We start from the raw sequence: 72,089 nt of genomic DNA on the forward strand, positions 1-72,089 counted from the left end.
TTGAGAGGCTGAGGCAAGAGAATCGCTTGAATCTGGGACAAGGGGGTTGCAGTGAGCCGAGATCATGTCATTGCATTCCAGCTTGGGCAACAAGAGCGAAACTCCATCTCAACAACAAAAAAAGTAAGTGAATAAATCAATGTGTCACAATTCCAGGGAAATAGTCTCATTTTAAGATCCTTGACTGATTCTAAAATAAAAGGCTTTATTTCATTGAAGAGATTTAAGGCATTAGGCAGTAGGTAGGGGGGCATTTTGGAAATTTTCCTCTTGAAATAATATAATTCTCATTCTAAGGCTGATCTTCTTACTAATAGCAACCACAATGATAATGATTTTAATAACAATGATTACAATGACCATCGAAGTGGCATGTGATAGGTACAGTGTGCTATGCCCTATATGTAAATCATTTTATTCAATCCTCACTGCAATTCTTGTAGGATGGTATTATTATAATATTATCCATTTATAAAGAAAGCAATTGAGGGTCAGAGAGGTTAATTGCTTAGGATTATACAGATAGCAGGTGTTAAAAGAGTTGGGATTTGACCCTAGGGCTGTGTGTCTTCAGAGACTGGGTGTAGACTCAGCCTCCATGCCATACTGGAGAAAACTAAGCTTTGGGAGAAGCTTTGGGAGACAGGCCAGAGGTCATCCTTGCTTTCCTTTCTGTAAGTTTTCCTGCCATTCTTGCACAGATGGCCATAAACACATGATTAGCTGGCAGTGGATGGCTTGACTGTGTCTCCATCTCACTGAAGCGGCAATGGAGTGATTCTGTTTCTGGTGTCTCAGTGTGGGCACTGCTGAGTCATGTGATTGCCAAAGCCTTAGCTTAGTCGGATCCTGCTTTGATAACTCTGTACCTTTTTGCAGTGGAGTGACTGTCTCAGGTTCCTTTTCTACCTACATGTAAGATTTTATACTAAGTGAACTTTTTTTCTTTTTTTGAAATGGAGTGTTGCTGTTTTTGCTCAGGTAGAGGGCAATGGCAAGATCTCGGCTCACTGCAGCCTCTGACCATCAGGTTCAAGCTATTCTCCTGCTTCAGCTTCCTGAGCAGCTGGGATTACAGGCATCTGCCACTATGCCTGGCTAATTTTGTATTTTTAGGAGAGACAGGGTTTCACCATGTTGGCCGGGCTGATCTCAAATTCCTGACCTCAGGTCATCCAGTTGCCTCGGTCTCCCAAAGTGCTGGGATTAGAGGCGTGAGCCACTGTGCCTGGCCATAAGTGAACTTCTGAGGAAAATTAAGCCAAAAATTGTTTTTTGCTCATGCTCAACTAGACAACCTAAAAATGGAGTTAAAACATTTCATAGTCCCAGAGATTTCATAGGTTCTCTGTTCTTCCTGTTTCAGGCCAATCCTCCAGATATTCCAAGTACCCCCAAAATAATTATTTTTATGCTCTTGAAAGGAAGGAATCAATGTTTATAAAATACAGGAGAGAGCCTGAAGACTGTGCTGTGTCTCTGCTTCATGTGATGTTCTCTGTGGGTTCTGTTCAAAGGTACGAGAGAAGGTCCATGTGTAATGCATATTCAATTCTGCTATAGAAGAAAGCAAATGGCGGGGGCCAGATAAAGCATACAGAAATACCAAGTACACATAGAAATCAAGCTAGCAGCTTATGAGATATTGGTAAAACTCCCGGGATGTTAAGTTTAGATAATGAGTAAGGAAATAGCTTGTGAGGCAGGCAGAATTCATAAGATGTGTTAAATATAGATAGTAAGTTAGTATTCTGCAAAACATATTAAAGAAAGAGGGAATAAAGGAATATATGATGAGAAAAGAAGGAATGTTACTTATAAATGGAAAGAGATGAAGAGATTAAGTCCTAATCATGCATCTCTGGTCTGACAGCTACATCATTCCTAAATTGCTATCCAACGGTGACACCCATTCTGATCCCACATGCTTATGTCCAAGAAATGCACATAAAACCCAGAGGTGTTCAGCAGGCTGATTGGGAAGCTATAGCTGTGGCCAAGTATACCTGTTCCTGTGCCTCTTTGATAGAGTAAGTGTGTCACTGGCCCAGGGCACCTTCTCGCTGGGATCCCCTTGCTGCCACCTCATTACTTTATCTCTGGTCCTCATAACCACACATTAGCGGGGGAGGCTGATGTAGCAGAGAGACAGGAGACCCACACATTGCCCCTGCCTGGACTCAGATAGTGTGGTCCTTTCACCCGTTGCATCCTATCCTAACTGTGTTCACCTACCCATCTCTTTCACATTGCTTTTTGTGGTGTCTTTTATATTGATTTACGAAATCGTGCAATTTGAGCATATTTAGTTTTGAGGCTTTGAGCCTTTCCGCCAAGGTAGGTTCCCACATGACATTTGTATTAGTTTCCATTTGAATCTTCAAGAGTATCATCTATTTCCTTGGAGAACACAGCAGCAGTAGATGCTTTCACTTCATCAGAGGACCTGCGAAAGAGACGTGCCAGCCGAGTTTGGAATAGAGGCAAAACTAATTTCGGAGAGCTCCAATGTGTGTTGAAAAAGACAGCAATCAAATAATTGTGTTGTATCACATCCTGAATATGGTCTCAGGCCCTCTGCCAGGTAGTCAGTGAACATTTTTTTATGAATTTGATTTTTTTTCCTTTAGGAAAATTACCAAACCTCGGATTCAACCAGAATAGTACAAGAAGAACAGCATGGGCTCTCTGTCATTCATTCAGAGCACATTTGGGAGGAAGAAGAACAATGGTTTGTAAAATGGGTCCATACATAATGCATGATGTCAATAACTCTGGGCGGCTTAGTAGCTCACACTGAGTGACCTTCTCAACATATGATTTATACCTTTCAAGTTTTTTCTAGTATAACATCTTTTTTCCCTCTGGTCAAGCACTCTATTGCTCACTTACTGTGTTTTAACCACAAATTTCTTGCCACTATCCGTCACATGGCTGTAAATGAAATATAGATTATAAAAGGAAACACTTCCCACACATTAATGAAATGGTTTCCAGCTGTTATTAAAAGTGTCTACAGTTCCCTCTGGATGTAAGCATTTATCTGCTAATGCTTATCACTTGGGACTTTCCCTGCTCTATTTCAAAAGTGGGAATATGTAGATTAAAGCCAGTGTTTTAGGAGATTGGTACAGTCATGTGCTACATAATAACATTTTGGTCAAGGATGGACTGCATGGATTACAGTGGTCCCATTTGATTATAATACTATAATTTTACTGTACTTTTCTGTGTTTAGCTATGTTTAGATAGGCAAACACTTACCACTGTGTTACAGTGGCCTATAGTATACAGTAGAGTAACATTTTACAGAGGTTTATAGCCTGTAGTTTAGGTGTGTAGTAGGTTATACTATCTAGGTTTGTGTAAGTACATTCCATGATGTTCACACAACGACAACATCACCTAATGACACATTTCTTAGAATGTGTCCCCATCGTTAAACGATGCATAATTGCACTGAGAAACATAATATTGGATACAATAAATATCACACTTCTATAAGAAGGTTTTAAGCACTATAACAATGAAATTATGTCTCTCCCCCTTACCCCGCAGAAAACAAACAAACCTAAAACAACAACCTTTTCAATGTGTCAGGAAATACAGAGCTTGGTCTGTCTGTGATCAGGAGGAATGAAATTGTGTATTCAGAATGATAAAGTACAGATGTGATGAAGTCCCAAGTGATCTGTAAATTCCTGCAGAGAACCTCACATTGCTGGGTGGAAACTTTGTGGGCATTTGGTAAAAAGAAAATGACCCAGCAGGTACCCTAGAAACTCTAGACCTAATACAGATTCCCTTCTTTTTTAGTGGCTCTGAAAGCTTTTCATGCTGCTGCAGATACTTTGGCCTTGGAGACCTCTTCTTGGGGACTTAACAATGAGAAAGAGTTAGGAATTCATCGCTTCCAGGTAACTGTAAGGAAAAGGGAGATCCCTGTGTCTGAATTTATAGGGTTAGATAATCAAATTCCTTCCAGTTACACACCTTGCTCTTCCTGGCTTTGGTGTTAGGTTTATAGCAGTTACAGGGTTCATTTAAGGCAATCCAACTTTGGACTTCAACAAGATAAATAGTGATATCTAAAAGAGACATAGTGAAGAAATCACCCTTAACATGATAAAGCATTGAGATAAAAAGTAATAAAGTCCAGAGGGACTCTTCAGGCAGTAATTTTGCTTCTAAAAGTCCTTTGACTTTGATGTGTCCATCAATCATAGGCATATGTTTGAATTATTTCATCTGTCATTGGCTAAAATGGGTGGGACGAGGCTCTTTGGATAGCAGTAGGTGGTTCCTCCTCTATTTTCTCTTAATGGACAAAGAAGCAAGATTTATGTCCGGAAGACTTGCTGAAAAGAACAGAGTGACCTCCCAGAGCCGCCTAGTACCTTAGCAATAATCTCCCAACTGAAATCACTGTTGCCTTGGTGAGCTACAAATCAAGGTGGCATTTCCCAAATGGGATTCCTCCAAACTCAAGTTGCTTAAACTGCTAACATTTTCATTCTGTTTTGTTTTGTTCTATTTTAGCCATTGTGTATGATCAAAAAAAGATATGAAAAGTCCTATGTTAAACAAATTTCAAGAATTTTTTTTTTTGTTTTGATAGGACATTTCAATTTTTTTTTTTTTTTAGATGGAGTCTTGCTCTGTTGCTCAGGCTGGAGTGCAGTGAGGTGATCTTGGCTCACTGCAACTTTCGCCTCCTGGGTTCAAGTGATTCTCCTGCCTCAGCCTCTGGAGTTACTGCGATTACAGGCGTCCACCACCACAAACAGCTAATTTTTGTATTTTTAGTAGAGATGGGGTTTCACCATGTTAGTCAGACTGGTCTTGAACTCCTGACGTTAGGTGATCCACCCCCCTCGGCCTCCCAAAGCGCTAGGATTATAGGTCTGAGCCACTGCGCCCGGCTTGAAAATATTTAATGTTCTAATGTGCATTGCATGTCTTGGAATTAATGGTTTGCAGAAAGCAGTTTGTCAAACACTGAACATTGGAGAGAACCTGTGGAGGAGTGGCCCATGCTTGGGACATCAGTTGACTTCTTGTTTTTTTGAGACGGAGTCTTGTTCTGTCACCAGGCTGGAATGCAGTGGTGTGATCTCAGCTCACTGCACCCTCTGACTCCCAGGTTCAAGCAATTCTCTTGCCTCAGCCTCCCGAGTAGCTGGGATTACAGGTGCACACCACCATGCCCAGCTAATTTTTGTATTTTTAGTAGAGACTGGGTTTCACCATGTTGGCCAGGATATTCTCAATCTCCTGACCTCGTGATTTGCCAGCCTCGGCCTCCCAAAGTGCTGGGATTACAGGCATGAGCCATTGCACCCAGTGTCCCCCTTTTTTTGAGGTGGAATCTCGCTTTTGTCATCCAGGCTGGAGTGCAATGGCATGATCTCGGCTCACTGCAACCTCTGCCTACAGGGTCCAAGCAATTATCCTGTCCCAGCCACCCGAGTAGCTGGGATTACAGATGGTTGCCACCACGCCCAGCTAATTTTTTGTATTTTTAGTAGAGAAGGGGTTCTACCATGTTGGTCAGGCTAGTCTTGAACTCCTGACCTCAAATGATTGACCTGCCTCGATTTCCCAAAGCAGTTGACTTCTTGACTGCCAATGGTTAAGCAATGCCATTGGACAGCCCTATGTGTGACTGAAGAATAGGGATGAAAAAGGCAGGAAAAAAAGGGAGACAAAGCTGAAAAATACAGAGGAATATATAGAAGAAAATAAAAATTCCTGCTTCATACCACCCCAAAATAACCATTTTAAACCTGCAATGTGTTTCCCTCTAGTCTTCTGTGTGTGTGTGTGTGTGTGTGTGTGTGTGTGTGTATGTGTGTATGTGTATCATTATTCTCATCATGTGAACTATACTTTATTTTTTTGAGATGAAGTCTTGTTCTTGTCCCCCAGGCTGGAGTGCAATGGTGCCATCTCGGCTCACTGCAACCTCCACCTCCCAAGTTCAAGTGATTCTTATGCTTCAGTCTCTTGAGTAGCTGGGATTACAGGCGCCTGCCACCATGCTGGGCTAATTTTTGTATTTTTAGTAGAGACGGGGTTTCCCCGTGTTGGCCAGGCTGGTCTCAAACTCCCGACCTCGGGTGATCTGCCTGCCTCAGCCTCCCAAAGTGCTGGGATTACAGGCATGAGACACCACGCCTGGCCAACTATACATTTTTATATGATAATCATACTATGTATAATTTGACATTTTGTATTTTAAGTTTAATACTTTGTATGTATGTACTTTAAAGCATAAACTAAATATAGTACTTGCAAATCATTATTTTCCTATTAATTGATAATTAGGTTATTCCCAACTTTAGTATAAAAATAAAGGACACATAAATGGCACAATGAAGACACTGGGCTCATAGGCAGTAAACAAAAGGCAGCCATATTTTTGTCTTTCAAAATTTTGACTTTAACAATTTATCCAGGGAAGGAAAGTATTTCCCTTGACCCTGAATGAAAACTAGGGCAGTCCCATGAATTTCTGAATCACAAAGTCACTTTAAGCCTCATGATCTCCATTCAGAAATTAAAATGTCTAGTCCAAAATAAAAAGCCACATTTTAATCTTCATTTAAAGGTATGGCTCCTCACACCTCCAGGTAGGCCAGTGGCAGGTTATGTGTGGTCAGCTTCTTGTTTCCCTCTTCCCCTACTCAATAGCTACTGTTGCTGACCCAGAGCAGGGCAGGGAAAAGGATGAGAGGTAATGGGATGGGATGTAGAATTCCTATTCGGTTCTCTCATAAGCTGGGCTGGCAGCTGTCTCCCTCTCAGGGGTGCACTTCCTTGATGGCAGTGGTGATTCAGTCTCCTTGAGCTGGCTGCTGTCCTGGGGGACCCTTGCTTTCCAGCAGTCCATTCCATACAGACTTTCTCAGCTGGGCTCTATCATTGCCACACACGTGTCTTGGGTAGGGGCCCTTTTAAAAATTTATTTATTTTATTTTATTTTTTGAAGTGAAGTCTCCCTCTGTTGCCCAGGCTAGAGTGCAGTACTCACTGCAAGCTCCGCCTCCTGGGTTCACGTAATTCTCCTGCCTCAGCCTCCCAAGTAGCTAGGACTATAGGTGCATGCCACCATGCCCAGCTATTTTTTGTATTTTTAGTAGAGACAGGGTTTTGCCATGTTGGCCAGTCTGGTCTCAAACTCCTGACCTCACCTCAAGTGATTCTCCCACGTTGGCCTCCCAAAGTGCTGGGATTACAGGTGTGAGCCACCGCATCCAGCTAAATTATATATATATATACATATATTATATACATATAATTTATATATATATAATTTATTATATATATTAATTTATATATAATTTATTTTGTATATATAACTTATATATGTAATTTATTTTATATATATATGATAAAAACCCAAAAAACATATATATGTGTGTGTATATACATGTGTATATATATAAACATACACACATACATATATATATATACACACACACACACATATATATATATATATATGTTTTTTGGGTTTTTATTGAGATGGAGTGTCACTCTGTCACCAGGATATATAATTTATATATATATATATTTATAATTTATATATATATTTATAATTTATTATATATATAATAAAAACCCAAAAATCCTATGTGTGTGTGTGTGTGTGTGTGTGTGTGTGTGTGTGTATAGGTTTTTTGGGTTTTTATTGAGATGGAGTCTCACTCTGTCACCCAGGATCTTGGCTCACTGCAACCTCCGCCTTCCCAGATCAAGTGATTCTCTTGCCTCAGCCTCCCAAGTAGCTGGGATTACAGGCACGCCACCATGCCCAGCTAATTTCTGTATTTTTAGTAGAGACAAGGTTTCGCCATGTTGGTCAGGCTGGTCTTGAACTCCTGACCTTGTGATCCTCCCGCCTCGGCCTTCCAAAGTGCTGGGATTACAGGCATGAGCCACCACACCCGGCCCAAATTAGATTTAAAAAATAAAGATATAAAAAGTCTGAGAGGAGGAAAAGGGGTTTTTGAGGAACATTTCTTGAGAAGAAATTGTGCTATGTCTCACTTCTCAACCAAAAGGGTGAGGGATGCTTCCCCCTCTTCACTTCAAGACCCAGGAGGAGAAATGAAAGGTACAATTCAGAAAGTTTGATATGTGCCCCTTGCCATTGAAGGACACAGACATTGGTACCACTCACATCTGAGAAAGCAGTAGTGACTGGCAGCAGGAGAGATGGAAAGCGTGTGCATCCCAGGAATCAGAGGCAGACTCCCTAGGAGAACGCTCTGCCTGGGGTCTTACTCAGGACCTGGCCAGGTGTGCCATGGTGGTTTGCTGCACCTATCAATCCATCACCTAGGTATTAAGCCCCACATGCATTAGCTATTTATCCTGATGCTCCCCCTCCCCCCATATTCCCTCTGCACCTTGACAGGCCCCAGTGTGTGCCTTTTATATCTTCATTGTGAGTCATTTTCAGCTAAGTCCTGTCAAAATTTTGCATTTGACTTATACCTCCTCTGGAATGCAGAAATGTTTCTATCTTTGTGCCTCAGTTGAAGTTTCAGTTTTAATTCTTGTTACAAAAATATTTGTATGTAAATCTTTGAATTGCTCTCAGGAGGGTAGTTTACCATACCAGGATGGTTTGCCAGAAGGGAAAATACTGGCTCAAATGATTTGGAAAATGTGTTTTCATTCTAAACTCTTGGTTGTTTTTCTCACCTAGAGTCTTAAGGGGAAAGGCTGGGCCGATTGGGAATGAAACAGGTTGTTATGCAGAAGCTAGGCCATGTGTTAAGTGGTGCTAGGGTAGGTATTGGAATTTTTCCATGTACTATAATTTGCTTACTTGTTTAGTGCTGATCGTTTTAGATTCTCCACATTTTGCGAAGTTGTAATACTAAGTGGCCAGGCCCAGTGGCTCACGCTTGTAAGCCCAACACTTCGTGGGGCTGAGGCAGGTGGATCACCTGATGTCAGGAGTTTGAGATCAGCCTGACCAACATGGTGAAACCCCATCTCTACTAAAAATACAAAAATTAGCTGGGTGTGGTGGCGGGCACCAGTAATCCCAGTAACTCGGGAGGCTGAGGCAGGAGAATAGCTAGAACCTGTGGGCAGAGGTTGTAGTGAGCTGAGATTGCACCATTGCACTCCAGCCTGAGCAACAGAGCAAGATTCTGTCTCAAAAAAGAAAAAAGAAAAAGAAAAAATAATCACCGACTCCTATTGCAGGAATACTTACAAAGGGACCAGGCCTGTGTTTGTAACGGAAATAGGAGAATCTTAGATGTCATTGATTAATGGAGATTTTAACAATAGCTAATATTCGTATAACACTGAGCATGTACCAGGCCGTCACAGCTACGTTAGCACATATTAATTCATTTAAAACTCACATCAACTCTATGAAGAGGCATTATTGTTACTATTATGTTTTGAGACGGAGTCTCACTCTGTTGCCCAGGCTGGAGTGCTGTGGTCCTATCTCAGCTCACTGCAACCTCCGTCCCCCTTCCCCTGACCCCCAGTTCACACGATTCACTGGCCTCAGCTTCCCGAGTAGCTGAGATTACAGGTGCTTGCCACTGTTCCCAGCTAATTTTTTTGTATTTTTGGTAGAGATGGGGTTTCACCATCTTGGTCAGGCTGGTCTTGAATTCCTGACCTCGTGATCCACCCGCCTTGGCCTCCCAAAGTGCTGAGACTATAGGCGTGAGCCACCGAGCCTGGCTGAGGCATTATTATCATTCCCATTTTACAGATAAGGAGGCTGAGGTATGATAAAGTTAAGGGATTGACTCATCTAATAAGTGGCACAGCTGAAAGCTGAACCCAAGCAGTTATCCTTGAATTTCTGCTGTATAATGTGTGTCTAACAATTGCTGGTTCAACAAGATAAATTAAACCAGATACTATCTGTTGGAATTGTCCTCAGAGGTTTTGTTAACTTCTCACAAAGGAGACTGAAAACATTTTCAGAAATTAACCTGATTTCCAGGACTGAATGTGCAAAGGAGGATTTTAATTTAGTTCAGTGGGTACCAGCTCCCTTCAGTGGCATTTGCTTCCCTTCCCTTGATAGGGAAGTGGGACCCACAGCCCAGTTGTGCATGGTGCATAACTGATGCTTAGTAAAATGTCGTTGAATGACTGAGCAAATGGTAGAGTCCACACAGCTAAGGATTCAAATGCCTGCTTTCTGTATTTATGTTTTCTATGTCATTATTACCTTTAATTATCATAGCAACATTAAAAGGTAGATATTATTGCCCTTGTATTATAAACAAAGAAGCTGAAGTTTGGAGTAATTATCATGTGCAAAGATAATCTTGTGCAAAATAATTACCTTGTGCAAAGATTATCTTGTGTAAAATAATTATCTTGTGCAATGTAGTTTTGGACTTTATCATGTGCAAAGCCAGACATCTCCTCAACCACCTATACAGGTTCCAGACTGTTGTCGGTCATGCTTGTCTGTTCACCTAATGCAGATACCTATATCCTGGGACTATTACAAGAGTAGAGTTAAATATTGGCTTATGAGGCCAGGGATAGTGGCTCACACCTGTAATACCAGCACTTTGGAGGCCGAGGTGGGTGGATCACTTGAGGTCAGGAGTTTGAGACCAGCCTGGTGAAACCCTGTTTCTCCTAAAAAAAAAACAATAACAACAAAACCTAGCTGGGTGTGGTGTTACGTGCCTGTAATCCCAGCTACTCGGGAGGCTGAGGCAGGAGAACCTCTTGAACCTGGGAGGCAGAGTTTGCAGTGAGCCAAAATCGCACCACTGCACTCCAGCCTGGGTAAAAGAGCAAGACTCCACTAAAAAAAAAAAAAAAAAAAGGCCGGGTACGGTGGCTCACGCCTATAATCCCAGCACTTTGGGAGGCTGAGGTGGGTAGATCATGAAGTCAGGAGTTCGAGACCATCCTGGTCAAGATAGTGAAACCCTGTCTCTCCCTAAAATACAAAAATTATCCTGGCATGGTGGCAGGCGCCTGTAATCCCAGCTACTTGGGAGTCTGAGGCAGGAGAATCTCTTGAACCTGGGAGGTGGAGGTTGCAGTGAGCCAAGATCACACTGCTGCAATCTAGCCTGGGTGACAGAGCAAGACTGTCTCAAAAAAAAGGCTGGGTGCAGTGGCTCATCCCAGCACTTTGAGAGGCCGAGGCGGGCAGATTACCTGAGATCAGAAGTTTGAGACCAGCCTGACCAACATGGAGAAACCTCATTTTTACTAAAAATACAATATTAGCCGGGCATGGTGGCACATACCTGTAATCTCAGCTACTCGGGAGGCTAAGGCAGGAGAATCGTTTGAATCTGGGAGGTGGAGGTTTCGGTGAGCCGAGGTTGTGCCATTGCACTCCAGCCTGGGCAACAAGAGCGACATTCTGTCTCAAAAAAAAAAAAGTATTGGCTAATGAATTTCCCCTCAAAACAGTCCATTTACAAGACCTAGCTAGTTTATCCTCATTTAAATTCCTCAAACTCAGTCTTGCTATTAAAATATTTCCTTGTGCCTCCAAACTGATTGTTCACATCCTTTTCATTAAAATCAAATCAGAATAATTTCTACATAATTTAGAACACTATTGCCTTTGTTAGAAAACCCCTGTGATTGCATTTTTCTCACATGACATCTTTTAATTAATTATTCCATTCTGTTATACCCCCTTTCTGAGCACACGCACAGCACAGCAGCTCTCCTCTGTGAGGAACCTGGGAAGGAGTTTCTTCCTCATGCCTCCTGAGGATGAAGTTGCCCCGCCTCCAGCATTGCAGTGCTTTGAGCTCGCATCGGAAAACCTGAGTCCTCTTCTATTCTGCTCCTTACTAGAGTGGGGAAGTATTTTAACTGCTCTTGACCCCAATTTTCTCCTACATGAATGAAGAGCTGTAACTAGGTCAGGGAAAGTGTTAGGTCTGCTCAGCACAGACATCACTTCAGGGATTCCTCCCTGCTGACTCTCAATGCAAATTTCCAAGCAGCTTCCATGGATCCAGTGGAAGTGGCACCTAATGTGAAAGCTGGTTGCTGTCTTTTGCAAATATGAATGCTCAGCTCCCACACAGACCTGCTCTAACATTTGTGGGGTCTGGGGCAAGAGTACAAATGGAAGCCACATGCTGTATGTCTAACTATTTAAAAGTTATAAATCAAGGCACTCAAAGAGATATTTGTATGCCCATGTTCATAGCAGCATTCTTTGCCATAGTCAAAAGTTGGAAGCAACCCAAGTGTATATCCATGAATGAATGGATAAACCAAAGATTTATATACACAATGGAATATTATTCAGCTGTAAAGAGGAAGGAAGTTCTGAAACAAGCTACAACATCGATGTAGGACATTATGCTAAGTGAAATAAACCAGTCACAAAAGGACAAATACTGTATGATTCCTTATATGAGGTACCTAGAATACTCAAATTCTTAGGGACAAACAAAACAAAACAAAACAAAAAACAGTGGTTACTAGGGGGTAAGGGGTAGGGAGAAGGGAATGGGGAATTAGAATTTGTGTGTGTGTGTGTGTGTGTGTGTGTGTGTGTGTGTGTGTATTTTGAGACAGGGTCTCACTCTGTCGCCCAAGTTGGAGTGTAGCAATGCTATCATAGCTCACTGCATCCTTGAACTCCTCCTGCCTCCCAGGTAGCTGGGACTTACTGGTGTGAGCTATCACGCCTGCCAGGGATTTATTGTTTAATGGACACAGGGTTTCATTTTTGCAAAACGAAAAGAGTTCGTGGGCAGATGATGGGGATGGTAGCACAGCAATGTGAATGTATTTAATGCCACCGAACTGTACACTTAAAAATGGTTGGCGGGGCACGGTGACTTCCAGCACTTTGGGAGGCCGAGGCGGGTGGATCATGAGGTCAGGAGATCAAGACCATCCTGGCCATGGTGAAACTCTTTCTCTACTAAAATACAAAAAATTAGCTGGGCATGGTGGCATGTGCCTGTAGTCCTAGCTACTCAGGAGGCTGAGGCAGGAGAATCACCTGAACCCGCGAGACACAGGTTGCAGGGAGCCGAGATCTTGCCACTCTAGCTTGGCAACAGAGCAAGATTCTGACTCAAAAAAAAAAAAAAAAAAAGTTTACAGAACATTTTATGTTACATGTATTTTACCACAATTAAAAACAAAACAAAACAAAACAAAACAAATTAGTGTTATCCTCAAAGACCTGGCCACCTAAAATCCTTTATTTGCTAAGCAACCATTAAAGAAACGAAGCCAAAACAAAGATGTTTTTTAAGCAAAATAGTTATAAATCAGTCTAACAAAATGTTAAATGATATATATTTTACTCTCCTACTTTGAGAAACATAGCTTCATAATATCCTGGAATTCCACTCCTTAGAGTTCCATGTTGGAATTCCATGTCGGAATTCGTGTTGGAATGTGACAGCATGGGAGAAACAGACAGACTTTGGCCATGTCTAATCCCCTTTTCTTCTTGGACCTGGCTGCAGCCCCTGCTACAAGGGACCTCTCTGCAAGCATGTGGTTTCCCCCACTTGCATGTCAAAACTCACTCACACTTCTGTAAACAGCTGCCTCCAGCCACTCTTTAGGCCTAGATGTGAGTGTCCTGATGGTGCAGTCCACCCTCAGGATTTAGGCAAGAGGACTGTACAAGCCTGGAAAGTCTTGAGGCCATTCGGGCAGAGGATACTGGGGTCTTGGTTGGTACATAGGCCCTCACCCTGTGAGAAGGGGCATAGCTGAGAAAGGGCCAGAGTGGCTTCTCTGAAGCATAAGGTTTCTCTGGCCTTGATTATTCTTCCTCCTCTAGACACTGTCAACGATGAATCCATTCTTTTCACCACTGGTTATTTATGACTACCTACACACTGATTATTACCATACTTCTATTTCTACAGAATTCAAGGGAATAGACTACAAGTTTCACAAAGGAGAGAAGGGTTGACAGTGTAATCCCAGGAAGTCCAGGAAGCTAAGGACTGAGAAACATGCACTGAGATTGGAAAATTGGAGGTTATTAGTGACATATTTTTTTTTTTTTTGAGATGGAGTTTTGCTCTTGTTGCCCAGGCTGGAGTGCAATGTCATGATCTCGGCTCACCGCAACCTCCGCCTCCTGGGTTCAAGTAATTCTCCTGCCTCAGCCTCCTGAGTAGCAGGGATTATAGGCATGCACCACCATGCCTGGTTAATTTTTGGTATTTTAGTAGAGATGGGGTTTCAAACTCCTGAGCTCAGGCAATCCACCCGCCTTGGCCTCCCAAAGTGCTGGGATTACAGGTGTGAGCCACTGTGCCCACTGGCTTTTTTTTTTTTTGGGACACAGATTCACTCTGTTGCCCAGGCTGGAGTGCAGTGGCATGATCTTGGCTCACTGCAACCTCTGCCTCCCGGCTTCAAGTGATTCTCGTGGTAGCCTCCTGAGTAGCTAGGAATTCAGGCATGCACTACCAAGCCCGGCTAATTTTTGTACTTATATTAGATATGGTGTTTCACCATGTTGGCCAGACTGGTCTTGAACTCTTGTCCTCAGTTAAGTCTCCCAAAGTGCTGAAATTAGAGGCATGAGCTACCACGTCCAGCCATTAATGGCATTTGATAAAAGAGAGTCCTACTAAAGAGGGTTGAAGGGTGAAGAAAAGTGAAGTAATGGAGATAGAAAGCGAGAAGTGTAATAACGTTTTTCTTTTTCTATCTCTTTTTTTTGAGACAGAGTTTCACTCTGTCACCTGCATGTGAGTGCAGTGGAGTGATCTCAACTCAGTGCAACCTCTGCCTCCCAGTTCAAGTGATTCTCCTGCCTCAGCCTCCCAAGTAGCTGGGACTACAGGCACACGCCTCCATGCCTGGCTACTTTTTTGTATTTTAGTAGAGATGGGGTTTCACCATGTTTGCCAGGCTGGTCTCAAACTCCTGAGCTCAGGCAATCGACCTGCCTTGGCCTCCAAAGTGCTAAGATTACAGGTGTGAACCATCACGCCCAGCTAATTTTCTTTTTAAATGAAGAGATAAAACCATGTGCTGAGAACAAAGGAAGAAAAATGTGAATTTCAGCAAAGAATTAAAGTTTTGGAATAACTGCTTAGGAGAATGGGTGAAGTTGCTGATTAAGGCAGTTAAAATAATTGTCCACTGGCACAAGGACAAAGCTGAGTTTGTTGAATATGAACATTAAGTGGCAAAATTCTGCAGGGTTATGTGATTGATTTTTGTACTTTAGCACCCCCGGTTGCAGGCAGAGGAAATCGACTGTAGAAATGACCCAGGGTGGGAGTTTTGGTGCTCATGTGCAAAGTAGTTGGAAGTACAGATGGGCAAGGGAGTGAGGCATCCAGGTAACATGGTAGAGCAGGTGATCAGCCATGGGCTGTAGGCCTGGAGGCGGATGGGGCAGAAGCAATGATGGCAAGGGGTTAATCTCCTCTGCTAAGTCAGAGATGTTAAGCAAGAGCATGTGTAACTGGAGTGGGGGTATGAAAGAACTGGATGGAAAGGAGAATCCTGGATATTGGTGCTCGAGATTTCAGAGATGAAGCAGTTAAGCAGCTAGACTGAGATGCAGGTTAAGAAGGCCCTGGGTGAGGCTATTGGAGTGAGTGACTTAGGCAGAATAGAAGTTGCAGACTGGCGCTGAGGAACTCATGGGAATTTGATGTCAAGGTTGGTTTGGTTTTATTGTAGTTAAAGGATAACAGAAGGCTTGATGAAAGAGAGGAAAGATGAAAAGAGGAAACCTGATAACGCCATATAAAATCCTCTCCTTATTTAAGACACAGGCCCTATGGACATGATATTCACTCCACATTTTCTTTTTACGTTTTTTTTTCTTTTTTTGAGATGAAGTTTCATTCTTGTTGCCCAGACTGGGAGTGTGCAGTGGAGCAATGTTGGCTCACTGCAGCCTCTACCTCCTGGTTTCAAGCAATTCTCTTGCCTCAGCCTCCTGAGTAGCTGGTATTACAGGCTTGCGCCACCACGCCTGGCTGCTTTTATATTTTTTGTAGAGATGGCGTTTCACTATGTTGGTCAGGCTGATCTTGAACTCTTGACCTCAGGTGATCTGCCCACCTTGGCCTCCCAAAGTGCTGGGATTACAGGCCTGAGCCCCCACGCCTGGCTCTGCATTTTCATTTTTATCACTTGCAAGCTCCTGATCAGTTCTTCAAGGACTCCGAAAACTCTGATACTAAATTAGAGAAGTAACAACTTGGAATCAACATTGGGGCATGAAGGGAATGCAGATCTTGCTTTTAAGTGGAGGGGCATGAACAGCCTCCTTGAGAGAGTATCAGAGGAGAGCCAGATCCTCCAAGGACTAGGTCTCAGTTAAGGCCTGAAAAGGAAGGGAGTGCTGCAAGAGAAACCAGAGAGATCTTAGTGCCCTTGAAGAGGAGTTTCAGAGGATGGTGGAAGCATGGGAGAGGGCGGAGAGGTCAAGAGTGATCAGAGAAAGGAGTGGAAGTGTAGATTAGAACTGAGGAGGAAATTTGCTTAGGCTAGTTAGATTTTGCAAATGGTAACTAAAAGATCATACAAAGCCTGAAGAAAAGAGGAAGGCTGATAACGCCATCTAAAACCCTTTCCTTATTTAAGGCACAAGCCCTCTGGGCATGCTATCCAGCTACTTTTTCACTATTATCACTTAGGAAGGAAGTGGAGTATCATGGAGATAAGGGAATGAAAGTACTGGCGGAGAAGGATGAATTGAGAGGATTATACACTGGCTTCTGCCCAAGGCTGGCAGGGATGCATGCAGATTCCAAATGGGACAGTGTGCTTTGTCATACGATTCAGTGTACTTGGTTGGAGTGGGGAAAGCTGGGCTGGCAGGTCCCACTCAGGCTCAGCAGCTTGGGGATATTGAATCTCAGAAGACTCAGCTTTGACCAGGCACGGTGGCTCACACCTGTAATCCCAATACTTTGAGAGACCAAGGTGGGCAGATAACCTGAGGTTAGGAGTTTTAGACCAGTCTGGCCAACATTGTGAAACCCCATCTCTATTGAAAATACAAAAATTAGCCAGGTGCGGTGGCACACACCTGTAATCCCAGCTACTTGGGAAGCTGAGGCACGAGAATTGCTTGAACCTGGGAGATAGAGGTTGCAGTGAGCCGAGATTGAGCCACTGCACTCCAGGCTGGATGACAGAGCAAGACTCTGTCCCCCTCAACCCCCCTCAAAAAAGATCAGGCACGGTGGCTCACACCTGTAATCCCAACACTTTGGGAGGCCAAGGCGGGTGGATCATGAGGTCAAGACATCAAGACCATCCTGGCCAGTATGGTAAAACCCCATCTCTACTAAATATACAAAAATTAGCTGGGCGTGCCTGTAGTCTCAGCTACTGGGGAGGCTGAGGCAGAATGACTGAACCTGGGAGGTGGAGGTTACAGTGAACTGAGATCATGCCACTGCATTCCAGCCTGGCAACAGAGTGAGACTTCATCTCAGAAAAAAAAAAAAGGAGACTCAGCTTTAAGAGGTTAGTTCAGTTAACTAGGATTAGGGTTTAGGGTGGCAGTGGGGCTGGGGAAGCGGGTGAGAGGGAGGGAGCAAGGTTGATTAAGGCTGTGTTAGGCACTTCATGCACGCTCATTTAATTCTCACAATAATCCTACAAAGGAAGCATCATTATCCCAGTTTATAAATGAGGTGTCAACTTGCCTGTAACATAATGTGAATTTCTATATGAATGCAGATTTTTCTTCCCAAATGCTGAAAATAGACAATTCATAAATAGAAAATAAAAAAGAGTAATAGAAAAAGGCAAGTCAATAAGCATATAGCCTTCATAGCTGCCTTTAGTTTTCAGACAATATTTTCTTATACCTTTCCTGTCTCCTTTGTTTAATCTTGGCTCAGGGCCTATCTGTTTTATCATTTGACAGGATTCAAAGTGCTATTTCTAATCTTCACCAGTAAAAATATTCAAATCATATGATTTAAAGAGTATTCAAGTCATATTCACTTCAGATTGCCTCTCTAGGGAGACAGCTCTGACACAATGGAAGTACTGGATTGGGGATCAGAGTCACGGATTCTGGTTCTGGTCTTTGCTACTGATTAATTATGGGAACCTGGCAAGGCACTCAACTCCACAAGTTTCCTGTCTTTAAAACAGGAATAATGAGATCTGCTTTGTTGTAGGATTGAAGTGCTGGTGAAAGGGCTGTAAATTGCTATTCGGATGGCAAGGATTGGTGTTCTTGAGGCAGGGAATTCAGAACCACAAACCTTTATTGAAAACCTTTGGGGACAAGTATATACTAGAGTGACACAGAATTTTTTCTGGCTTTAGAAAGGAAGAAGAGAGGCCGGGTGCAGTGGCTCAGGTCTGTAATTCCAGCACTTTGGGAGGCCAAGGCGGGTGGCTCACTTGAGGTCAGGAGTTTGAGAACGGCCTGGCCAACATGGTGAAACCCCTGTCTCTACTAAAAATACAAAAATTAGCTGCGTGTGATGGCGGGTGCAATCCCTGCTACTCAGGAGGCTGAGGCAGGAGAATTGCTTGAACCTAGGGGGCAGAGGTTGTAGTGAGCCAATGTTGCACCACTGTACTCCAGGCTGGGTGACAGAGCTAGATTCCCTCTCAGAAGAAAAAGAAAGAAGAAGAGTGCCCATGTTGCATGTTACTCAACACCCACATTAAGGTCTGGAGCAACACCCTATAATCCCACGCCAGAATTTTTCTTTTTTTTGCAAGACATGATTATTCACATTAAGAGGGTTTGACAAAGATCATAAACAGCCTCATTGTCATATAGGTTGGTATAGCAGGCTGAATAATGGACACCTATAGATTTCAAGTCTTAATCCCTGAAAACTGTAAATGCTACCTAACTAGGAAAATTAGTCTTTGCATACGTGATTGAACTAAGGAGTTTGATGTGTGAGATTATCCCAGATTGTCTGAGTAGGCCCTAAATGTCCTCACACATATCCTTATAAAAGAAAGGTAGAGGGAGATTTGACACACATGAAAGAGAAAAAATGATGTTACTTTAGAGGCGAACAGATTGGAGCGATGTGGCCACAAATCAAGGAATGCTGGCAGCCACCAGAAGCGGGAAGTGGTAAGGACCAGATTTTCCCCTTTGAGCTTCAGGTGTGGGTGTGGCCCTGCCAGCACCTTGATTTTGACTCAGTGAAACTGATTTTGGACTTCTGGTCTCCAGAACTATAAGAGAACATATTTCTATCATTTTAAGCTACTAAATTTGTGGTGATTTGTTATGGCAGCCACAGGAAACAAATATAGTCAGGTTTTGCTGCCAACTGGGCAATGAAAAAAAAAAGGTGAGTTTTCAGATTTCATGAAGCTATATTTAGGACCGATATCCAAGTACTTTGTGAAGTGCTTGTTGTGCTACCTTGTTCATTTACAGCCCTTCAAAATGCCAGGCAGGGTCCTAGAACTGCTGCTAGTCTTGCTCACTGTGGCGGTGAGATGGGCATTGAGGCATGTTGAAGATATAAGGGTGGGTGGGCCTGTCCAATAGAGAAATTTGAGCTGCGAGAGCAGAATGTTTTGCCTAAGGGCAATATCTAGCCTTAGTGATTCAAGAAGTAGCTGGGCATCCCCACAGGTAGGTAACTCTCAAGAGCTTAGATAAATAAGCAGAGGTAAGGGAGTCTGGGTATCAGGTACCAGGTGAGGTTCAGGGCAAGGGCTAGGACAGCGGGGATCTTGGTAGTAGACAGGTTACTGCTACAGTTTGAATGTATGTGTCTCTCCAAAATTGTTGCTGGAACTTAAACCCCAAGGTAATAATATTAAGAGGTAGGTCATTTAGGAGGTAGTTAGGCCATAAGAGCTCCACCCTCATGAATGGGATGAATACCCATATAAAAGAAGACTCCAGAGCTGCCTGGTCCTTCAGTCTCTTCTGCCATTTGAGGATACAGTTTTCATCCCTTTTTGTCCCTTTCTACCATATGAGGACGTAGCAATAAGGTACCATCTTGGAAGCAGAGACTGGGCCCTCAGCAGACACCAAATCTGCCAATACCTTGATTTTGGACTTCCCAGCCACCAGAACTGTGAGAAATAAATTTCTGCTGTGTACAAATTACTCAGTCTAAGGTATTTTGTTATAGCAGCACAAATGGACTAAGACAGCTACTATAATAGAAATGGAAAAAACAGGAACTGATATAGAAGCACAGTTCGATGAATGTGTGTCTGGGTGTGTGTGTGTGTGTGTGTGTGTGTGTGTGTGTACAGGCCAGGACACTTGGATGACAGAGGTTCTTTATTAGAGAATATCTTGGGGTGCGAATGATGACTTAGGTGGAATGTGGGCCCTTCCAGGATTTTGAGTTACACTAGCAGCAAGAAAAACTCAAATGAACCCCACAGGGAAGTGACCTGGGGAGCAAAGCAGGAGCCTGGATCAGCTCTGAAGTGCTTGCCATGGGCCAGGATGAGAGGGAGACACAGCCAATTCTCAGCCTGAGGAGGAGATGTTGAGGCTCCAGAGCCTGTTGCTTCATGCTCAGCTTGACCAGGAAATGGGTCAGTAAGCTATGAGGGGGGAAGATGAGTGGGTCCAGCAATAAAGAGCCACAGGCCAATAGAGGGAAAATCTCTGGGGGCATTGGGAATTGGGGGAGAGAAGACCTGTTGACATTGTCAAAGTCTTTGTCTTTTAAGTTTGTTTTAAAGTCAACTTCCTGATGATAAAAAGGTCCTTGTATCAGGAGACAACTGTGAGTCTATGATGAAATTACTTAAAATCTCCAATTAAAAACTCATTAAGTTTATCTGAAGGCTATTTTAAAAGTTATGATCTAACCTAAATGGCCAACACAAGACCTGGTTAAATAAACTATGGGCATCTATGCAACTAAATGTTTTATAGCCATTACAATTATGTTTATAAAGAGTTTCTAAAGGCCTGGGAAAATGTTTATGCTATAATGCTGTGTTAAAAAGGCAGGATACAAGATTGTTTATAGAATATGAAGAGACAAAATAAAAACTATGAATGAAAAACAATCTAGTAGAAAATCCACCAAAATACTAACACAGTGATAGCCTCTAAAGGGTGAGACTAAGAGAATTTTTTTTTTCCAGGAAAATGTGCACTTTATTGAACACAACTGTGGAAAAGTGTGTGAGGGTAAAAGGCTGATACAGGATCGGCTGGGGGCAGGGCAAGGAATGGAAGCTGGAGTATGTGGGAGACAGGTCACGGGCAGAGCCCCTGGCCGGGATGATTCCTCTGATCTACTGATAGGCTTGCAGAATCAGTATTGGGATGATGATCAGCAGAATGGTCGTGATGATACCCAAAATCAGGGCCCAGATGTTCAGGCACTTGGAGGTGGAGGCGTAGACCTGGGCCCCGGTCAGGTCGCCAACCATCTTCCTGTCCCTAGACTTCACAGAGTAGGCGAACGCTATGAAACCCAGGCAGCAGGAGTTCATGAAGAGGGTGTTGAACAGGGACCAGATGACGTGGTCGGGCATGGAGGTCTTGCTTCAGATGTGGATCACGGTGGATGTCGGGGGCGCAGGGTTGTGGGGTGCCCCCAGCGCAGCCACCTCATGTTCCTCCTTCAGCATCTCATAGTTTGGGGGACGGCTGGTGCTGGTGGGAGTGAAGAAGGTTTGGACTGTGTGGTTCATGGTGTCCAGGGAAGACTGGCTGTGGTCGGGTTGCTGGGATGCTTCTCAGTCGAGATTTTTTTTTTTTGAGATGAAATCTTGCTCTATCACCCAAGCTGGAGTGCAATGGCATGATCTCAGCTCACTGCAACCTCTGCCTTCTAGGTTCAAGTGATTCTCCTGTCTCAGCCTCCTGAGTAGCTGGGGTTACATGCATGTGCCACCACGCTGGCTAATTTTTGTATTTTTGTAGAAATAGGGTTTCACCATGTTGGCAAGGCTGGTCTTGAACTCCTGACCTCAAGTGATCTGAGACTAAGAGTATTTTTAAATAATCTTTCTACTTTTCTATTTTTCAACTTGTCTGTGCATCACTTTTTCTTTTAGTCATTTTCCTGTTTTGTATATATGACTTTTGTCATGGGAAGGTCCCAAGAAACTCTCCTTCCTGAAAAAGCTCGAACCCTACTTTTGCATCCTAATTTCTCTAAAATTCTCTTGAATTTTAATCTGAACTCAAAGCATTTTGTCTTTCAAAGGCCAATGATATCTACAAAGAAAAATGGTATTGCATTAACATTTACAAATATATGAACTCTAGATACAAAGGGCAAAAACATAAACAGATCCTTTTCCAAAAAAATCAAGCCTCTGGAGAAACAATCATACACTCTGCGGAGTCTGTATGTTACACTGAGTACATTAGCTGGTTATTACCACTTCATGCCATGTCTGTACTCTACTATATACTAGCTAGCTAGCTATAGCTATAGTTTCCATTGCGAGTTAAGTAAAGATACATTCAAATCCTAACCCCAGTATCTGTAAATGTGACATTTTTGGAAATTGGGTCTTTGCAGATGTGACTGAGATAAGATGAGGTCAAACTGGATTACGGTGGGCCTTAAATCCAATATGACTGATGTCCTTATAAAAAGAGGAACAGGCTGGGCTCACACCTGGAATCCCAGCACTTTGGGAGCCTGAGTCAGGTGGATCACTTGAGGTCAGGAGTTGGAGACCAGCGTGGCCAACATGGTGAAACCCTGTCTCTACTAAAAATACAAAAATTAGCTGGACGTGGTGGCAGGCACCTATAATTCCAGCTACTTGGGAGGCTGAGGCACCAGAATCAATTGAACCCAGGAGGAGGAAGTTGCAGTGAGCTGAGATTGTGCTACTGCACTCCAGCCTGGGCAGCAGAGTGAGACTGTCTCAAATAATAATAATAAAAAAGAACAATTGGACACAGGGACCCAGAGACACAGGGGAGACACCACGTGAAGATGAAAGAAGAGGCTGAATGATACCACTGCAAGTCAAGGAGCACCCAGGATTGCAACTACCAGAAGCTGAGAGAAGCATGGAACACCCCTGCCCCTCCTCAGAGCCCTCCAGAAGGAACCAACCTTACCAACACCTTGATTTTGAGACTCCTAGCTTCAATAATTGTGAGAGAATACATTTTTCTTAAGTCACTCAGTTTGCAGTTCCTTGTTATGGTAGCCTTAGGAAATGAATACAATTTCTCTCACACTTTGGGAGAATAACTCAGTTCATTTAACAAACATTTATTCAGCACACAGGATCTGTCAGTTCTGCTAGGTGCTGTGAGGAGCACCGAAAATAAAACACTGTTGCGGCCAGGTGCGGTGGCTCACACCTGTGATCCCAGCACTTTGGGAGGCCGACGTGGGAGGATCACAAGGTCAAGAGATTGAGACCATTCTGGCCAACATAGTGAAACCCGTCTCTACTAAAAACACAAAAATTAGCTGGGAGCGGTGGCACCTGCCTGTAATCCCAGCTACTTGGGAGGCTGAAGCAGGAGAATAGCTTGAACTCGGGAGGCAGAGGTTGCAGTGGCAGAGATCATACCACTGCACTCCAGTCTTGCAGCAGAGAGAGATTCCAGCTCAAAAAAAAAACCCAACAACAACAATACTGTTGCTGCTGCCCTGAGACTCTTACAGCCTCGTGGTGAGATTATGTCATTTGATGTGGCCAGGGAAGGAGGCCTGCACGGGGTACTGAGGAAGCAAAGAGGATATTTATTCCAGCTCAGGGTAAAGGGAAGACATCATGAAAGAGATCATACCTAAGAAGAATCTTAAAAGATTTACTCCGGAAAGGAAATCGACAGGCTAGTATGAGACAGCGTCTCTGCCACACCCATCGCTAAAGCAGCCTCTTCCTGCTTAAATGACAAAATTAAAGCCATGTTGCACCATATTATGACTGTCTAGTGCTTTTCTGCAGCCTGAAGTTTCTTGCCCGTTGGATCTTATGGGAAAACAAACAAAAAAAAAATTAAGATAATTTCTTCTGAGGCTTGAGTTTCTGGGGAAGAATCTGTTTATTTTTTTGCCTTTTGTACCTAGGTTCATATAATTAGAAATGTTAATGCAATACGCTTTTTAAGTAGATATCATTGCCCTTTGAAAGACAAAATGCTTTTAATTCAGATTAATTGATTTTGGGATGGGCGTGGTGGCTCATGCCTGTAATCCCAGCACTTTGGGAGGCAGAGGTGGGTGGATCACAAGGTCAGGAGTTTGAGACCAGCCTGGCCAATATGGCGAAACCCTTTTCAACTAAAAATTAGCTGGGCATGGTGGCTCATGCCTATAAGCCCAGCTGCTTAGGAGGCTGAGGTAGGAGAATCGCTTGGAGCCAAGAGGCAGAGGTTGTGGTGAGCCAAGATCGTGCCATTGCACTCCAGGCTAGGCAACAAGAGCGAAACTTCTTCTCAAAAAAGAAAAAAAAATTTTATATATATATATATATAGATAGATAGATAGAGATGGATTTTCTACTAGGTTGTTTGTGCATAGTTTTACTTTTGTTTGCTTGTTTGTTTGTACTCTATAAACAATCTTGTAACCTGCCTTTTTCACAGAGCATTATTGCATAATGGGCAGACTGGGCACCTGAGACACAGTCCTGGGTTACCGGAAGCAGCAGACTGGTTCAACATGAAATCCATAAGGCATAGCTGGGCAGGAATTTGGAGCCAAGCAAGTGGATACTAAACGTCGGGAAGGAAGAAAGGGAATTTCAGAAATTGGACGATGTTGCCAGGCATGGGGAGATAGGAATTTGGGTGGAATGGAGGAAAAGAGCAGTTTGCTGAAGTCCACCCAGGGACTTTTCCTAGGCTGTTTAACCACTGCACATGTGTGTTGGTCTTTGACTCATGATATTTGCTTAGACCCCAGATACACATAGATTAGGGATTTGGGGACCAAATGAAGCATGTAAGGAAAAAGCAAAGGATTTTTCTCCTCGGAACCATAAAAGAAAAACAAATGTGTTGGCTGTGAGGGAAACACACTGACTACACTCTACAGTTGCTCTAAGTGTGCATTTTACTTTCTGACAAATGGTGCCTCTCAGAATTGGTAGCATATTTGGCAGAGATTAAATTCCAGGTTGGGCTCTGTGGCTCACACCTGTAGTCCCAGAACTTTGGGAGGACAAGGCAGATGGATCACTTGAGGCCATGAGTTTGAGACCAGCCTGGCCAACATGGCAAAGCCCTATCTCTACTAAAAGTACAAAAATTTGCCAGGCATGGTGGCACATGCCTGTAGTCCCAGCTACTCAGGAGGCTGAGGGAGGAGAATCGCTTGAACCTGGGAAGCAGAGGTTGCAGTGAGCCAAGATCACACCATTACACCCCAGCCTGGGCAACAAGAGTGAGCCTTCATCTCAGGAAGAAAAAAAAATTAGCTGGGGCCAGGCTCGGTGGCTCACACCTGTAAGCCCAGCACTTTGGAAGGCTGAGGTGGGTGGATCATGAGATCAATAGACCGAGACCATCCTGGCCAACATGGTGAAACCCCATCTCTACTAAAAATACAAAAATTAGCTGGGCGTGGTGGTGTGCACCTGTAGTCCCAGCTACTGAGGAGTCAGAGGCACAAGAATTGCTTGAACCCGGGAGGTGGAGGAGCTGGAGGTTGCAGTGAGCCGAGACCACGCCCCTGCACTTCAGCCTAGGCAACAGGCAAGACTGTCTCAAAACAACAACAACAACAACAAAAGATTCAATTCTAATATATGGCTACATGGTAAATGTTATATCCAACATAGAACTCTGAGATATGAAGAGCAAAATACATGCTGTTGTTTCTCTTTGAAAACAGAATTTAAAAACGTATTATTACTCATTGGAAAGAGTAATTAGTAATGTCAAAATGGGAAATTATCTCAGTAAATAAATGCCCCAAGGTGAAATAGTTCCTATAAGCTAGTCGTTTGTGAGAACATTTTTTTCCTAAAATCTTAAAGGAACTGGGACAGGCATGGTGGCTCACGTCTGTAATCCCAGCACTTTGGGAGGCCAAGGTGGGTGGATCACAAGGTCAGGAGATCAAGACCATCCTGGCTAACAGGGTGAAATCCTGTCTCTACTAAAAATACAAAAAATTAGTCGAGTGTGGTGGCATTTGCCTGTAGTCCCAGCTACTCAGGAGGCTGAGGCAGGAGAATAGCTTGAACCCGGGAGGCGGAGTTTGCAGTGAGCCGAGATTGCGCCATTGCACTCCAGTCTGGGTGACAGAGTGAGACTCCATTCCTGCCACCAAAAAAAAAAAAAAAAAAAAAAAATCTCAAAGGTACTGGCCACTGCTTAATCTGAAAGGGTGGTAGGCCAGAACCTTAGCATTTCTTTAGTAAGACACTTAGGCCCTTATTCCTACAATCCCTTACTCTAAATTACTTGTCCAAGAATATCCAAGCTAATGCAGATTTTAGGCTTGAATATCAGAAGGCAAAAGGAAAAATTAATGAGTTGAAGCGCTGTTACTTTGACCATGATGTTTGAGTTTAGTTTTTAAAGTAAACACATTAACAAGCCAAGGAGAAAGATAAGGAGGAGACAGCATGTGAGAAGGGTGAACCAAGTGGAGTGGGAGACCCGGGATGTGGATGTATCAAAATTCCAAGGAAGACTGTTTACCTCCCAGACTCCAGAACAGGAGATTGGAATTTGCAAAGGCAAAAACGATGAGAGCTGGGCCTTGTCAAGCAACATGATTTTCAGTTACTTCATGAATGCCTTGGGTCTGTTTTGATAACCAACATATCTTTTGTAACCCAGGCAAGAAGGAAAAATATGTGTCCTACTGAAGGAGCTGGACTAGATTGTGAGATGGGCTCTGAGTATTCCGGTTTCAAAGATCGTGAAGACTCAAGAAGTTTTCGTTTTGAGCAAGGGTTCAGGAAAAGTTTATACTGACTTCACAACTGGCTCCAACCAAAAGTTTCAGTGCCCATTTGTTGGAAGTATTAACTTACTTGACCCCTAGTTTGTACATAAAACTGGCTAAGGAGAAAGGAGGCAACATGAAAACGGATTTTAAAAATCCGGTTTTGAACTATGCCTGGCATGCTAAAATATTTAATTCTTCAACACTTGGCATTTAGAGAAGAGGGTGGATTTAAACAGACCAGCTGGCTAATTACACGTTGCCAACATTCCTACTGGCTGCTTACTGGATGAGTCCTGTTTATGTCAAAGTCTGACTCTGTCCTTTATCCCCTATCATGGCCAAGAAGTGGAATCCCATGCATTTTACTTAATATGAAATGATCTGGTGAAACCCAAAGCAACAAAGGCCACTTTACTTTCTTGGTGAGCTGGACAAGGCAGGTGGTACTTGAAGGCTGTGGAGAAGTCTCTGGACAGGCTTAAAGTTATGAACAACTAAGATTTCAGCTTACCACCCTCCCCACCTCCTTTTATTTCTTTATTTAGAGACAGCATCTTGCTCTGTCACCCAGGCTGGAATGCTGGGGTGTGTTCCTACTCGCTGCAGCCTCAAAATCCTGGCCTCAAATGATCCTTCTGCCCCAGCCTCCCAAAGTGCAGGGCCCATCTCCTTTCAGTGAAGATATATATTTTTTTCTTTTTGAGACAGAGTCTTGTATGGTCTCCTGGGCTGGAGTGCAGTGGCATGATCTTGGCTCGCTGCAACCTCCGCCTCCTGGGTTCAAGCAATTCTCCTGCCTCAGCTTCCTGAGTAGCTGGGATTACAGGTGCATGACACCACACCCAGCTAATTTTTTGTGTGTGTGTTTTTTTTTCAGTAGAGATGGAATGGGGTTTCACCATGTTGGCCAGGCTGGTCTGGAACTCCTGACCTTGTGATTTGCCTACCTTGGCCTCCCAAAATGCTGGGATTACAGGCGTGAGCCACCACTCCCAGCCTAGTGAAGGTAATTTCTTATCCTTAATTAAGATATTGTGAAGGCTGGGCACAGTGGCTCATGCCTGTAATTCTAGCACTTTGGGAGGCTGAAGTGGGCAGATTTCTTGAGCCCAGGAGTTTGAGATTAGCCTGAGCAACATGGTTAAACCCCATCTCTACGAAAAATATACAAATGAGCCAGATGAGCCATGTGTTGTGGTGTGCACCTGTAGTCCTGGCTACTTGGGAGGCCGAGGCGGGTGGATCACGAGGTCAAGAGATCGAGACCATCCTGGTCAACATGGTGAAACCCCATCTCTACTAAAATTACAAAAAATTAGCTGGGTATGGTGGTGTGTGCCTGTAATCCCAGCCACTCAGGAGGCTGAGGCAGGAGAATTGCCTGAACCCAGGAGGAAGAGGTTGTGGTGAGCCGAGATCACTCCATTGCACTCCAGCCTGGGTAACAAGAGTGAAACTCCGTCTCAAAAAAAAAAAAAAAAATTCAAGGTCTGACTTTTTGGGTTGCACTTAATTTGTTAAAAGTGGCCTGCTGGCTGGGCATAGTGGCTCATGCCTGTAATCCCAGTACTTCGGGAGGCTGAGGTGGGTGGATCACCTGAGGTCAAGAGTTCGAGACCAGTCTGGAGGCCAACATGGAGAAATCATGTACTAAAAATATAAAATTAGCTGGTCGTGGTGGCGCATGCCTGTAATCCTAGCTACTTGGGAGCCTGAGGCTGGAGAATCACTTGAACCTGGGAGGTAGAGGTTGCGGTGAGCTGAGATCACACTATTGCACCGCAGCCTGGGCAACAAGAGCGAAACTCTGTCTCAAGAAAAAAAAAAAGTGGCTTGCAAAACTCCTTTATACAAGAGGAAGCGACTGTCCAAACTTTCTGCATGTTCTAAAATTATGTAAAAACAATTTTCCTATCCACTTTCTGGTGCCATTAAATGAAATGTCCTTGGAAGAAGATGTTCATCTGGAAATTGCTAGGTGGGGGTTGCCCTTCACTTACTTTCTTTCTTTTTTTTTTTTAATTGCCCTTCACTTTCTCAATGAATAGCTAGCAGTAAATACTCAGAGCCCCTCCCCCACCCACCCCACCCCAACCTCAGGGGTTATCCGCACACCACTCTGAATTGCTCCTTAATCCCAGGCATACTGAGCTCTGCTATGTACTTCCCAAACCCCAGTGGCACCATAAAGGAAGCAAGCCATCATAACAGTGAGTTTTAAGTCAGTTTTGCGAATAAGGCCGGAAGTTTTTGTTGATAAGAGAGATTACTTTGTTGCTTTGTATAAATAAATTAAAACAAATTCCTCTGAAGGTGGGTGCTCCTTTGGGGAGAAGTTTGAATGGATATGATTTACAGTAGGGATTGTAATATTTAGACAAGGATGCAATTATGGCTTTTTAAATCCTCGAAGGCTCTAGAGCCTAATTTTTAGATCCTTCATTGAGAATTTCTTTCTAAACTCCTCAATAAGGATATTACTAAAAAATATCTTTAATACATAGTATATTCTTAAGCACATCTATGCAAACGTTTCCTCTGGCTAAACCACAGCCTTCAGGATCTTCTGCTACAGTTAGACATAAATACCCATGCCACAGCCTGCCACAGTAAAAATGACACCAGCAAACAGTTACCAACCACTTATGGTGTATCTAGTATGTATGTAAAAAGTGAAACAGAAATATGTATCAGCCAGGTGATACAAAGAAAACGGCTGTCAGACTAGCTGCAGTAAAGGGTTAGAAAAGTGGGTGGGAGCCAGACAATAGGAGTTTTGCTAGCTAGACTGAGTTCAGACATTTTCCTGGAGGTAGGGAGCCAATGAAAGATTTTGAGCAGGGAAGAGAAATGATGGAAGAGGGTTTTGGAAAGCTTAACTAGGCAGACATCTGCAGGATGATTCAGAAGGGGACAGACTAGAGGCTTGGAAATCAATAATAATAATACATCCAAGCATAAAATGATCTAAAGACTTACCGTGATGGGGCCAGATGCAGCAGCTCACGAATATAATTCCAGCACTTTGGGAGGCCGAGGCGGGTGGATCACGAGGTCAGGCATCGAGACCAGCCTGGCCAACATAGTGAAACCCTGTCTCTACTAAAAATACACAAACACACACACACACACACACACACACACACAGCCAGGTGTGGTGGTGGATGCCTAAAATCCCAGTACTCAGGAGGCTGAGTAACACTAAATTCCTTTAGTGTTAGAGGAATTCTGTTGTAGAAAAACAGAGAATTCTTTAATTGCAGACCTAAACTGTTTACGAATTCTTGTCGTCATCTCCTACAATGGAGGAGCTTAACACACGTATTTGACACTAATTTCAGCAAAACATTTATTGAGATCGTGTACATAACTGAATCCGCATGGTGAGGTTTTATTGCTAGGTTGCATTCTCTGAGTTATATCAAGAATAATTTGTTTACTGTTTTAGTAGGATGACCTCTGTACTAGTCAGAGGTCAGGCCTAGCTATATTCTGCTGCATCAGCAGATCAACCTATTGATTAATTGTTGAGTCTTTTTTTAAGTTTAAACTTTGGCCAGGCAGCGATTGAAATGGATTTATTTTTGCAAGTAAGCAGATTACGAGGCAAGCAGCCTTAAAAGGGCTATTGAGAAATCTTGAAACCATTTTGTTTGGAAAGTTAAACAAATGTCTTTATTTCATAAGATAAACATCTAAATCAGAGTGGGTGCACAAGCAGTTCTCTAGTTGTTAATATTTAAATACGCATTAGTAGACTTGTCAATTTTCTACAAAAATATGTTACTGAGGCCGGACACAGTGGCTCATGCCTGTAATCCCAGCACTTTGGGAGGCTGAGGCGGGCAGATCAGGAGGACAAGAGATCGAGACCAACCTGGCCAACATGATGAAACCTCATTTCTACTAAAAATACAAAAATTAGCTGGGTGTGGTGGTGCATGCCCATAGTCCCAGCTACTCGGGAGGCTGAGGCTTGAACCCAGGAGGTGGAGGAAGCAGTGAACTGAGATTGTACCACTGCACTCCAGTCTAGGTGACAGAGCAAGACTTTGTTTCAGAGAGGGAAAAAAAAATCTGTAACATCAAAGTTTTTTTCTTTGAGACGGAGTCTTACTGCAACACCAGGCTGGAGTGCAATGGAAATGGAGCAATCTTGGCTCACTGCAACCTCTGCCTCCCGGGTTCACGCGATTCTCCTGCCTCAGCCTCTAGAGTAGCTGGGATTACAAGCACATGCCAGCACACTCAGCTGATTTTTGTATTTTTAGTAGAGTCGGGGTTTCACCATGTTGTCCAGGCTGGTCCCGAACTCCTGACCTCGAGTGATTCACCCTCCTCGGCCTCCCAAAGTGCTGGGATTACAGGCATGAACCAGTGCGCCCCGCCAACGTCAAGGATATTAAGCTCATGAAACTAGTTTAAATAATTTTAAGTAATCCCTATTTGATTTAGTATGGGTCTCATTTTAGTTAAAAAGTAGCACTTTTTTTTTTTTTTTTTTAATGGTAGAGAAAGTTCATCAAATCCTTGAGGAGAAGTTTAACATTTAGGTCACTCTTCCTAACAATATTGAGTTTGTAGAACTGGTATTGATTGAGAACTAAGTATTCTGTTTCTTCTTAGGAGTTTTAAAAATTGATTTCAGAGAATAAATTTCTAAAAGCCAACCTTCACCAAATCTACATCTCTTATTACATTTTACTTTATATTATTTTACCGTATTTTCCTTAATATTTTGTCCACACAATTAAGGGTTGTTTTTTCATTTAAATAATAAAATTCTTTAAAATGGGGTTTGGGCTGATGAAGTCTTTTTTTTTTTTTTTTTTTTTTTGAGAAGGAGTCTCATTCTGTTGCCCAGGCTTGAGTGCAGTGCTATGGTCTCAGCTCACTGCAACCTCTGCCTCCCACGTTCAAGTGATTCTCCTACTTCAGCCTCCCAAGTAGCTGGGACTACAGGCACACGCCCAGCTAATTTTTGTATTTTTGGTAGTGATGGGGTTTCACCATGCCGGCCAGGCTGGTCTCTAACTCCTGACCTCGTGATTTGCCCATCTTGGTCTCCCAAAGTGCTGGGATTATAGGCTTGAGCCACTGCACCCGGCCTTGGCTGATGAAATCCTAAACATAATCTGTTTTTTACAAATTTTAGACCCATGTTGTATACAAACATCTTGTAATAAAAGACTCAATGATATTGTATGAAAGGTCCCCTCAGCACCCTTCCCATCCCCATGATACCTCCAGCTGTAGTACTGTGCTCAGCTCTCATCCTGAGGGGTTTACACACACACAGCTCTGTTGACAAGTGGACAAAGTACTTTCCAGTTCCCTCCTCCCCCACATATCTATTTTATTTTCGTAACATTCATTTTTTGATAAACCTTTAACAGACTTAATATAATAAATGATGCTTGTCTCTTCACAATTAACGGTTTAGAGGTAAATTAACAGTTGAAGCAGCTGGGTGTAGTGGCTGATGCCTGCAATCCCAGCACTTTGGGAGGCCGAGGTGGGTGGATCACCTGAGGTCACGAGTCCAAGACCAGACTGGTTAACAGGGTGAAACCTTGTCTCTATTTAAAAAATACAAAAATTAGTTGGGTGTGGTGGCAGGCATCTGTAATCCCAGCTACTCAGGAGGCTAAGGCAGGAGAATCATTTGAACCAGGGAGGTGGAGATTGCAGTGAGTCCATATCATGCCACTGCACTGCAGCCTGGGTTACAGCGCAAGACTCAGTCTCAAAAAAACAAAGACAAAAAAACAGTTGAAGTAACTGATTAAACAATTGTGTCTCATTAGGGAATCTTTTATCGGGCTGTATTAGTCTTGCCCACTGTCGGGAAATTCTCTGTGCACAGGAGAATCTAGAGATGCATTCTGTCTATACTCTTTCAGGACCATAAACAATTTATTTCTGTCTCATGTTATTATTTCTATGATCAAGAGGAACAGGGCTCTTGAAAGCCTTACAGAGAGGGTCACCTGAAACAGATTTTGATGACTTTCAACCATTCCTTTCTTGTCTGTCTTGCCCTCTCTTCCCCTCTTCTTTACTTTCATTCTTTTCTTTTTCTTTTTCCTGTGTTTGTTAGGAATCCATGATTGTTGTTGATTTTAGGGGTAAACCCAGAATCCATTTTAGTGAGGGTTCTCCAGAGAGACAGAATCAATTATGTATGTATATAAACATATAATTTTACATATAATATATACATAACTAATTAAAAAATGTCTTTAATTATATATAATGCCTCTCTATATTACTATGTATAACTTATATATTTATATTATATATGTTGTGTGTAAAGTTTTTCTTTTTGGTGCTGAAAAGAAAAATTAGTACTGGGACAAAGGATCTCTCAGCAAAGCAATTCTTTTTGCTTCCTACAGAAAGGGTACTCTTGTTAGCAATCTTGCCATGAAAGTACAATGAACAAAGGAAAGCAGACTCATTTATTTCTTACAAATTTGGAGTTGTCCTTACTTCTATGTCTGATCTCTGTTGGCTGGAGCCAGACCTCACAATCTAAACTAAAACCTGATTGGCTAATAACTTGAAACTTTTCTAAACAGGTTAAAGCAATGTAGAGCAAAAAAAAAAAAAAAAAAAAGGAAGTCCAAATAAGGAAGGGGCATAGGCTGTGAGCTGGGACATACCTGTGAGCACATCCAGCATAGAATGTACTATGTGCCTGTAGGCATGTATAACAGCTATAGGATAAGGCTTATAGCAAAAAACCAAGAAGGCTTTTGAAGAAAGTGTTTAAAACAAACTATTATTTCTAACACTTATGAATTTTTATTAAACAAGAAAGGAAACTTTGAAGAGGAACTTTTCTATTTCCTACTATATACATATTGCATTGATTGCATTGTAACTATAAATTTTATTATGTGGACATGTACCATAGCATGCATCTATACAAACCTTTCAAGCAGTGGTCCACAGCTGGGTTTTGAATAAAAAAGGCATACATTTTTTTCTCATTTTGTTACAATGAAGTTTACCAGTATAGAAAAGTCACATGACATTGGTGGGTCAGATTTCTTGAACCCTGCAATATGAGGAACTCTAAATACATTAAATATTGTTACACATTCAGACTTCTAATGTACAAGTACTTGGAAACAGTCACAGCCCTCACTAAGCTAGGTTGATGACATGAAGTCCAACAGCATCTGAAATACTGTGAAGGCATAACTTTACAAATAGCAATGTAAGCTTACAGAACTTGTCTTTACTAAGGTGACATGTTCATGTAATTCCAACATCTTCATGATTTAATAAACCAAATTTACTATATTCCACTTCTAAAAACCCAGATGAAACATCAAAAAGAAGCCATACAGTATAAATTGCAACTTCAGGAAAAGTTCCTGCTTTATTATTCCAAATAATTTTTCCCATGTAAAATAAATGTCCAATAGTTCCTGGTATGTGGGAAGATAATATTTGTTAAAGTCACAATGAAGCCTTGTTGACGGAAGGTTGGCTATATAAATAGCACAACTTGAGAAAAGGTTTTATCTCCAAACCTATTAGACTGGGTGAGGTAAGATCGGTAACGGCCACCTTGCAATGTTACAGGAGGTCTCATTCCTATCAGAGATCTAGAAGGTCCACCCTGGAAAGGGGGCATCATTGGCGGTCCCTGTTCATACAGGGGCATAGCACCAGGAAGGTATCCTGGCATGCCTTGATGATGACCACTATACTGACCACGAGGTGGCACGGAGGGTCTCATTCCTTGTTGCTGTGGGATGCCTGGCTATGGTGGCATCATACCTCCAATTGGTCCAACTGGTAGATTACCTATGGGGACCTGTCCTTGCTGAGGAAGATTACACTGATATCGCGGTAACTGTGCCCTTCTCTCTTCCAGGTATATAGCTTCATCTGGATTGATCAACTTACTGTGTGCATTGGTTATTCTAAGTGTAGCAGGCTTACTTGTTATTGAAGCTGCTGGTTTAGCTGCAGTACTATTTGTTGTACTAGTGGTTGAATCTGTAGACTATGTATACGTAGGGAATGTAGGGGTTCTGTAGTTGTTGCAGTGGTACTATTTAAGGGTTTGAAATCTGTCCCAACAGGTCCTTGGACAGCTGCCTGAGCCTGTCCAGCACTGGGAGAAAGAGGCTTAGTAACTGGAGGCTGTGGAGCAGGTACAGTTGCTGTTGGTGCAGGTGGTCTATTAATACCTGGCACGGAAACAGTCTGTGCTTGGGTGACTGGAGGAATTCCAGAATGTGGAATGGGGGTGGGGGGAATACCTGGTGGCATTCTAGGCATCAGAGATGGTATTCCTCGCCCAGGTGGCATATTCCACCCATCATTATGTTTTCACTGCAAAGTGACTGGGTGCATTTTCTCTGATGATGCAATCCAGGTGGCATGCCTGGCATAACTAGTGGCATTCCTGGCATCAGAGGAGGATTACCTGGCATTAGTGGAGGTATGCCTGGAGGCATTCCTGGTGCTCCTGGTACTGGTGACAGTCCTGGCTGCACCACTGGGGGAATATAATCTTGTTGATGTTGAACAGGTTGTGGTTGAAATAAAGTTGAGGCTGCAGAATTGTCATCATCATATTCATCGGAATCATCTTGTTGCTTCTTTCCATGACTTTCTTGTGTTTTCTGTTCAAAAAGTCATAATCTTTCACCCATGTCTTTTTCTTTTTTTGAGATGGAGTCTTGCTCTGTTGCCAGTCTGGAGTGCAATGAAGTGATCTCAGCTCACTGCAACCTCTGCCTCCCAGGTTCAAGTGATTCTCCTGCCTCAGTCTTCCAAGTAGCTGGGACTACAGGCCCGCGCCGCCACACCCAGCTCATTTTTGTATACGTAGTAGAGATGGGGTTTTACCATGTTGGCCAGGATGGTCTTGATCTATTGACCTCATGATCCATGCACCTAGGCCTCCCAAAGTGCTGGGATTACAGGCTTGAGCCACTGCACCCGGCCTTTATTCATGTCTTTTTCATGGATCTCTTTTCCATGTCCATGCTGTGTATATGGCATATATCATACATATGTCTGTTCTCCCAGGTATTGCATTTGGTGCAGCATCTATTGTATCTTTATGTACCTGCATGCAATGAATAGCTAAACCAGGTCCTGTATACAATTTCTTGTGACATATATGACATTTAAAATGCTTTGCTTTTTGGTGCTATATATGGGTCGTCTTATCATCAAAATCTCTATATAATACCAGCACCATGGCTTCAACTGTTTCTTCTTCTTCTTGTGACCCATACTGTGCTCTACCAACAAAGTAAAAAAGGAGGAGAAAAGAAGCAGGAGAAACACGGCGAAATATCACTCATGTTCCCAACCCAATGGTTACCACCGCGTCCCACAGGAAGCAGACACAAAATGCTATATTACATTATAAATACATACTTATAAGTATATTTAAGAGTGTTTATAAGTATCATAAGTGTATTATAAATATATTTTATTTATTTATTTCTTTATTTTTTGAAGATGGAGTCTTGCTCTGTTGCACAGGCTGGAGTGCAGTGGCCTCTTCTTGGTTCACTGCAAACTCTGCCTCCCAGCTTCAAGCAATTCTCCTGCCTCAGCCTCTCAAGTAGCTGGGACTACAGATGCATGCCACCACATCTGGCTAATTTTTGTATTTTTAGTAGAAACAGGTTTTCACCATGTTGGCCAGGCTGGTCTCGACTCCTGACCTCGTGATCCACCCGCCTCAGCCTCCCAAAGTGCTAGGATTACAGCTGTGAGCCACTGTGCCTGGCTTATACTTATATTTGTATTATATAATATATAACTGATTTTATATATAATATATAAAAATGTATATATATTTAGAAAATAATATTTATATAAATTTTTATAATGTATAAAATCAGTTATATATTGTATATATAATTTGCATATATCTAGACAGAGAAAGAAATAGGATAAGGGATTTTTAAAATTATTATTATTTTTTTCTTAACATCTCCTTCTTGAATTAAGGATAAGGGATTTATTAGGGGAATTTGGCTCCATTACGGAGGCTGACAAGTCAAATGATAGGCTCTTTGCAAGCTGGAGAACCAGGAAAGCCAACAGCATGACTCAGTCCAAGTCTGAAGGCCTTGGAATCTATAACTCTCAGTCGGGCCCAAGTCCTGAGGAGGTGGCTGGTGCAAGTCCTAGAGTCCAAAAGCCCAGAGAACCTGCAGTTCTGACACTGAAGAGCAGGAGACAGATGCCTCACCTCCAAAAGAGAGAGCATAGACTTTACAAATGGAGTCACATTTGCCTAGTGGATTATATCCAAATGCCAGTGAGCACTGATTTTGTGACATTGTGGCCCAGTGAGTTCAGAGACAGAGATTCACATTTGAATCCAGCACTTGCTTGCTTTGTGGCTACAGCAAATAACTTACTCTAGCTCACCTCAAATTGTTCAATAAAATAGGAGTGATAAGATTGGTTGTTGTGAGGATCTAATAAAATAGTGTATGTCACATTTCCTGGTAGTTTTTATTATCATAATGTCAGCAGTACTTGCCTTGGGGATGGTGTCGTGGAGACAGGGGAAATCTCAGTAGATTTTGGTCACTGGCTTCTGCAAAGACACTTCCTGAATTTAGAAAAGTTTTTGTGAGGAAGTAGAGAAAGGCGGGATCAAATGTAAAGTGCCTCAGACAATTCATTGGGTGAAACATTTTGAATTAGACAGAAAAGCTCAAAAGGGGTAAGTGCAAAAAGTTTACAGGATAAAATCAAAATGCTGAGATGCAAGGTGGGAAAGGTGGGCTTCAGCTTATATGACAGCCCTGCTAGAATGAGTTCACTAAGTGCTGTTTATTTATAAAGTCAGTAAGATAGTGGCATGCATGGAAGGCAAAGGGCAGGAAGTGGCTTCTCAGCTTTTCCCAGCACTGGGCTGACCTCAACTGTGGCTACTTTGTGTCTCCCTTTTAAGGGGGATGTTGGGAACTGGCAGAGCTCCAGAGAAGAGCAAAAATGTAATTAAGGCTTGGAAAATAAAGGCTGTGAGGAAAGACCAGAAAGCTGTAGGGTTATTTAGCTTAGACAAGAAAGGTCTAACTGATTTCAAGGGTCATTAACAGAAAGACGTCGGTTGTTTCTCATCTCCACAAACATGTCAAGAGGAAAGAAGCTCATGTTGCGCTGGAGAAGGGGTTGGGCTGTGAGAATTAACAAGGAGGCTCTGAAGCCTCGTGCTGACAATTGAAAAAGAAAATGGATTCAAGTGTAACTACTGTGTTCCCACCCATTCATTCACATTGACTTGCGAAGGTAGAGGTAGGTTTGAAAAGAAACCTGTTGTCTCCTCTTCATCTGAACTAATTTAGTTGTTTACTATTTAAATCCAGGTATTCACAAAAAGTTAGTTTGAAGGTCTAGATGCAAATTAGATGGGTTCAGAACTTTCTAGATAAGGACTAGCCCTGTTAGGTTGGTTTTGACCAGCACAATCTTTTGGCCAGGCTTATTCACTACATCGCAGGAGAAACTATATTTGGTTGTGACTTTTGGGAAGAGTCAGATAAACCCCAGTGCTGGCAACCATATTATTGCACAGCAAGGCTGCAATCATCTGAACCCGCAGGTCTCTCTTTCATTTTGGCCCTTTGGCTGGCAGTAGAAAAGGTGGAGCCCTGCAAGGATTATGAGGAGTTTCTCAGGATGTGGTGGTGTCCAAGTTAGAGGGAGAGGAGTACATTTGTTTCTGTAAATATGTGGTCTCTCAATGCTCCCTGCTATGCTTACAATTTAGGTGACTGAATTCAGTTTGGATACTTCTGCCACAAAGTGAGGGCATGCTTTGTGAGATTTTTTTTTTTTTTTTTTGAGACGGAGTCTGACTCTGCCCCCCATGCTGGTGTGCAGTGGTGTGATCTCACCTCACTGTAACCTCCACCTGCGGGTTCAAGCAGTTCTCCTGCCTCAGCCTCCTAAGTAGCTGGGACTACAGATATGCGCCACCACACCCAGCTATTTTTTTTTTTTTTTTTGTATTTTTTTTTTTAGTAGAGACAAGTTTTCACCATGTTGGCCAGGCTGTCTCGAGCTCCTAACCTCAAGTGTATCCGCCAGCCTTGGTCTTCCAAAGTGCTGGGTTTACAGGTGTGAGCCACTTCCCCACTTCGCCACCTTAGTGAGGATTTCAGAAAGACTCAAAGAGCTTTACCCATTATATTTCTGTTCTTTTTTTCCATCTACCATCCTTTCCATTAGCATTGCTGTTATTAATTTTCAATTATCTTAGTAATGCAGAACAATATATCTTGGGATATTTCCATGTTTGTGTGTATAGCTCTACTTTCTTTGTTTTAACCACTGCTCGTTTATTCCTTGGTATAGATATACTGTCATTTATTTTTGATATCATTTAAAAATACTTTAGTAATAACAGTGAAGGCAGAATAATGGTTACCTTTGGAGGGGTATTGGTTGGATGTGGTGTGAAGGAATCTCCTGGGAGGATGCTGTAAATAAATGTTCTATATTTGGCTCTGAGGGTGATTACATGGGTGTACACATAGATATAAAAATTGTCATTTGTATACTTTACATATTTTATGGTATGTAAATTATACCTCAATATGAAAGTTTTTCTTTTTTTTTTTTTGAGGCAGTCTTGCTACGTGGTCAGGCACCAGGCTGGAGTGCAGTGGCATTATCTTGGCTCACTGCAACCTCTGCCTCCCAGGTTCAAGCAATTTTCCTGCCTCAGCCTCCCGAGTAGCTGGGACTACAGGCGCGTGCCACCACACCCAGTTAATTTTCATATTTTTAGTAGAGATGGGGTTTCACCATGTTGGCCAGGATGGTCTCAATCTCTTGACCTCGTGATCAGCCCGCCTCAGCCTCCCAAAGTACTAGGATTACAGGTGTGAGCCACCGTGCCCAGCCAAAACAAAAGTTTTTAAACTGAACTAGAATCATCACATTTTAAAGATATTATAAAGTGTTAAACTTTATTTTTAAAGAAATAGGGATGCAGAAAAGGAGAGGTGGGGAGAAAGGGAGCTAATATTTATTAAGTACCTCCTACCTGTGTATTATGTAATTTCTTATATTACATCAATATCTCTGTGGAGTGGGTATTCTTTGTTTTTGAGACAGGATCTCACTCTGTCACCTAGGCTGGAGTACAGAGGTGTGATCATGGCTCACTGAAGCCTCAACCTCCTGTGCTCAAGTGATCCTCCCACCTTAGCCTCCCGAGTAGTTGGAACTATAGGAGTGCTTGACCACATCTTGTTAATTTTTTTATTTTTTATAGAGATAGGGTTTCATCATGTTGCCCAGGCTGGTCTTGAACACCTGAGCTCAAGTTATCTGCCCATCTCAGTCTCCCCAAGTGCTGGAATTACAGGTATGAGCCACTGTGCCCAACTATTTTCTTTTTCTTTTTTTTTTTTTTAATTTTTCTGGGTACATAGTAGGTGTTTGTATTCGTGGAGTACCTGAGATGTTTTGATATAGGCATGGAATATGAAATAAGCACATCAGGGTAAATTGGGTATCCATCCCCTCAAGCATGTATTCCTTGAGTTACAAGCAATGCAATTATACTCTTTATTTAAAAATGTACAATTAAGTTATTATTGACTATAGTCACCATGTTGTGCTATCAAATAGTAGGACACATTCATTCTTTCTAGCTATTTTTTGGTACCTGTTAACCATCTCCACCTCCCTTCAGCTCTCCACTACCCTTCCCAGCCTCTGGTGACCATCCTTCTACTCTCTGTGTCCATAAGTTCAACTGTTTTTATTTTTTGATCCCACAAATAAGTGAGAACATGCAATGCTTGTCTTTCTGTGCCTGGCTTGTTTCATTTAACATAATGACTTCTAGTTCCATCTATGTTGTTGCAAATGAATGGCTCTCATTTTTTTGATGGCTAAATAGTACTCCATTGTGTACGAGTACCACATTTTCTTTATCCGTTCATCTGTTAATGGACACTTACTTAGGCTCTTTCTAAATCTTGGCTACTGTAAACAGTGCTGCAACAAACATAGGTGTGTAGATACCTCTTTGATATACTGATTTCCTTTCTTTTGGGTATATATTCAGTAGTGGGATTGCTGGATCATATGGTGGCTCAGTTTTTAGATTATTAAGGAACCTCCAAACTGTCTTCCATAGTAGTTGTACACAGTGTATGAGGGCTCTGTTTTCTCCACGTCCTCACCAGCATTTGTTATTGATGGTCTTTTGTATATAAGCATTTGTTATTGACAGTCTTTTGTATATAAGCCATTTTAAATGGGGTGAAATGATATCTCATTGTAGTTTTGAATTGCATTTCTCTGATGATCAGTGTTGTTGCACCTTTTCCTATTCCTGTTTGCCATTTATATGTGTTCTTTTGAAAAATGTGTAGTCAAATATTTTGCCTATTTTTGGTTGGATTATTAGTTTTTTTTTCCTATTGAGCTGTTTGTGCTCCTTATATATGCTGGTTATTAATCCCTTGTCAGATGGGTAGTTTGCAAATATTTTCTCCCATTTTGTGGATTGTCTCTGCACTTCATTGATAGTTTCCTTTGCTATGCAGAAGCTTTTTTAACTTGATGTGATCCCATTTGTCCATTTTTTCTTTGGTTGCCTGTGCTTTTGTGGGGTTTTGCTCAACAAATTTTTGCCCAGACCAGTGTCCTAGAGATTTTTCCAATATTTTCTTGTAGTAGTTTCATCATTTAAAGGAATAGATATTCACATTCCATTTTTGTGGATGAGAAAATAGACTTAAAAAGGACAAGTTTGCATTGGCACATGCTTGGTAAATAACAAGGTCAAGAGTTGAACTAGGATCATTTTAACTCTAAAGTTCTATATGTAATTCTGAAAAGAGGCTGTTAAAGTTTAAGAAAGTAGAGCTCAGAGGCTGAGTGACTTGCCCAGGATCACGTCAAATCCACTCATCTCCTAGCCCACTATATTTTGTTAACATGTAGTTTTTGAAAAAGATGGGGTCCCACTATGTTGCTCAGGCTGATCTTGAACTCCTGGGCTCAGGTGATCCTCCCACGTGAGCCTCCTGAATAGCTAAGACTATGGGGGAGTGCCACCATGTCCAGCTCCTGACTGCACTTCTGTGCAACAACCAACTTCCTCTCCATTTAATTTTCAGAATGTTTCATAATGTTATTCTTTTTCAGATCCTAGATGAAAATATGTTAAGTGAGGATTTACTGTCGGAGAAACTTCTAGAAATTTCCTACTGTCAAAGATTCAAACATTTAATATTCTTAAAAGGGCGACCTTAAACTATTTGAGAGCCTGAGAACATTCTTATCATTTTGGCCCTAGAGCAACGTGAAAATTATATACGTTCATGGAAAATGATTTGGCTTTTACCCTCACATATGTGTATGAAAGTTAAGGACTTTCCATATTTTGGAAGTTGTGGATGATATATCAGTTATTTGAAAGGTGGTTAGAATTGTTCAAACTGACCAAGGAGTATCTGGGGGCAATTTAGGAAAATTCGTACTAAAGTATGAATTGCACAAATTTCTATGTCATTTTGGTTATAGAGACTGCTTTTCCTTTTTCTGGCTGCGTCTCAGTTTAATTCATTAAAAAAAAAAAGGGGGGGGCTAGGGGTGGTGGCTCATGCCTGTAATCACTTTGGGAGGCCAAGGAAGGCAGATCATTAGGCCAGGAGTTCAAGACCAGCCTGATCAACATAGTGAAACCCCATCTCTACTAAAAATAAAAAAAGTTAACTGGATGTGGTGGTGGCACCTATAACTCAGCTACTTGGGAGTCTGAAGCAGGAGAATAACTTGAACTCAAGAGGCAGAGGGTGCAGTGAGCTGAGATTGCATACTCCAGCCTGGGCAGCAGTGCATGATTACATCTCAAAACAAAAAATTAAGTTCCTCTTTCTACACTTTTCATTTTTGAAAATATTTTTAAAAACATTTTTTTTGACTGGGTGTGGTGGCTCATGCCTATAATCCTAGCACTTTGAGAGGCCTAGGCGGTGAAACCCCGTCTCTACTAAAAAAAAAAAAAAAAATTAGCTGGGTATAACAGTGCGTGCCTGTAGTCCCAGCTATTAGGGAGACTGAGGCAGGAGAATCACTTGAACCTGGGAGGTGGAGGTTGCAGTGAGTCGAGATTATACCACTGCACTCCAGCCTGGATGACAGAGCAAGATGCTGTCTCAAAAAAACCAAAAAGCCAAAAAAAAAACAAAACATTTTTTTCTTCATTCTCCTCTTCCATAAATTTTTTTCTACTTCTCACTACTGAGTTACATATATTTCCATTAAATCTCAGCACTTGGCATGAGATTGTTTACATCAAATCCACTTAATTTTTTTTAGAAATTTATACTTATTCTTTTTTAGTAATGACAGAAATGCAACAAAAACGCATACTGCTAATATAATCAGTTTATTTTCATAATTGGAATAAATTCTATTCTGAAATATCATCTGTTGGGAACTATGCCCTCAATAGTACATTTCCTAGAACTGTAAATAATAGAATCTTAGAATGTTAGCCGTGGAAGAGGCCTAATCTTGCATAGGAGGAAACAAAAGCCCAGGGATCTTTGTGCAAATTGGTTTCTTTAATCAGTCAGCAATCTGACTCATATAACTGAAAGTAAATGAAGTTTCTTTATATTATTGTTTACTTGAGTCCATAATGCCTGCTTCCTTAGTGGAAGTGGTTTTGGAGGTATGTATTATAATGCATGCAAAGTTGGGAATGCTTTTAGATTCTCTTGTCATTTAGTGTGTAAACATAGAATCACTGGTAAAAGGAGAACAAAAAATTAGCATATTTCTTCCAGCTACTTGGGCTCTCTGGCATGAAGCCAGGTTACAAATTACCAGAGTCATCTTAGAAAGAACCCCAAAGTTGGCTGGGTATGGTGACTCATGCTTGTCATCTTAGCACTTTGGGAGGCTGAGGCAGGCAGATCACAAGATCAGGAGATTGAGACCATCATGACCAACGTGGTGAAACCCTGTGTCTACTAAAAATACAAAAATTAGCTGGGCATGATGGCGCACGCCTGTAGTCCCAGCTACTTGGGAGGCTGAGGCAGGAGAATTGCTTGATCCTGGAGGTGAAGGATACAGTGAGCCGAGATTGTGCCACCACACTCCAGCCTGTTGACAGAGTGAGACTCTGTCTCAAAAAAAATGACCACCAAAGTTAGTGATATTCCTTGTTGCCTCTAGAGTAGACTCAAAAAGCATAGACCTGTGCTTTTCTCTGTAGAATGTACTTCATTTGCTAAATGGAACTTTTGGCTCTTTTTGATTGTTTCTCTGCATTGGAGAAGATAGTCAAGTCCAACCTCATGTTCATAAGTTTTGACATTGATGCAAGATTTTCCTCAGCCACTTTTGGAGACCTCTAGCCAGCAATGCCTCTTCCTGGGCCTTACTAGGCCTGGGCTTGCCACAGGAGGTGCCACACCCTCTCAGCTGACTGGGTTGTGCCTAGCTTGCACTCCAGCATGGATCCGTGGTCACTGCAACTGTACACTCAGCCCCTGGTGGGAGGGGAGTGATTGAGCAAATGAGTGCAGGGCCCAGCCAGGCCACTCCAAGTGTTGGCACAGGAGTGGGCTCTGTACAGGGCTTGCAGCTAGACTAGGTATTTTGCAAGCAGCTCCTGTGGTAGACTCCAGTATCCAGACGATGGGAACATGGTGGTGCCCAGACAAGGAAGCCCTCAATCCTGAAGTTCCAGAGAGCGTGTTACGGCATGCTAACAGCTCTTTTAGTCTTGCAGTCCACAGCCCGATGAATAGGGGTGTGTTAAGTCTGTCAGTCCCATTGCCCTGCTCTGGTCCACAGTTTCGGGGCTGGCCTACCCTGCCGCTGCTTCCTGTCATGTTGGGCAGCTGTGGAGTGCTGGTGGGGGTGTGGGGGGCTACTACAGTGTTACTGCTTTCTTTGTACTGGTGTTCACTGGGGTCCCAAATTCTTGTCCCTTGTCCAAGAAGAATGAGATCACACTGACTATTAAAGAGCGAGAATGGTGAAAAAGAGTGGTATTAAGAGATGAAACAGCTCTCAGTAGAGGGGAGATGTGAGGGTGGTCCCCCCACCTGATGTTGGTGGTCTCTCTCAGTGTGGCTGAGTCTGTGGTTTTTAACTGGCACAGAATGGGGGAGGGGCGGGCCATAGGTAGTATTGGAAAAGGTAACATTCAATTGATTAAAAGACATTATTTGGAAAGAATGAATTGGGAAAGTGGGCACACAGGAACAGAAATTCTGGGTAATGAGTTTCATCTGGAACCAGCAGCCTGGTCTTTCAGGTTGTTTTTGGCTTGAAGGTGAGTTTTCATCGGGGACGCGCCCTGTCTGCCTAGGTGTTTGTCTGTTTTCTGCTGCTATCAACATGGTAATGACTTTCTGATGACAAAGTAAGGTCAAGTCTGTTATATGAAGAATAAAATGTTTTGTTCAAAGTGAGTTGCTACTACTTCAATAGAAATATATTTTGAAATAGGCTGGGTGCGGCGGCTCATGCTTGTAATCCCAGCACTTTGGGAGGCTGAGGCAGGTGGATCATGAGGTCAGGAGTTAGAGACTAGCCTGTCCAATATGGGGAAACCCCATTTCTACTAAAAAATACAAAAATTAGCCAGGTGTGGTGGCACATGCCTGTAGTCCTAGCTACTCGGGAGGCTGAGGCAGGAGAATTGCTTGAACCTGGGAGGCAGAGGTTGCAGTAAGCTGATATTGTGCCACTTAACTCCAACCTGGGTGTCAGAGTGAGACTATGTCTCAAAAAAAAAATATATATATATATATAGAGAGAGTGAAATATTATTTCTGGAATATATAATTTTATAATATTTAACTCCAAAAGCAGCTACATTTCCTCTTTTCCAAAATAATGGTTTTCCTTTATTTTTGGATTACCAAAATAGTAAATTGATACAGAAAATTCAAGAAACAGATATGTATTAAGAAATAAAGTTATCCTAATTCCCAGTGTTAACATTTTCAAAACATCCTTCCTGATATATTTCCATGCATTTATTTTATCCATGATATGTGTACATGTGGGTATGTGTGAATATACATGTATACATATATCTTTTTAATGTAAATGATATAATATTCTTTTGTACTTTGTCTTTTATTTAACAATCTGCCATGGAGGTTTTCTTTTCTTTAATGAGTATTAACTTCTGTTAGCAACTGCATAGCAACCCATCGTATGGATGTATCAGAATTTAATTAGTCCCCAACTGATGAACATTAGGGCCATCAATTTATTATATAATAAGCAAGGACTGAATTAACACTTTACCCCAAGACCTTATCAGTAAAGCATATAAGTTCCAAGAAGTCTGATTCATGTTACTGATTTGCTTTTCCAAAACTAGTTTGCTTTCTAAAACCTTATTTTATATAAATATTTATGTAAATGTATATATGTAACAAGTATATATTACCGACTTTCATAGCTACCAACAACATCTGAGAATATAGAAGCATAGAATATAGAATATAGAATTTTGAGTTCACTGACTTGAAAGTCTTCAAATATCCAGAATTAATGTGCATTAATTTTGGCAAACAAGTGTCAAATGTTCTTAATGAGTAGATAAAATGAATGTGATAGTAATGATTAGAAGGAAAAACAAATCTATCCAACACTTGTCAAGTAGTCAGAAAAAAGTCTTTTTTCTTTATGCCCCTATACAGAGTACTTTGGGTATACCTCTATTGGAGCACTTTTAACATTTTGACTTGTATTCTTAGGTGTCTTTCCAGTTAATGTTAGCTCTCTGAAGACTATCTCATACAGTGTGTTTGCCTCTTAATAAACTTAGTGGTTGAATAAATAGCCACACAAAATTTTCCATTTACTTCTCTCCCATTTAGAAGCATCCACTTCCTTCTTTTTCCTTTGCTTTTGAAATATATGTGTAATATTTGCCCAGGGTAAAGAGACTTGAAGTTTGGGAGACAGTATTGTATAATGGATGTTAATTTGGCCTGATTTCACTCTTGGCTCTCTGATTTGTTGGATCTATGACCCTGGCCAAGTTGCTTAAGGTCTTATTTTCTCTTCTGTAAAATGAAGATAATAGATTCTACTTAAAAAAGTGTTGTATGGATTAAAGGAGATCATGTTTTAAAGCCTTTAGCAAGTTGCCTACTGTAATACTTGATGGAGGATAGCCGTAACTATTGCTGTTTCCTCAAAGGTACAGATATCCTAATGTAGACATATGTGTATGTCATTGGCTATTTCTTGCCTTCCATTCTAGCGGACACATCAACTTCTGGGTTGAAGGCAACAAGAACCTAAAAGTTAATAAAGATTAGGGGCTTAGATCATCAATTTGGAACATATGTCAGTTGCTTAAAATTAGATTTTTATAAAGTTTTCAAAACAAAGAGGTGCTTGGAGTATTGGAATGGGTAGTAATAACCATAAGAGTATTTTAATAGGGTAAAAAATAATAACTGTAGGTACTATCTAGCCTAAAGCACCACATTGTACAATTCCAGGGAATAAAAAGAATAAAAATGTAAAAGTTGAACTACAGTGACCTTTGTTCTTTTCCAACTAGCAATCTTAATGACAGCCTACTTGAGTCTTCCTGCACTAATATTATTATTGCTTTTTACCAGGCTTACCTTTCTGCACTTGAGCATATGTACCCGAGCTTATTTTCCATGTAACAGTTGAGTCTTAAAAACATGGGAACAGCTAGGCGCAGTGACTCACACCTGTAGTTCCAACACTTTGAGATGCTAAGGTGGGAGAATTGTTTGAACCCGGGAATTCCAGACTAGCTCTGCCAATGGTGAAACCTCATCTCTGCCAAAAATACAAAAAATTAACTGGGTGTGGTGGTGTGTGCCTGTCATCCCAGCTACTCAGGAGGCTGAGGCAGGAGAATCGCTTGAACTTGGGAGGTGGAGGTTGCAATGAGCTGAAATTGTGCCATGTCACTCCGGCCTGGGGGACAGAGTGAGACTCCATCTAAAAAACAAAAACAAAAACAAAACAAAAAACCCCCAAAACCGAACAACAAGTGCTTTTCTAAAAGTCTGTAGAGCAAAAGATGGCAACATCTTCTGAACATAATAAGCATTTTCAAATGTGAGTCAGAGATAGCTCCTTTTTAAAGGCAGAATTTTAAAAAAAATGAGCAAAACATTTATTTCATGGAACATAGTGAATATTCTCTTCTCTGTAAGCAAAAATACACTTCTCCCCATTCCTCCAAGGATGCCAGATCCTGATTCATTTTCTGTTCAAGACTCAGCAGAAACACAATGCTCCATTTTATAGAGGCTTATTACAACACAATGACAGTACTATAATTTCTGTCAGGGTGAAGTGCTTCACTTGGCTTTGGGCCAGTTAAACTCAGTGTTGTTTAGCACTTCTGCAGTTTCTGACACAGGCAAATACCTTCATGTTTATGCATTCTGTATGCTTTCAGGACCATTTTTAAAACGTGGTTTTAACAGCATCTTATTAGAAGCAGTATTTGGACTTTGCATGTGACCAGATTTCTTATTCCCGGTGTGAACATTCAGTTTTTGAGGCATTGCGAGTGAAAGCGCCACCCACTTCTGAGGCCAAAGCAGTCGTCAAATCCCTTTGTCAAAGGAAACCTGTAATTGTAAAATTCCTCCTTGATTTCATTGTTCATGTGGACCAAAATAGAGTTCCCTTGTTTTTTTTTTTTTGGTTATGTGGTGTGCAGTCATTCTTTTTTTTTTTTTTTTTTTGAGAGTCTTATTCTGTCTCCAGGCTGGAGTGCAGTGGCACAATCTTGGCTCACTGCAACCTCTGCCTTCTGAGTTCAAGTGATTCTCCTGCCTAATTTCCGTATTTTTAGTAGAGACAGAGTTTTACCATGTTGGCCAGGATGGTATTGATCTCCTGACTTCATGATCTGCCTGCCTCAGCCTCCCAAAGATGGGATTACAGGTGTGAGCCACCGCGCCTGGCTCCAATGTGTGGTCATTCTTAATGTTGTTTTGAAAAAGTTATAGACAGTTAAGGAAATATCTTAGGGAATTGGCCAAGCTCTAAAGCTAGGCACATATATTTTTGTCTATTTAATAAAAAAAATACAAGAATGTTTTTCCTGAAGCCGTTCTGGTCTGACTCCCAATACCTACCTGCCTGTGGATAGCACTGTGGACTTTTGCCCTGGAAGACTACTGCTTGCATGAATGTTCTGTAAGCCTTACTTCCTGGTTGGGAGCCAACTGATTGCTTACACGTGACACTAACCTCTCCTGTGAACAGTCCTGGTGGCTGCTGTGTCCTGGAGTCATGTAGTGGTAAAACGGACGTGCTAGAAGGAGAGAGGGGGAGTCCTTTGCAGGAGCAAGGCTGTGTAGCAGACCTTTGATCCAACAACAAAACTAAGCCTAGCAAGATAATTATCTCATTCCTTTTTAGCAATACGACATGACAGACATGCTGCAATGACTTCCAAATACGTCCCTCCTTTTTGCTTAGATCGGGGGTAGAATGAGGATAGAAAATGAGAGGTCTAAGGAAAAACAAAGTATTTGTTTATTCAGACATTTACAGACTCTAAATGCAAACATTTACCAAGTCCTCTCTGCAGGCCAGGTACTGTGCTCAGTGTTTTACAGGTGTTCTCTCTCTTCATTCTTATCATAACCACCAAGTAGATAAAGCCCACCTTCTGTTTAGCAGTTAAGGACATTGAGCCTTTGGGGCGGTTAAGAAACTTGCAGGTAACATGGTAGTAAGAGGCAAAGCTAGGTCTCTATCCTGATGTGATACCAAGCCTGTGCTCTTAAGCACTGTGCTATACTGCCTCCCTGTGTTAGAATATCTTTTATCCCCAGCACTGTGGAAGATAAGAAGTAGAAGATAAAAAAACCTGCTACATGGTACATGCCTGGAGATAATATTGTATATGTTTGCCATTATATTATATTCTTATGTTAGAGTATGCTAAATTGCTATGTTCTATATGAAACAACCAGGAAACTTAACTGGGCTCAAGCAAATGTAATTCAAGCTGTTTGATCTCTAAAATATGATTATAATGATCTCTTTCTGTTGGCCTCTCTGTCTGTCCCTGGTTTTCTGAAGAGATCTTTTGTTTTCTATGTACAGTTGTGACTGAGAAATACCAGCTGCAGGGGAACAATTCATGATATTACCTTCCCCCTTTCCCATTCCCTACCTACCACCCCCAGTCCTGGCAAGTGCTATTATTTTGAATGAATATGATTGACAGAGATGGGAAGCTTTCACATTTATTTCTCTTATAAAATATACTAAAGCCAAAACTTCTCCAAAAGGGGTCCCAGCATTTTCCTCTGGTTCAGACACAAACCTTTGAGAAAAAAGTTGCTGCCAGTGAAACATAGTTGAAAAACAGAGAGGCAGAAAGAGGAGCAACACGTCTAGGATTTTCAAGCACTGTAATAGCCATTGTGTTTTACTTTTGAAATCCTGAGGGATAGTTACATCTCAAAGCACAAACTGAAGATAATTCTCGAGATTATCGAATGTTCTGTTATATAGACATCAGATTTCAGGTTGGTCTAATTTTCTTTGACTACTCATTTCCGAAAATTGCCTGTGGGATACAGAATCCATCCTTAAATTAAGGCTTTCCTTGGCCAGACAGTGTCTCACGTCTGTAATCCTAGCACTTTGGGAAGCCAAGGCGGGTGGATCACTTGAGGTCAGGAGTTCGAAACCAGCCTTGCCAACATAGTGAAACCCTGTCTTTCCGCTAAAAATACAAGCAAATTAGCCAGGTGCGGTGCCTTGAACCTGGGAGGCAGAGGTTGCAGTGAGCCGAGATTATACCACTGCACCAGCCTGGGTAATAGAGCAAGACTCCGTTAAAAAAAAAAAAAGGCTTTCTCTAATTACATATTCTGTGTGAGGGAGTATCCTTAGGTAACCTAAATCAGAATAAATCTGTATCCATTCCCCTGGTCTTCCATACAAGTATAAAGCTTTCTGCTCTGCTAGAGGCTCTCAATCTCCAGTGTTTGTAGAAACTTTCAAGGACTGTAAGTATTGGCAACACAAATAAGGGCTTAAAGGAATTGAAATTACACCACTATGTTCAGTATGATATCATGATAAAACAGTGTCTTATGGCATACATACAAGTACATACAGCAAAGGCACAGCTCCTATGCTTCCCTTTCTATGCCATGTCTAGGTCTGAGGGCTCCTCAGTTTACTGCCCTTACCTTGAAATCTTATATGTTTGGAGAATAGTGTTTCCATGTTCTGGAAAACATGTAATTGTTCCTTCTTGCAATCTGTCATTATGCCACACCCTTTACTTTTTGCAGGATGAATCTTGATAGACCTTAGTATAACCATATGTATACTCAGTTGCAGCAAAAACAGATTTTACAAAATTTATTTTGCCAAACAAATGGGATGCCGTAGCATACTGTTGGAAAACCACTGCCTTAAAAGAAGAGCAGAATGAGGCCGAGTGCGATTGCTCATGCCCGTAATCCCAGCACTTTGGGAGACTGAGGTGGGCAGATCACTTGAGGACAGGAGTTTGAGACCAGCCTGACCAACATGGTAAAACTCTGTCTCTACTAAAAATACAGAAATTAGCCAAGCGTGGGGGTGGGCGCCTGTAATCCCAGTTACTTGGGAGGCTGAGACAGGAGAATCTCTTGAACCCAGGAGGGGGAGGTTGCAGTGAACTGAGATCACACCATTGCACTCCAGCTTGTGCAACAGAGTGAGACACTATCTCAAAAAAAAAAAAAAAAAAAAAAAAGAACAGAATGAAAAAATCGGAAGTGCATCTGAGGGTTCTTGACCAATGGCTTTACACTGTCATCTGAAAGCAGACCTTTGCCCTTCTCCTTGTAGGATGACAATATGAGGCTGCTTTTCCCGTTGGTGACACTTAAGAGTTGACTGCTCTGGGAGACATATGGGCATGAGGTAGCTTGGTGAAGCCTGGATGATGTCCCAGAATTTCAGTGGATTCTTTCATAGTTTGATGATGCAGAGGTGTGGATATGTGGAGAATAACCTTATATATATACTTAAAAGCTAGCACTTGCTTGGTATTAAAGGCTCAGGTTTGCAAGCATCTGCCTTGCATTTAGAGAAGCTGGTGGTATTATCACTCCATGTTCAGAATTACCCAAGTGATTCCAGGATGATTAGGCAAGTTTATTTTATTATCATGCACATTAATTTAGGAATTTGGCTGGAAACTTCCCTTTTCCTTAAAGCAAATATCTAAAGTTGATCCTTTTTAAATACTACAGCATTCATTTTCCTCAAGTTTCTTAGTATCATGGGCAAATATAAACCCTGGATAGTTTGGAGGAATGAATCAAAAAGAAGAAATGAATAAAACCTAACAAATTTGATTCAGAACAAGGCTGTGCCTAATGCTTATGTGCAGTGTGGGTAGGGCATAGCTACCTGATTCAGAATCTTTCCTTCCCTCCCCTCTCTCTTTCTCTCTTTCTTTCTCTCTCTCTCTCTTTCTCTCTTTTTCTCTTTCTCGCTCTCTCTCTTTCTTTCTCTCTCTCTCTTTCTTTCTTTCTTCTGACAGAATTTCACTCTTGTTGCCCAGGCTAGAGTGCAATGGCACATTCTCAGCTCACCACAACCTCTGCCTCCTGGGTTCAAGAGATTCTCCTGCCTCAGCCTCCCGAGTAGCTGGGATTACAGGCATGCGCTGCCATGGCCGGCTAATTTTGTATTTTTAGTTGAGACAGGGTTTCACCATGTTGACCAGGCTGGTCTCAAACTCCCGACCTCAAGTGATCCACCCACCTTGGCCTCTCAAAGTGGTGGGATTACAGGCATGAGCCACCGCGACTGGCCACAAATTATTTGTTGATGGTTTACCATCTACCTAGTATATATTCTAGTCTTTGGGGATAAAACAGTGAATAAGACAGATCAGTTTCTGTTGTCGCTGATCTTAAATTTTAGTGGGAAGGGTGAATGATAAACAAGTATACAAATGAATATATAACATGTATAATAAGGAGGGAATCGAGAGTGATGGGTGGGGAAGGAGCCATGAGTGCTAATTCATAACTGGTGGGTAGGGAAGGATTTCTGATAAGGCGACATTTGAACAGGGAACTGGTGAGCCATGTGGGTGTCTGTAGCAAATGTACTCAGGCTGAAGAACATCACAGGCAAAGACCCTGAGGAGGCAGCACAGTTGGCACATTCAAGAGCAGCAGGAAGACCATTGTCTTCCTGGCGGGATCAAAGTGAGCCAAGAAAGCACTGGAAGGTGGTCAGATGAGGGTGCAGGGGAATCGTGTGGGTTCTTACAGACTGAGGTGAGAATCTGGCTCTTATTCTGAGTAAGAGGAATCTACTGGAAGAGTTTGAGCAGGGGAATGACATGATCAGGCTTATGTTTTTGGCTTCTGTGTGGAAGATATGGTGGGTGGGAAAGTGGGTAGGAGGCTATTTTGATCATTCAAGTGAGAGTGCATGGTGGTCTGGACCAGGATAATAGCAGTGACAGTGATGAGAGATGGCCAGACTCTGGATGTATTTTGAAGATGGAGTTGCATGCTTTGCTGCTGGACTGAATGTGAAGTGTGAAACAAAGAGAGGAGTTAGGCTGAGGTGGTGACTCATGCTTGTAATCCCAGCACTTTGGAAGGCCAAGGCAGGTGGATCACTTGAGGCCAGGAGTTTGAGACCAGCCTGGGTAACATGGTGAAACTCTGTCTCTACTAAAAATACAAAAATTATCCAGGTGTGGTTGTACATGCCTGTAGTTCCAGCTACTCTGGAGGCTGAGGCATGATAATTGCTTGAACTGGGGAGGTGGAGGTTGTAGTAAGCCAAGATCATGTCACTGCCCTCCAGCCTGGGTGACAGAAAGAGACTCTGTCTCAAAAAAAAAAGAAAAAAGCAATGAAGGAGAAGAGTCAAAGATGATTGCAAGGTATTTGCCACTTGCCACTTGGTGCCCAGAGAAAGGCCAGTTCCCTGGGCCTTTCTAGATGACAACCGTGGGTAGGATTGTGGAGACAGGAATGAGGGCATAGGGAGACAGGATATGCATAGAAAAGGGATTTTGGTGGCTTGTTTCTTGTTGCATAATTATAAACTGTTTTGCTGTCAGCTACATATTTGGTGCCCTGAATCTGCAATGATATTTGGAAAGCCTCAAACCAAACCAAAGCATTTCCTCTGCCGTCCTGAGGGCAGTTCTAATTGCTCCTTTGCAAGAAAGAGAAAAGGATAGAGAGAAACGTAGAGAGAAGAAAAATCTTTGTTTAAACAATTGGAGGATGGGCCAAGAAGCTTGAAGTCTTTTTTTTGAAGAAGGAGGTGTGATGTGGTGCTGAGAAGAATGTGTATTCTGTGGATTTGGGGTGGAGAGTTCTGTAAATGTCCACCAGGTTTGCTTGCTCCAGGTCTGAGTTCAAGCCCTGGGTATCCTTGTTGATTTTCTGTCTGGTTGATCTGTCTAGTATTGACAGTGGAGTGTTAAAGTCTCCCACTATTATTGTGTGGGAGTCTAAGTCCTTCTGTAAGTCATTAAGAACTTGCCTTATGTATCTGGGTGCTCCTGTGTTGGGTCCATATATGTTTAGGATCGTTAGCTCTTCTTGTTGTATCGATCCTTTTACCATTATGTAATGGCCTTCTTTGTCTCTTTTGATCTTTGTTGCTTTAAAGTCTATTTTATCAGAGATGAGAATTGCAACTCCTGCTTTTTTTTGCTTTCCATTTGCTTGGTAAATCTTCCTCCATCCCTTTATTTTGAGCCTTTGTGTATCCTTGCATGTGAGATGGGTTTCCTGGATACAGCACACTGATGGGTTTTGGATTTTTATCCAATTTGCCAGTCTGTGTCTTTTGATTGGTGCATTTAGTCCATTTACATTTAGGGTTAATATTGTTATGTGTGAATTTGATACTGCCATTTTGATTCTAAGTGGCTGTTTTGCCTGTTAGTTGTTGTAGATTCTTCATTATGTTGAAGCTCTTTAGCATTCAGTGTGATTTTGGAATGGCTGGTACTGATTGATCCTTTCTATGTGTAGTGCCTCTTTTAGGAGCTCTTGTAAAGCAGGCCTGGTGGTGACAAAATCTCTGAGTACTTGCTTGTTCACAAAGGATTTTATTCTTCCTTCACTTCTGAAGCTCAGTTTGGCTGGATATGAAATTCTGGGTTGAAAGTTCTTTTCTTTAAGAATGTTGAATATTGGTCCCCACTCTCTTCTGGCTCGTAGTGTTTCTGCCGAGAGATCTGCTGTGAGTCTGATGGGCTTCCCTTTGTGGGTGACCCGACCTTTCTCTCTGGCTGCCCTTAGTATTCTCTCCTTTATTTCAACCCTGTTGAATCTGACGATTATGTGCCTTGGGGTTGCTCTTCTTGCGGAACATCTTTGTGGTGTTCTCTGAATTTCCTGCAATTGAGTGTTGGCTTGTCTTGCTAGGTGGGGGAAATTTTCCTGGATGATGTCCTGAAGAGTATTTTCCAGCTGGGATTCATTCTCTTCGTCCCCTTCTGGTCCTCAAGGCCTTAGAAATAGAAATTCCATTTGACCCAGCAATCCCATTACTGGGTATATATCCAAAAGACTATAAATCGTTCTACTATAAGGACACATGTACACGAATGTTCATTGCAGCACTGTTTACAATAGCAAAGACCTGGAATCAACCCAAATGCCCATTGATAATAGACTGGATTGGAAAAATGTGGCACATATACACCATGGAATATTATGCAGCAATCAGAAATGATGAGTTCGTGTCGTTTGTAGGGACATGGATGAATCTGGAAAACATCATTCTCAGCAAACTGACACAAGAACAGAAAATGAAACACCGCATATTCTCACTCATAGGTGGGTGATGAAAAATGAGAACACATGGACACAGAAAGGGGAGTACTAAACACTGGGGTCTATTGGGGGGAAAAGGGGAGGGCCAGTGGGAGGGGGAGGTGGGGAGGGATAGCCTGGGGAGAAATGCCAAATGTGGGTGAAGGGGAGAAGAAAAGCAAAGCACACTGCCATGTGTGTACCTACGCAACTGTCTTGCATGCTCTGCTCATGTACCCCAAAACCTATAATCCAATTAAAAAAAAAAAAAAAAAAAAAAAAGAAGGAGGGCCAGTATGAAATTTGCAAAATTATGAAGGACTGGAGAAAAAAACCCCACCGATTTTTTCACCTTTCCTTTCAACATTAGAATTAGCCTGGTTAAGCTTAAAGGAGGTGGTGTTTAGGCAGTAAATAGGAATTACTATTTTACACAGCAGATAATAAATAGATAGAACATGGCACTCCAAGGATAATATAAATTGAAAATATAAATGTACTTGATAAGTGTTTAGAAAACTTGCAGCTAGTATATATAATAAATTATATAAACTAGGAATTCAGTTATACTCTGCCAAAATTAATTGAGTGTGTACTTTGGGTATATTATTATACTAACTGCTATGGCAGATAGAGTAATGAATAAAATACAGTCCTGGTGCTCAAGAGTTTCTAATCAATAGGAATGACAACATGCATATAAGTGTAAAAATTCAGACTCCTTTACAGGGCACTATGGTAGATTAATTACATGGACAGCCCCTCCCAGTTTTCACAGCCTTTGCCCTGAACCTTAGAGTTCCCTCCCAATTCTGACTCTGGGCTCATGGTGTGACTTGCTTTATTTTGGTCCTGGAATGTTAGCAAGCATGATGCAAGCAGAGGCTTGAAAAGCACATGCGTTTCCTCTTGCCCTCTTGCATGATTGGGCATGTTCTCTTTATCATTTCTTCCTTGTCATGAGGACACATACATGGAGGAGATTCAAGGCCATCCTAAACCCATCACAGCTAGCTGACTCCCAAACACATGAGACAGCTCTGGCAAGATCAACAGGAGTGCTTCCTAATGCACACTCTGACTGCATATGCCTACGTGACCCCAGTTCAGACTAGGGGAACCACCCTGCTGACTGTGGACCCACAGATTTTTAAGCAAGAATGAGTCACCTTTTTTTTAAAGACAAGAGTCTTGCTCTGTTGCCCAGGCTGGAGTGCAGGGTGCAATTATGGCTCACCATAGCCTTGACTCTCCTGATGTCAAGTGATCCTCCTGCCTCAGCCTCCTAAGTAGCTGGGACTATCGGTACGTGCCACTACACCAGGCATGACTATTGTTTGAAACCACAGTTTTGGGATGATTTTTATGCAGCATCATTCTGGCAGTAGATAACTGATACAGGCACTCAAGCCTCTTTGCAAGTGGTCCCTGCCTTTCCAGCTTCTTGTCCCACCTCCCTCATGCCCTTTATTTTGTTTTATTGAGACAGTGTGTCACTCTGCTGCCCAGGCTGGAGGACAGTGGCACAATCTTGGTGCAACCTCTGCCTCCTGGGTTCAAGTGATTCTCCTGCCTTAGCCTCCTGAGTAGCTGGGATTACAGGCATCCACCACCATGCCCAGCTAATTTTTTTTGCATTTTTGGTAGAAATAGGGTTTGACCCTATTGACCAGGCTGGTCTCGAACTCCTGATCTCAAGTGATCTGCCTGTGTGGCCTCCCAAAGTGTTGGGATTACAGGTGTGAGCCACCGCACCTGCCCACCCATGCACTTTATACTTCAGGCAACTGAGTTACCTGAATTTCTGAAATTTTCTCACGCCTTTCCATATGTAATATTTTACTTCTGACATGTTCTTCACACCTATCTTTGTCTGGACAGCTGTCCTTTTCTTTTTTTGTTTTGTTTTTTAAGATGGAGGTTTGTTCTGTTGCCCAGGCTGGAGTGCAATGGCATGATCTTGGCTCACCGCAAGCTCTGCCTCCAGGGTTCAAGTGATTCTCCTGCCTCAGCCTCCTGGTAGCTGGGACTACAGGCATGTACCACCATGCCCAGCTAATTTTTTTTTTTTTTGTATTTTCAGTAGAGACAGGATTTCACTGTGTTAGCCAGGATGGTCTCGATCTCCTGACCTGGTATCTTCCTGCCTCGGCCTCCCAAAGTGCTGGGATTACAAGTGAGAGCCACTGTGCCCGCCGACAACTGTCCTTTCTTCAACACCTGTTTTGTTCCTTTGGAAAGTCATCCTGACGCCTGAGGCTGGGTTCAGTGCCTTTTCCCTGTGCTTCTGAGAGCATCTGTAGCGGAGAATGCACACACAGTTACAGTTTTTTTTTTTTTTTAAGACAGAGTCTGGCTCTGTTGCCCAGGCTGGAGTGCAATAGCACGTCTCGGTTCACTGCAACCTCTGCCTCCCAGGTTCAAGCAATTCTCCCTGACTTAGCTTCCTGATTAGCTGGGATTACAGGTGCTGCCACCACACCTGGCTAATTTTTGTATTTTTAGTAGAGACAGAGTTTCGCCATGTTGGCTAGGCTGGTCCAGAACTACTCATCTCAGGTGATCTGCCCACCTTGGCCTCCCAAACTGTTGAGCCACAGTTACAATGTAGTATGCTAAATATTCTCTCTCCTTCTGAAGCTGAAGTTTCCAAAAAACAGGAACTGTGTATTCTCTACATCCTGAATACAGGGTTTGGCACAACATGCGTTTGCAAGTTTGCAAAGACATTTCTTTACCTTAACGTCACTGAATTCTAGGTCTCATAGAAAAAGGAGAAGTTTCTAAGAGAACAGAGAAGTTTTCACAGAAGAGGCAGAATTTGAAATGTTCCTTAGTTTTAATGGGTGGAGAGGGTCTCAGAGGTGGAGAAGAACATTTCGGGCAGAAGCAACAGCCATAGACAATGGCAGTGTGGTACTCTGGTAGTTGAAGCATCCAGTATTATTGCAGTGAAGGATTCATGAGCAGGTGCAATCAAAGGCAGGTCATTTTGTAGGGGGTTGAATAGCATCTCAAGGCATTGGGGCTTCATTTTACAGGGCAGTGACACCATAAGGAACCATATTTTCAACAGCTACTTTGGAAGCAGTATATAGGGTATATTGGGGGTTAGGAAAGAAGGAGATTGGATATGTAGGACTGCCTCTTGGCTTTTGGAACAATCCAGATAGAAGGCAATAGTGAAAGTGGGAACATGTAAAAAGGGGCCAGGCACTGTGGCTTATGCCTGTAATTCCAGTACTTCGGGAGGCTGAGGCGGGTGGATCACGAGGTCATAAGATCGAGACCATCCTAACATGGTGAAACCCTGTCTCTACTAAAAATACAACAATTAGCCTGGCATGGTGGTGCGCACCTGTAGTTCCAGCTACTCCAGAAGCTGAAGCAGCAGAGTCGTTTGAACCCAGGAGGCAGAGGTTGCTATGAGCTGAGATTGCGCCACTGCACTCCAGCCTGGGCGATTTTGGGAGGCCGAGGTGGACGGATTACCTTGGTAAGGTATTCAAGACCAGCCTAGTCAACATGATGAAACCCTGTCTCTACTAAAAAAAGTACAAAAATTAGCTGAGCGTGGTGGTGGGCGCCTGTAATCCCAGCTACTCCGGGAGCTGAGATCGTGCCATTGTACTCCAGCCTGGGTGACACAGTGAAACTCTGTCAAATAAAATAAAATAACATATAGGACATTGTAACTAAATGTGGGAGATGAGAAACGGAAGATAACTGAAGATGACCCCTAGATTTTTTTCCTGGTGTCTGGAAAAGAGGAACAGGCTTGACAGGAAGGTTAAGTAGAGTTTGAACATACTGAGTTTGAGATGTATGTAGGTGGATATCTCTAGCAGGCAGTGAGCAATGTGGACTTGGAGTTCAGATCAGAACTGGCATACCTGGGATCTTTTACCTCTAAAGGATCTTCAAAGACTGAGGCCCAGAGAGATGAGAAGCCCAAGAGTAGATCCATGTATAATGCTTTACTCCCAGGACAAGTAGAGAAAGTAGAGTCTGCAAGGGAGACAGAGATAGACAAAGAAACCAGAGTCTGAAAAGGGGAGGTGGCAGACAGTGCAAAAAGTTTCCTAAGAATGGGATGAAGAGTCAGTTTCAGACAGTAAGAGAAGCTGATGAGAATGAGGACTGGGGAGGGGCCTGCGGATTTGATCATTGAGAGGCTGTTGAGAAGAGACTGTTTTGGCCTATAATTATGATTTTTTTTTTTTTTCCCGAGACAGAGTCTTCCTCTGTTGCCCAGGCTGGAGTGCAGTGGCATGATCTTGGCTCACTGCAACCTCTGCCTCCTGGGTTCAAGTGATTCTCCTGTCTCAGCCTCCCGAGTAGCTGGGACTACAGGCGCATGACACCATGCCTGGCTCATTTTTTGTATTTTTAGTAGAGACAGGGTTTCACTGTGTTAGCCAGGATGGTCTAGATCTCCTGACCTCATGATCAGGAGATCGATGAGGCCTCTCAAAGTGCTGAGATTACAGGTGTGAGCCACCGGGCCCAGCCTATTTATGGGTTTTGAAGCCAACTTTCAAGGATTGAGCTGGGATAAAGAGGAAGTAGAGGCAGAGAGTACAGAGTCCAAGAGATTTCATAAAGAGAAGAAAGAGAGAGATGAAACAGTAGCCAAGAGTTGCGGTAAGACATTTATATGATTTGTAGATAAATGTGAGGGGGTGGGGTGGGAATGGGGTTGGGTTAAGGGATGGCTCAAAAGCTCTCAGAGGAGATAGGAGAAGCTAGGGTTGAGAGCATACAAGGAGGGGTTTGCCTTTAGTAGGGGGAACTGCACTTCTTTTTTCTGAGATGGGAAATAGAGGAGAGACATTCATCTTTTGCCATTATGGGGAACAATGATAGCTTCACACGGTCCGTGTTTGGACTGTACTCAGAGACAAAATATCACACTGGATGATCAGCCACTTGACATGGTATGGCAATTACAATTTTCAAACTGCTTATTTCAGAGGTCATATTTAAAAGGAAATGCAAGTATATTAGTCTCTTCAATAACCTACTTGTCTATATGACCAAGAAATGTTAAACTGCTAAGTGGTAAAAATCAAATATTTGTTCGTGGTTTTCTAAACAGTGGGAAATCAAGCAAATGTTGTTTATTGAATGCTTGCTTATCTATTGATAATTGTTTCTTTAAAAAGTCTCAAAACATTGGGGGTAATAGAAATGAATAGTAATTTCAGTGCAGTGTCGGTACAACCTCTGTATACCCTTTATTTTATTTTAGATGGGGATCTCACTCTGTCACCCAGGTTGGAGTGCAGTGGTATAATCATGGCTTGCTGCTGCTCACCCCTTCTTGGGCTCAAGCAATCCTCCTGCCTCAGCCTCCAGAGTTGCTGGGATTACAGGTGTATGCCACCATGCCCAGTTAATTTTTACATTTTTTGTAGAGATGGGGACTTGCTGTGTTGTCCAGGTTGGTCTTGAACTCCTGACTTCCTGTAATTCTCCCATCTTGGCCCTCCAAAGTGCTGGGATCACAGAATTGAGCCACCATGCCTGGCTTCTATATGCCATTTTTATTTGGAATTAGTACTTTGTAAAATAGAAGAACACTTCACAAGCAGTTTCAAAAATAGACCCATAACTGTGTATATAAATATCTACTTGCTCATATAATTAAGCCTGCAGCAAATACATGCCCATGAAAATATTTGTATTAAATCGGTAGATATTTATAAATAATTAAAAAATTTATTCATCAAAATTCTCCTCGATGCAATCATGCTTTTATGACAAAAAAAAAAATCTCAAGAAGTGATCTTTGAACCAAATCTTTATATAAGGAGCAGTTGAAATGAAGTTTCTCATTGCTATGCTTGCTTGGTTTAAGGTAGTTTTAATACCCTTCAGTCTGCCCTAGAAAATGTTTTATTAAAATATTTCGGTGACCTATTATATTTTTGACTGAGGATGCCAAGATGTGGATGAAAAAAGTCTAAGGGCAAACGAGGCTATGGCAGGTGGTTGCACATTCTCGCGTTGCTTTCATGTCTTGGCAGGAAGTGAACCACCATTCCCCACACACGCTTTGCCTATTTTCCTTCTGCCGCTGTGCAGACTATTGATGATGTTCTCTAAGGACAGGCTAGGGAGCTGAGCGTGCTTCTCAGAAGGAAGGCTGCTTTGATCTCTGCTGGACGGACAGGTGACCCTGATCTCTTGGGTCATGTCTTTCTTTGAGGATCCCCAGTTCATGCTGGTGTCTGGACAAGGAAGAAACACTGTCCCTCCACTCCGAACTGTGGGGGCCTTGGCTGCATGGCCCAATCCATCAACATTCCAACACACCCTACTGAAGAGGAATCCTTACAAGTCTGAACTTTGGTTTGGGCGACTAAGAATCAAAGCTTTTTTTTTTGCCCTTTTTACAAAACACCTCAAGAAAAATGCCTTTAATACTGGAACCCTGATAAACAAGAAAATTAGATTTTTTTGATGAGGAAATACCTTGATGCCAATGCCTGAAATAGAGGATTCCAAGTAACCGTCCCTCCCCAAATATTATTTAATCTATTTAAGAATTTTGAATTCTTTGTAGATAAAGCAAAATGTAAGCAAAAATAGGAAAGAAAGAAAAAAAATATATATTTGCTTTATGGTTTACAAACACTACTATATGGAAATTATTGCTTGGGTGTCTATACTTCTTAATAAAGATTCCATGAAATCTGTGTTAAAAAATAGCACACATGCCTGGGCGTGGTGGCTCACGCCTGTAATCCCAGCACTTTGGGAGGCCAAGGTAGGCAGATCACCTGAGGTCAGGAGTTCGAGACCAGCCTGGCCAACATGATGAAACCCTTTGTCTACTAAAAATACAAGAAAATTAGCTGGGCGTGGTGGTGCATGCCTGTAATCCCAGCTGCTGGGGAGGCTGAGGCATCAAAATTGCTTGAACCCAGGAGGTGGAGGTTGCAGTGAGCAGAGATTGCGCCAGTGCACTGCAGCCTAAGTGGTAGAGTGAGACTCGTCTCAAAAACCAAAACCAAAACCAAAACCAAAACCAAAACCAAAACCAAAACCAAAACCAAAAACCATGAAGCTAAGGAGAAGGAGAATTTCACTTTCTGAGGAATTCTCAAGAGCAGACATCTTAATGGTGTGTCATTTATGTGTCAAAAAGAAAAGTGATGTGTCACTCAAATTTATCCTTGTTCCTATTTTCCATAAGAGTTGATACTGAAACTAAGTCAGGAGCAGGGGGCTTTCCATTATTTTCTGAAGGTTCCCAGGCCTGTGCTCTGTTTCCTCTATCTCTTTTTGGTCCTCGGAATCCTGCAGGCAACTCAGACCACTAAGCCCTTTCTCTCCATTCGCATGTACAGGGAGGTAAGATCTTAATTACAAACCACACATTTATACACTTTGACAGAATATGATTGCTAATAATCTGAATCCCGGTGGTTTATTTCAGACTGGAAGTTCTAATGGCTTTGGAGAGTGCATTCTTGGTATTTTGATTTTTTTTTTGGTATAACTGTTTAGATACATGTGTTCACACATATTTATTTGAGTGACCACATGGTTCCCTTAAATACTTCAGTGATAAATACTATGTCATCCTCAGATAAAGTCCCAGCACTTTAGCATGCCTGAAATCCTCTTTTTCTTACTCTTTGTCTGGCTGACACTTCCTCTCTTTATGGGTTCAGCTCAGCATTCAGCATTTACAGGCAAGTCTGAGGTCCCAGAATGCACACATGGCTCTCATCTTTCTTCCTGAATTACTTAGCATATTATAATAAAATTACTCACCAATTAATTCATTGGTTCAGCAATTACTTATTGAGCACCTACACTTATTAACCTAGCACTATAAGCTCCACCAGGTCAGCCTTCTTTTCTAAAAAATAGATCTCCTAAATATTTGCTCAACTAAAATAGATACATCTTATTTTTAGTTTTAGGGGAAAGGTTTAATTGTTTGCGGTGAGTGTAATTTTTGTTAGAGAGGCAGTGTGATGTGAAAGAGAGAGAGAAACATGACCTTATTGGAGTCACAATCAGAAGAACTTAGTGTAGGTGCTGGCTAAGAGCCTACCTTTCACAGTCATGATACATAGGTTGAAACCCTGGCTCTTCTGTTTGCTGGCTTTGTGATAGCAAGCCAATTATCCACTCTCCTTATATCTCATACGTAAGATGGAGGTCATGATAATACCTGATCTACAAGGTTATTGAGAGAATTATATGAGGAAGAGAGTGTATTATAAATTTTGCAGTGACATATTTATTTATTCAGGGTTTTTTTTTTTTGAGACAGAGTCTTACTCTGTCACCCAGGCTGGAGTGCAGTGGCATGATCTTGGCTCACTGCAAACTCTGTCTCCCAGGTTTGAACAATTCTCCTGCTTCAGTCTCCCGAGTAGCTGGGACTATAGGCTAGCGCCACCAAGCCCAGCTCATTTTTGTATTTTTAGTAGAGATGGGTTTTCACCATGCTGACCAGGCTGATCTTGAGCTACTGACCTCAGGTGATCCACCCTGCTCAGTCTCCCAAAGTGCTGGGATTACAGTTGTGAGCTACCATTCCTGGCCTATTTATTCAGGTTTTAAACTTTCTCAGTTTGATCCTTGATCCTGTTTCTCAAACTTGAATGTATATACAAATCATCTGAGGATCTGGTTCAGATGCAGTTTTTGATTTAGTAGGTCTGAGGTGGGGCCTGAGATTCTGCATTTCTAATGAGCTTCCAGGAAATGCTAATGCTGTGCTCCACAGACCACTATTTGGTCTGGTCAAGAGTCGTGGTTCTCATATCTCACTGTGCACCAGCATCTCCTGGAGGGGTTGTTTAAACATGATTGCTGAGTCTCACACCTGAGGTTTCGGCTTTAGCAGATGGAGGGTGAGGCTGAGAATTTGCTTTTCTTTTTTACTTTTTTCTTTACTTCTTCTAAAAAAAAAAAAACCAGCAACAAAACAGGATATATGTGCAGAATGTGCAGGTTTGTTACATGGGTATAGGTGTGCCATGGTGGTTTGCTGTACCTATTGACCTCTCCCCTAAGTTCCCTCCCCTCATCTCCCACTCCCCCAAAGACCCTGGTGTGTGTTGTTCCCCTCTTTGTGTTCATGTGTTCTCAATATTCAACTTCCACTTATGAGTGAGCACATGCCGTGTTTTTTTTTTGAGACAGAGTCTCTCACTCTGTCACCCAGGCGGGAGTCAGAGTGTGATCTTGGCTCACTGCATTCTCTGCCTCCCAGGTTCAAGTGATTCTTCTGCTTCAGCCTCCTGAGTTGCTGGGATTAAAGGCACCCGCCACGATGCCCGGCTTAATTTTGTATTTTTAGTAAAGATGGGGTTTGGCCATATTGGCCAGTTTGGACTTGAACTCCTGACCCCAAGTGATCTGCCCACCTCGGCCTCCCAAAGTGCTGGGATTACAGGTGTGAGCCACCACACCCCACCTCATGGTTTTCTGTTTCTGGGTTAGTTTGCTGAGGATGATGGTTTCCAGCTTCATCCATGTCCCTGCAAAGGACATGATCTCATTCCTTTTTATGGCTGCACAGTTGAGAATTTGCATTTCTAACAAGCTCTCAGGTGATGCTAACGCTGCTGATCTAGGAACCTCATCTTTTGAGAACCACTGATCTAGAAGGATTGTTTTACTTGAGAGTAAATTTCTTTGCTATGCTTCAGAAAACAGGAATTAGAGATTTAATACTTGGATTCTGCCTCTTAGAATATAGTTCTTGTGCCTAAGCACATTTAATACTATGTTTTTTAACAATGATGGGCGCTAATGTGTTTCTATGGACTTTGCATCGTCAAGGTCTGCCACAGCTGTAGTAACAATTTAACCCTAATCTGGGACCCCGGCAAAGATTACCCTGAGAACCAATGAGATTTTATTTCTTGATTAGGCATCTCTCTTCTCCCTTAAGATGAAGGTAGAAAAGAGGGGACTATATTTTAGTAAGGTTCTCATCAGGCATAGTGAACAGTGGCCCGTGTATTGATGGCCTTTACTATTAGAAATAATATACTAACATAATGGATTCTCTTCACGGACTTAACAAGGAAGGTTGCTACAGATACACTTGACAGATAGGCATGGGTTATATGACTCCTCAAGAGTTTACTCACAGAAAATCATTTAAAAAAAAGTGTGTGTGTGGTTCAAAGTTGTCCCTAATGGAAGCAAACATTAGGAAGAGGTAATATCAGTTTATTGGTATTCTTTTTTTTTTTTTTTGAGTTGGAGTTTTGCTCTGTTGCCTAGGCTGGAGTGCAGAGGCACTATCTTGGCTCACTGCAACTTCCACCTCCCAGGTGCAAGCGATTCTCCTGCCTCAGCCTCCCAAGTAGCTAGGACTACAGGTGCATGCCACCATGCCAGGCTAATTTTTTTTGTGTTTGTGTTTTTGGTAGAGACAGGTTTCACCATGTTAGCCAGGATGGTCTTGATCTCCTGACCTCGGGATCTGCCCGCCTTAGCCTCCCAAAGTGCTGGGATTACAGGTGTGAGCAGCTGCGCCTGGCCTGGTTTATTGGTATTCTAGCTCTTTGGAGTGGAGAGATGTTGGCAGCACTTTCTGGAAGATCAGTTGTTCTCTGAGCAGCCTCTTCAGCTTAAAGGAGAAAAGTAAAATGCCATGAAACCAAATCATACTTCCTTATCTGGGAAGTGGATCAACTGTCTACGTCCAGTTTATGGCCCCTTCTTCACTCTAGGATGGTGTGCTATATTCTGGAGTGAGTTCAAGAGTGGTTCTTGTCCTCAGGACGTTTATTCTTTTAAGAGAGGTGAGGATTTATGTAAATAATTGTGCTAAAGGCAGAATAGAATTATTGATGTATTGGTCATACTACCAATGTGAAGAGGGAATGCAGAGGAAACAATAATACATTTTGCTTGAGGAAGTTGGTGATGGCTTAAGGAGGCTGTGGCATGTTGGCTGAGACTTTAAGAAGATTTCAGAGGTGCCTGTAATCCCAGTTACTCAGGAGGCTGAAGTGAATGGATTGCTTGAGGCCGGGAATTCAAGACCAGACTGGGCAACATCATAAGACTCCCTTCCCTAGTCCCACAACTCTAAACAAGTTAAAAAAAATTAGGTAGGCATGGTGGTGTGCACCTGTAGTCCCAGCTACCTGGGAGGCTGAGGCAGAAGGATTGCTTGAGCCCAAGAATTCGAGGCTGCAGTGAGCTATGATCACACCACTGTACTGCAGCTTGGGCAATAGAGCGAGACCCCTGTCTCTTAAAAAAAAAGGGATTTCAGTAGATGGAGGCCTGTTAAGGAGTTTATAGCCATGTACTTACTATAATAGAACTAAGTTTCCACTTAGTGGATCTCACAAACATTGTAAGGGTTATTTTCCCTCAAGCAAGTGGTATATAACACAGGAAAATAGAGATGAATTTTACCAAAGGAAATATGTGTTATATTTTGTTACATGAAAGGTCAATGTTTGCTTAGATATTTTTTAAAATTTCTGTGCCCTGATTGCTTCAAGACCCAGTGAGATTTTGGTTGTTGACCAGATGCCTGGTTTTCTGTTGGCCCTGTCTGCACAATTCTAAAATGGAATTCAAGGCTGACGATAGTTTAAAGACTGATATCTTCAACTTTAGAGGACATTGCTGTGGATTCTCTTCTTTACATCTTGCAGAGCCCTATAGATTGTTTATAATAAGGAAGTTGGGCAAGATACAGAAGAGATTGAGTTGCCTTTTTAGATCTATATTTAAATTTAACGACACCCAAACTTGCTCCTTTGCTGTTACCATGTCTGCTTTGGGACCCACTAGATTGTCATTTACTTGACTGGCCCACTTCCTCAACTGTTCTGATTCCCCCATCAGCAGTTTTCTGGTATCATTTCCTTACAAGCCAGCCTAGACTTGTAACCTATCCCTTTGACTGCTGGAAGGCTGTGGCATGACCTGCTTATCTGGCAGAAAGAAAAATCTTATAGAACACCATGCGCCATGCTCAAGGGAGGAACACCTCCTGGAAGCACAAGAATTCGACCAGACTTGCTGGCTCCTATTTATGACCCCTCTAGCTTGTTTAATGATTAAATGCAGAATAGAATTTGTTCTCTATCCCTCAAAGGAAATGCCAAACCACCCTAGCTATCTCCCCCGACACCTCTACCACATTCTTGCTTTGTGCTGTACACCAAAAAATGGTGTGGGTCTCCAGAGCTTGGGGCCTTTGCAGCCTCCATGCTAGTGTTGGTCCCCTGGTCCCCACTTTATGCACTTTTAACTTGTCTTTTCTCATTTCTTTGTCTCTGCCATTCCTTGCTTCCCCAACAGTCCGAGTCAGGGCTGGTCCCCCACATTTGACCACTCTCTCACCATTTTATCCTACTTTCCTGACACTTTGTCCTTCCATTGCACTTACCCACCAACTCCTCAACCCTAGATCAATCCAACTTCTGACTAGACAGCTGTGATGGTTAATACTGAGTGTCAGCTTGGTTGGATTGAAGGATACAAAGTGTTGCTCTTGCGTGTGTCTGGGAGGGTGTTGCCAAAGGAGATTAACATGTGAGTCAGTGGGCTGGGGAAGGCAGACCCGCCCTTCATCTGGCTGGGAACAATCTAATCAGAATATAAAACAGGCAGAGAAATGTGAAAAGAGAAACTGGCCATCTTTTTCCTGTGCTGCATACTTCCTGCCCTTGAACATCAGACTCCAAGTTCTTCAGTATTGGAACTCGGACTGGCTCTCCTTGCTCCTCAGCCTACAGATGGCCTATTGTGGGACCTTGTGATTGTGTGAGTTAATACTTAATAAACTCCCCTTTAGATATGTATCTATTCCATTAGCTCTGTCCCTCTAGAGAACCCTAACTAATACAACAGCTTTATCCCTTTACTTTATATATGCGTTGCCATGTTTAGGTGTGTTTCTTGTAAGACATCTATAGCTGAATTTCGTCTTGTTTTTATTCCAATCTGAGAATAACTGTTTCTTAAATTGGTGAGTTTAACTTGTTTATATTTATTGTGATTACTGATTTATTTGGGTATATTTATATCATCATTTGAAAGAAATTTTATGTTTTTTCTTTGTGCTTTTCTTTTACATTTTTAGCATCACTTTTAAAAACAAATATATCTTTTCTTTGTTGTAAAAATTTACATTTTTTCTTATTCTTTATTTGTTACCTTACAAATTTTAGCATGCCTATTTAACTAATATTAATAAATGTTTCTAGTCTCTCTCAGAACAATGTAACCACTATGGAATAATTGAGCTCTGACATCCCTATCCTGTATTCCATGTTGTTGCTCTCTAGAATTTTAGTTCCATTGTATTTTTAATCCCTCCAATTATTATTTAAACAAAAATTTAATTTTATATATACATATAGAAAAGTGCACAAATCGGCTGGGCACTGTGGCTCACACCTGTAACCCCAGCACTTTGGGAGTGTGAGGCAGGTGAATCATGCTGAGATGGTGCCACTGCACTCCAGCCTGGTGGCAGAGTAAGACTCCATCTAAAAAACAAAAATTAAAATAAAATTATTTTAATTTTTTGAAGATTTAAAGAAATTGTATTAATAATACAGGCTGGGTGTGGTGGCTCATGCCTGCAATCCTAGCACTTTGGGAGGCAGAGGCAGGCAGATCATGAAGCCAGGAGATCAAGAGCATCCTGGCCAACGTGGTGAAACCCCGTCTCTACTAAAATACAAAAATTAGCCAGGAGTGGTGGTGGGCACCTGTAATCCCAGCTATTCAGGAGGCTGTGGCCGGAGAATCACTTGAACCCAGAAGGCAGAAGTTGCAGTGAGCCAAGGCTGTGCCATTGCACTTCAGCCTGGGTGATAGAGTCAGACTCTGTCTCAAAAAAAAAAAAAAAAAAAAAAAAAATCAATTAATTGACAAACAAAATTTTATATATTGATGGTGTAGAATATGATGTTTTGATGTATGCATACATTGTGGAATGGCTAAAGCAGATAATTGACATATAAATTACCTCACATATTTATCTTTTCTTTTATGGTGAGAACTTAGGTCTATTTTTCTGGTGAATAATATGTGGCAGGACTGGTACTAGAACCAGGTCATCCAGAGATGTTCTGTCTGCTGCCATCAACTCAGGATCTCAGAAGGTGGTACTCCTCCTCCAAAGGTGATTTATTTTACTTAAAAAACAAACAGAGAACGGTGGCTCATGCCTGTAATTTTAACACTTTGGGAGGACGAGGTGGGCGGATCATGAGATTGAGAATGAGACTCAGTCAAGAGATTGAGATTGAGACTCAGTCAAGAGATTGAGACTATCCTGACCAACATGGTGAAACCCTGTCTCTAGTAAAAATACAGAAATTAGCTGGGTGTGGTGGCACACACCTGTAGTCCCAGATACTCGGGAGGCTGAGGCAGGAGAGAGAATCTCTTGAACCTGGGAGGCGGAGGTTGCAGTGAGCCGAGATTGCACCACTGCACTCCATCCAGCCTGGTGACAGAGCAAGACTCCATCACAAACAAACAAACAAACAAACCCAAAAAGAAATCCTTATTTCTAGATGAAATAAGAGCCACCAGGAAATTCCAGAAGTTATCAGTTACATCAGTTGTTACAATTGGTACATAATGGTATAACATCTGTTACAGTGAAAACAGCAAGTATGTATTTAACACACTCATAAAAAGTCCCCATATTTTCTTTTGGTAATCATTTTAATGTGTGTGTGTGTGTGTGTGTGTGTGTGAAAAGGACACTATTAAAAGAAAGTTTGAAACTTTTCTTTTTCTAATCCTATGTCTACTTTTAGCCAATATTTATGAGCATCAACCGTATCCCTCCTCAGTAACTATATTTTCTTGTTTCCTTCCAGGTCATGTGAAAGACCATGTATAATTCAGAAGAGATATATTTCTATAGTGAAAAAAAATACCCCATATTTAAATCAATTCAAGTTTCTTCTTGACATCTAGGCTGTATCTAGGACACATCTGGACATCTGGAAACGTCCAAATTTGACTGAGTTTTCCAGTTTTCAGCAGAACATTTAGCAAATAAAAGAATAAGAAACTTGTACTAATTGTATTTTTTTTAAAAGTCAACAGCATTTCAATGAGGCTGATATCCTCATGGCACGGCCTTTATTTCTTGCTCTATGTCAGACTTACCCCATGTTGGTGGAGGAGGCTGACATTCAAAGGGTGTGGTTTTTGAGGTTGCCACATACCTTGCCATGACTTAAAATATCTCTCTCTGGCTGCCAGACGGCCTGGGGAAGCACCAAACACAGGATCCATTGACCTCAGAACTTGGTGCTTTAGGACTGGAGGCTCTTTCATGGTCCATCTGAAATTTCTGTTTCTAAATATCTGAAGCACATCAAGCCTTAAACTGGGATTTGTGCTGCTTCTTCTTGATTTACTGAAAGCAGAGGTTAGAATTAATTTCGGGCACAGATAGTAAATGCTGACTTTTCATTGTTCCCTCGAGAACACTTTACTATCCAAAACAAAGTCTTGTGGAAACTGTGTGCATATGAAGTGTGGAGAAACCCCATAGGCAACTGGATATCTCCAAACACGCCTAGTCTTTGAGGATGCTCAGCAAGGGTGGAGGAAGAAGCCTCAGGTATCTCTTCAGGTCCAATTCCCTCCTGGATGTAGATATACAAAATGTAGTTTACTTCCAGTTATGGAATGGTAATGTTTTGAAATATTAAAAAAATAATCATCTTGAAGGAAAAGGCAAAGAACATTATTTGGAGAGGAGAAGTTTTTTTTTTTTTTCTGTTTGTAGAGTGGAAAAGTGAGATGAATTGGTTTGAAAAGAGAAAAGAAATAATTGCAAGGGAGACTTTATTCATTAAACATTTACTGAGAACCTACTAAGTGCCAGAGATAGTTCTAGTCATTGGAGATATAACAGTCAGTGGACTAGACAAACATGTTCTTTGGACTTCTCAGTCAAGTGAAAGGGCACGGAGGAGACCTAACCCAGTGGGTGTGTGCAGCAAGGGATCAGAGGAGATTTCTCTGAAGGAGTGATATTTAAACCAAGACCTGAATAAGGTTAGGTGGACAAAGCCCCCATTTTAGTTTGGCTTCATTTTCTTTTTTTTTTAATTTAAGACGGAGTTTCGCTCTTGTTACCCAGGCTGGAGTGCAATGGCGCGATTTCGGCTCACTGCAACCTCCGCCTCCTGGGTTCAGGCAATTCTCCTGCCTCAGCCTCCTGAGTAGCTGGGATTACAGGCACGCGCCACCATGCCCAGCTAATTTTTTGTATTTTTAGTAGAGACGGGGTTTCACCATGTTGACCAGGATGATCTCGATCTCTTGACCTCGTGATCCACCCGCCTCGGCCTCCCAAAGTGCTGGGATTACAGGCTTGAGCCACCGCGCCCGGCCTAGTTTGGCTTCATTTTCAATGGTTGCATTACAAAGCAAA

The 72,089-nt window shown here is 42.1% G+C and overlaps 2 pseudogenes; both read right to left on the reverse strand.

Annotated features, from left to right (window-relative positions):
* Window positions 1–21,055: 21,055 nt before the first annotated feature.
* LOC144576822 (interferon-induced transmembrane protein 3 pseudogene) lies at window positions 21,056–21,641 on the reverse strand (annotated as a pseudogene).
* Window positions 21,642–34,320: 12,679 nt separating this feature from the next.
* LOC100402006 (BUB3-interacting and GLEBS motif-containing protein ZNF207-like) lies at window positions 34,321–44,991 on the reverse strand (annotated as a pseudogene).
* Between the last annotated feature and the right edge of the window lie 27,098 nt (window positions 44,992–72,089).

This window comes from Callithrix jacchus, chromosome 6 (genome assembly GCF_049354715.1).
Source record: "Callithrix jacchus isolate 240 chromosome 6, calJac240_pri, whole genome shotgun sequence".
Lineage (NCBI taxonomy): Eukaryota > Metazoa > Chordata > Mammalia > Primates > Cebidae > Callithrix > Callithrix jacchus.